This window comes from Schistocerca gregaria, chromosome 3 (assembly GCF_023897955.1).
Source record: "Schistocerca gregaria isolate iqSchGreg1 chromosome 3, iqSchGreg1.2, whole genome shotgun sequence".
NCBI lineage: Eukaryota > Metazoa > Arthropoda > Insecta > Orthoptera > Acrididae > Schistocerca > Schistocerca gregaria.
This window is the reverse complement of record NC_064922.1, coordinates 45,751,386-45,823,474: the sequence shown is the minus strand read 5'-3', so window position 1 is coordinate 45,823,474 and position 72,089 is coordinate 45,751,386.

The window sequence follows — 72,089 nt, the reverse complement described above, 5'->3', positions numbered from 1 at the left end:
GGAAGAGCAGTAGTACTTTCCGATGCACATCTGGAGGCATTCTGTAATCTGTGGACTATCAGTGTGTTGATGAAACACAGAAAATGCATCGGGATTGAATACAACAGTCACCATGCGCACTTTCCTCCACGGGAATAATGTCTCAAACAATCTACGCTTTTATCGTTCCCTGGAAGACCAGTAGTAGTTTCCGAAGCACCTCTGGTGGCATTCTGTAATGTGTAGACTATCAGAGTGTTGATGAAACACAGAAAATGCATCGGGATTGGATACAACAGTCACCATGCGCACTTTCCTCCATGGGAGTAATGTCTCAAACAGTCTACGCTTTGATCGTTCCCTGGAAGACCAGTAGTTGTTTCAATTGCACATCTGGAGGCATTCTGTAATCTGTGGAGTATCAGAGAGTTGATGAAACACAGAAATTGCATCGGTATTGAATACAACAGTCACCATGCGCACTTTCCTCCATGGGAGTAATGTCTCAAACTGTCTACGCTTTGATCGTTCCCTGGAAGAGCAGTAGTAGTTTCCGATGCACATCTGGAGGCATTCTGTAATCTGTGGACTATCAGTGTGTTGATGAAACACAGAAAATGCATCGGGATTGAATACAACAATCACCACTCGCACTTTCCTCCACGAGAGTAATGTCTCAAACAATCTACGCTTTGATCGTTTCCTGAAAGACCAGTAGTAGTTTCCGATGCACCTCTGGTGGTATTCTGTAATGTGTAGACTATCAGAGTGTTGATGAAACACAGTTATTGCATCCGGATTGAATAAAACAGTCACCATGCTCACTTTCCTCCATGGGAGTAATGTCCCAAACAGTCTACGCTTTGATCGTTCCCTGGAAGACCAGTAGTAGTTTCCGATGCACATCTCGTGGCATTCTGTAATCAGTGGTCTATCAGAGTGTTGATGAAACACTGTCAATGCATCGGGATTGAACACAACTGTCACCATGCGCCCTTTCCTCCATGGGAGTAATGTAACAAACAGCCTACGCTTTGATCGTTAACTGGAAGACCAGTAGTAGTTTCCGATTAACATCTGGAGGCATTCTGTAATCTGTGGACTATCAGAGTGTTGATGAAACACAGAAATTGCATCGGGATTGAATACAACAGTCACCATGCGCACTTTCCTCCATGGAAGTAATGTCTCAAAGAGTCTACGCTTTGATCGTTCCCGGGACGTCCAGTAGTAGTTTCTGATGCACTTCTCGTGGCTTTCTGTAATCTGTGGACTATCAGAGTGTTGATGAAACACAGAAAATGCATCGGGATTGAATACAACAGTCACCATGCGCACTTTCCTCCAAGGGACTAATGTCTCAAAGAGTTTACGCTTTGATCGTTCCCTGGAAGACCAGTAGTAGTTTCCGATGCACATTTGGAGGCATTCCGTAATCTGTGGAGTATCAGAGTGTTGATAAAACACAGAAATTGCATCGGGATTGAATACAACAGTCACTATGCGCACATTCCTCCATGGGAGTAATGTCTCAAACAGTCTACGCTTTGATCGTTCCCTGGAAGAGCAGTAGTAGTTTCCGATGCACATCTGGAGGCATTCTGTAATCTGTGGACTATCAGAGTGTTGATGAAACACAGAAATTGCATCGGGATTGAATACAACATTCTCCATGCGCAGTTTCCTCCATGGGAGTAATGTCTCAAAGAGTCTACGCTTTGATCGTTCCCTGGAAGACCAGTAGTAGTTTCCGATTAACATCTGGAGGCATTCTGTAATCTGTGGACTATCAGAGTGTTGATGAAACACAGAAATTGCATGGGGATTGAATACAACAGTCACCATGCGTACATTCCTCCATAAAAGTAATGTCTCAAACAGTCTACGCTTTGATGGTTACCTGGAAGACCAGTAGTAGTTTCCGATTCACATGTGGAGGCATTCTGTAATCTGTGGACTATCAGAGTGTTAATGAAACTCAGAAATTGCATCGGGATTCAATACAACAGTCACCATGCGCTGTTTCTTACATAAAAGTAATGTCTCAAACAGTCTGCGCTTTCATCGTTCCCTGGAGACCAGTAGTAGTTTCCGATGCACATCTCGTGGCATTCTATAATCTGTGGTCTATCAGAGTGTTGATGAAACACTGTAAATGCATCGGGATTGAATACAACAGTCACCATGTGCACATTCCTCCATGGGAGTAATGTCTCAAACAGTCTACAATTTGATCGTTCCCTGGAAGACCAGTAGAAGTTTCCGATGCACATCTGGAAGCATTCTGTAATCTGTGGAGTATTAGAGAGTTGATGAAACACAGAAATTGTATCGGGATTGAATAAAACAGTCATCATCCGCACTTTCCTCCATGGGAGTAATGTCTGAAACAGTCTACAATTTGATCGTTCCCTGGAAGACCAGTAGAAGTTTCCGATCCACAACTGGAGGCATTCTGTAATCTGTGGAGTATTAGAGAGTTGATGAAACACAGAAATTGTATCGGGATTGAATAAAACAGTCACCATCCGCACTTTCCTCCATGGGAGTAATGTCTGAAACAGTCTACGCTTTGATCGTTCCCGGGAAGACCAGTAGTAGTTTCCGATTAACATCTGGAGGCATTCTGTAATCTGTGGACTATCAGAGTGTTCATGAAACACAGAAATTGCATCGGTATTGAATACAACAGTCACCATGCGCACTTTCCTCCATGGGAGTAATGTCTCAAACAGTCTACGCTTTGATCGGTCCCTGGAAGAGCAGTAGTAGTTTCCGATTCACATCTGGAGGCATTCTGTAATCTGTGGACTATCAGAGTGTTGATGAAACACAGAAAATGCATCGGGATTGAATACAACAGTCACCATGCGCACTTTCCTCCACGGGAGTAATGTCCCAAACAGTCTACGCTTTGATCGTTCCCTGGAGGACCAGTAGTAGTTTCCGTTTAACATCTGGAGGCATTTTGTAATCTGTGGACTATCAGAGTGTTGATGAAACACATAAATTGCATCGGGATTGAATACAACATTCTCCATGCGCAGTTTCCTCCATGGGAGTAATGTCTCAAACAGTCTACGCTTTGATCGTCCCCTGGAAGACCAGTAGTAGTTTCCGATTAACATCTGGAGGCATTCTGTAATCTGTGGACTATCAGAGTGTTAATGAAACACAGAAATTGCATCGGGATTGAATACAACATTCTCCATGTGCAGTTCCCCCCATAGGAGTAATGTCTCAAAGAGTCTACGCTTTGATCGTTCAGTGGAAGGCCAGTAGTAGTTTCAACTACACATCTGGAGGCATTCTGTAATCTGTTGAGTATCAGAGTGTTGATGAAACACAGAAATTGCATCTGGATTGAATACAACAGTCACCATGCGCACTTTCCTCCATGGGAGTAATGTCTCAAAGGGTCTACGCTTTGATCGTTCCCGGGAAGACCAGTAGTAGTTTCCGATGCACTTCTCGTGGCATTCTGTAATCTGTGGACTATCAGAGTGTTGATGAAACACAGAAAATGCATCGGGATTGAATACAACAGTCACCATGCGCACTTTCCTCCATGGGAGTAATGTCTCAAAGAGTTTACGCTTTGATCGTTCCCTGGAAGACCAGTAGTAGTTTCCGATGCACATTTGGAGGCATTCTGTAATCTGTGGAGTATCAGACTGTTGATAAAACACAGAAATTGCATCGGGATTGAATACAACAGTAACTATGCGCACATTCCTCCATGGGAGTAATGTCTCAAACAGTCTACGCTTTGATCGTTCCCTGAAAGAGCAGTAGTAGTTTCCGATGCACATCTGGAGGCATTCTGTAATCTGTGGACTATCAGAGTGTTGATGAAACACAGAAAATGCTTCGGGATTGAATACAACAATCACCATGCGCACTTTCCTCCACGGGAGTAATGTCTCAAACAATCTACGCTTTGATCGTTCCCTGGAAGACCAGTAGTAGTTTCCGATGCACATTTGGAGGCATTCTGTAATCTGTGGAGTATCAGAGTGTTGATGAAACACAGAAATTGCATCGGGATTGAATACAACAGTCACCATGCGCACTTTCCTTCATGGGAGTAATGTCCCAAACAGTCTACGCTTTGATCGTTCCCTGGAGGACCAGTAGTAGTTTCCGATTAACATCTGGCGGCATTTTGTAAACTGTGGAATATCAGAGTGTTGATGAAACACAGAAATTGCATCGGGATTGAATACAACATTCTCCATGTGCAGTTCCCCCCATAGGAGTAATGTCTCAAAGAGTCTACGCTTTGATCGTTCAGTGGAAGGCCAGTAGTAGTTTCAACTACACATCTGGAGGCATTCTGTAATCTGTTGAGTATCAGAGTGTTGATGAAACACAGAAATTGCATCTGGATTGAATACAACAGTCACCATGCGCACTTTCCTCCATGGGAGTAATGTCTCAAAGGGTCTACGCTTTGATCGTTCCCGGGAAGACCAGTAGTAGTTTCCGATGCACTTCTCGTGGCATTCTGTAATCTGTGGACTATCAGAGTGTTGATGAAACACAGAAAATGCATCGGGATTGAATACAACAGTCACCATGCGCACTTTCCTCCACGGGAGTAATGTCCCAAACAGTCTACGCTTTGATCGTTCCCTGGAGGACCAGTAGTAGTTTCCGTTTAACATCTGGAGGCATTTTGTAATCTGTGGACTATCAGAGTGTTGATGAAACACATAAATTGCATCGGGATTGAATACAACATTCTCCATGCGCAGTTTCCTCCATGGGAGTAATGTCTCAAACAGTCTACGCTTTGATCGTCCCCTGGAAGACCAGTAGTAGTTTCCGATTAACATCTGGAGGCATTCTGTAATCTGTGGACTATCAGAGTGTTAATGAAACACAGAAATTGCATCGGGATTGAATACAACATTCTCCATGTGCAGTTCCCCCCATAGGAGTAATGTCTCAAAGAGTCTACGCTTTGATCGTTCAGTGGAAGGCCAGTAGTAGTTTCAACTACACATCTGGAGGCATTCTGTAATCTGTTGAGTATCAGAGTGTTGATGAAACACAGAAATTGCATCTGGATTGAATACAACAGTCACCATGCGCACTTTCCTCCATGGGAGTAATGTCTCAAAGGGTCTACGCTTTGATCGTTCCCGGGAAGACCAGTAGTAGTTTCCGATGCACTTCTCGTGGCATTCTGTAATCTGTGGACTATCAGAGTGTTGATGAAACACAGAAAATGCATCGGGATTGAATACAACAGTCACCATGCGCACTTTCCTCCATGGGAGTAATGTCTCAAAGAGTTTACGCTTTGATCGTTCCCTGGAAGACCAGTAGTAGTTTCCGATGCACATTTGGAGGCATTCTGTAATCTGTGGAGTATCAGACTGTTGATAAAACACAGAAATTGCATCGGGATTGAATACAACAGTAACTATGCGCACATTCCTCCATGGGAGTAATGTCTCAAACAGTCTACGCTTTGATCGTTCCCTGAAAGAGCAGTAGTAGTTTCCGATGCACATCTGGAGGCATTCTGTAATCTGTGGACTATCAGAGTGTTGATGAAACACAGAAAATGCTTCGGGATTGAATACAACAATCACCATGCGCACTTTCCTCCACGGGAGTAATGTCTCAAACAATCTACGCTTTGATCGTTCCCTGGAAGACCAGTAGTAGTTTCCGATGCACATTTGGAGGCATTCTGTAATCTGTGGAGTATCAGAGTGTTGATGAAACACAGAAATTGCATCGGGATTGAATACAACAGTCACCATGCGCACTTTCCTTCATGGGAGTAATGTCCCAAACAGTCTACGCTTTGATCGTTCCCTGGAGGACCAGTAGTAGTTTCCGATTAACATCTGGCGGCATTTTGTAAACTGTGGAATATCAGAGTGTTGATGAAACACAGAAATTGCATCGGGATTGAATACAACATTCTCCATGCGCAGTTCCCTCCATGGGAGTAATGTCTCAAACAATCTACGCTTTGATCGTTCCCTGGAAGACCAGTAGTAGATTCCGATGCACCTCTAATGGCATTCTGTAATCTGTAGACTATCAGAGTGTTGATGAAACACATTAATTGCATCCGGATTGAATAAAACACTCACCATGCTCACTTTCCTCCATGGGAGCAATGTCTCTAACAGTCTACGCTTTGATCGTTCCCTGGAAGACCAGTAGTAGTTTCCGATGAACTTCAGGAGGCTTTCTGTAATCTGTGGACTATCAGAGTGTTTATGAAACACAGAAATTGCATCGGGATTGAATACGACAGTCACCATGGGCACTTTCCTCCATGGGAGTAATGTCTCAAACAGTCTACGCTTTGATCGTTGCCGGGAAGACCAGTAGTAGTTTCCGTTTAACATCTGGAGGCATTTTGTAATCTGTGGACTATCAGAGTGTTGATGAAACACATAAATTGCATCGGGATTGAATACAACATTCTGAATGCGCAGTTTCCTCCATGGGAGTAATGTCTCAAACAGTCTACGCTTTGATCGCTCCCTGGAAGACCAGTAGTAGTTTCCGATGCACATCTCGTCGAATTCTGTAATGTGTAGACTATCAGAGTGTTGATGAAACACAGTAATTGCATCGGGATTGAATACAACAGTCACCATGCGCACATTCCTCCATAAAAGTAATGTCTCAAACAGTCTACGCTTTGATCGTTCCCTGGAAGACCAGTAGTAGTTTCCGATGCACAGCTGGAGGCATTCTGTAATCTGTGGACTATTAGAGTGTTGATGAAACACAGAAATTGCATCGGGATTGAATACAACAGTCACCATGCGCACATTCCTCCATAAAAGTAATGTCTCAAACAGTCTACGCTTTGATCGTTCCCTGGAAGAGCAGTAGTACTTTCCGATGCACATCTGGAGGCATTCTGTAATCTGTGGACTATCAGTGTGTTGATGAAACACAGAAAATGCATCGGGATTGAATACAATAGTCACCATGCGCACTTTCCTCCACGGGAATAATGTCTCAAACAATCTACGCTTTTATCGTTCCCTGGAAGACCAGTAGTAGTTTCCGATGCACCTCTGGTGGCATTCTGTAATGTGTAGACTATCAGAGTGTTGATGAAACACAGAAAATGCATCGGGATTGGATACAACAGTCACCATGCGCACTTTCCTCCATGGGAGTAATGTCTCAAACAGTCTACGCTTTGATCGTTCCCTGGAAGACCAGTAGTTGTTTCAATTGCACATCTGGAGGCATTCTGTAATCTGTGGAGTATCGGAGAGTTGATGAAACACAGAAATTGCATCGGTATTGAATACAACAGTCACCATGCGCACTTTCCTCCATGGGAGTAATGTCTCAAACTGTCTACGCTTTGATCGTTCCCTGGAAGAGCAGTAGTAGTTTCCGATGCACATCTGGAGGCATTCTGTAGTCTGTGGACTATCAGTGTGTTGATGAAACACAGAAAATGCATCGGGATTGAATACAACAGTCACCACTCGCACTTTCCTCCACGAGAGTAATGTCTCAAACAATCTACGCTTTTATCGTTCCCTGAAAGACCAGTAGTAGTTTCCGATGCACCTCTGGTGGTATTCTGTAATGTGTATACTATCAGAGTGTTGATGAAACACAGTTATTGCATCCGGATTGAATAAAACAGTCACCATGCTCACTTTCCTCGATGGGAGTAATGTCCCAAACAGTCTACGCTTTGATCGTTCCCTGGAAGACCAGTAGTAGTTTCCGATGCACATCTCGTGGCATTCTGTAATCAGTGGTCTATCAGAGTGTTGATGAAACACTGTCAATGCATCGGGATTGAATACAACTGTCACCATGCGCCCTTTCCTCCATGGGAGTAATGTAACAAACAGCCTACGCTTTGATCGTTAGCTGGAAGACCAGTAGTAGTTTCCGATGCACATCTCGTGGCATTCTGTAATCTGTGGACTATCAGAGTGTTGATGAAACACAGAGAATGCATCGGGATTGAAAACAATAGTCACCATGCGCACTTTCCTCCATGGGAGTAATGTCTCAAAGAGTTTACGCTTTGATCGTTCCCTGGAAGACCAGTAGTAGTTTCCGATGCACCTCTGGTGGCATTCTGTAATGTGTAAGCTATCAGAGTGTTGATGAAACACAGTAATTGCATCGGGATTGAATAAAACAGTCATAATGCTCACTTTCCTCCGTGGGAGTAATGTCTCTAACAGTCTACGCTTTGATCGTTCCCTGGAAGACCAGTCGTAGTTTCCGATTCACATGTGGAGGCACTCTGTAATCTGTGGACTATCAGAGTGTTGATGAAACACAGAAATTGCATCGGGATTGAATACAACAGTCACCATGCGCTGTTTCTTACATAAAAGTAATGTCTCAAACAGTCTACGCTTTCATCGTTCCCTGGAAGACCAGTAGTGGTTTCCGATGCACATCTCGTGGCATTCTGTAATCTGTGGTCTATCAGAGTGTTGATGAAACACAGTAAATTGCATCGGGATTGAATACAACAGTCACCATGCGCACTTTCCTCCATGGGAGTGATGTCTCAAAGAGTTTACGCTTTGATTCTTCAGTGAAAGACCAGTAGTAGTTTCCGATGCACATCTGGAGGCACTCTGTAATCTGTGGACTATTAGAGTGTTGATGAAACACAGAAATTGCATCGGGATTGAATACAACAGTCACCATGCGCACATTCCTCCATAAAAGTAATGTCTCAAACTGTCTACGCTTTGATCGTTCCCTGGAAGACCAGTAGTAGTTTCCGATGCACATCTGGAGGCATTCTGTAATCTGTGGAGAATCAGAGTGTTGATGAAACACAGAAATTGCATCGGTATTGAATACAACAGTCACCATGCGCACTTTCCTCCATGTGAGTAATGTCTCAAACAGTCTACAGTTTGATCGTTCCCTGGAAGACCAGTAGTAGTTTCCGATGCATATCTGCAGGCATTCTGTTATCTGTGGACTATCAGAGTGTTGATGAAACACAGAAAATGCCTCGGGATTGAATACAACAGTCACCATGCGCACTTTCCTCTACGGGAGTATTGTCACAAACAATCTACGCTTTGATCGTTCCCTGGAAGACCAGTAGTAGTTTCCGATGCACCTCTGGTGGCATTCTGTAATGTGTAGACTATCAGAGTGTTGATGAAACACAGAAATCGGATCGGGATTGAATACAACATTCTCCATGCGCAGTTTCCTCCATGGGAGTAATGTCTCAAACAGTCTACGCTTTGATCGTTCCCTGGAAGACCAGTAGTAGTTTCCGATGCAAATTTGGAGGCATTCTGTAATCTGTGGAGTATCAGAGTGTTGATGAAACACAGAAATTGCATCGGGATTGAAAACAACAGTCACCATGGGCACATTCCTTCATAAAAGTAATGTCTCAAACAGTCTACGCTTTGATCGTTCCCTGGAAGACCAGTAGTAGTTTCCGATGCACATCTCGTGGCATTCTGTAATCTGTGGACTATCGGAGTGTTGATGAAACACAGAGAATGCATCGGGATTGAATACAATAGTCACCATGCCCACTTTCCTCCATGGGAGTAATGTCTCAAAGAGTTTACGCTTTGATCGTTCCCTGGAAGACCAGTAGTAGCTTCCGATGCACATTTGGGGCATTCTGTAATCTGTGGACTATCAGAGTGTTGATGAAACACAGAAATTGTATCGGGATTGAATACAACAGTCAGCATGCGCTGTTTCTTATATAAAAGTAATGTGTCAAACAATCTATGCTTTGATCGTTCCCTCGAAGACCAGTAGTAGTTTCCGATGCACCTCTGGTGGCATTCTGTAATGTGTAGACTATCAGAGTGTTGATGAAACACAGTAATTGCATCGGGATTGAATAAAACAGTCATAATGCTCACTTTCCTCCGTGGGAGTAACGTCTCAAACAGTCTACGTTTTGATCGCTCCCTGGAAGACCAGTAGAGGTTTCCGATGCACTTCTGGTGGCATTCTGTAATGTGTAGACTATCAGAGTACTGATGAAACACAGTAATTGCATCGGGATTGAATAAAACAGTCACCATGCTCACTTTCCTCCATGGGAGTAATGTCTCAATGAGTTTACGCTTTGATTGTTCCCTGGAAGACCAGTAGTAGTTTCCGATGCACATCTGGAGGCATTCTGTAATCTGTGGACTATTAGAGTGTTGATGAAACACAGAAATTGTATCGGGATTGAATACAACAGTCACCATGCGCACATTCCTCCATAAAAGTAATGTCTCAAACAGTCTACGCTTTGATCGTTCCCTGGAAGACCAGTAGTAGTTTCCGATGCACAACTGGAGGCATTCTGTAATCTGTGGACTATTAGAGTGTTGATGAAATACAGAAATTGCATCGGGATTGAATACAACAGTCACCATGCGCACATTCCTCCATAAAAGTAATGTCTCAAACAGTCTACGCTTTGATCGTTCCCTGGAAGAGCAGTAGTACTTTCCGATGCACATCTGGAGGCATTCTGTAATCTGTGGACTATCAGTGTGTTGATGAAACACAGAAAATGCATCGGGATTGGATACAACAGTCACCATGCGCACTTTCCTCCATGGGAGTAATGTCTCAAAGAGTCTACGATTTGATCGTTCCCGGGAAGACCAGTAGTAGTTTCCGATGCACATCTCGTGGCATTCTGTAATCTGTGGACTATCAGAGTGTTGATGAAACACAGAAAATGCATCGGGATTGGATACAACAGTCACCATGCGCACTTTCCTCCATGGGAGTAATGTCTCAAACAGTCTACGCTTTGATCGTTCCCTGGAAGACCAGTAGTTGTTTCAATTGCACATCTGGAGGCATTCTGTAATCTGTGGAGTATCAGAGAGTTGATGAAACACAGAAATTGCATCGGTATTGAATACAACAGTCACCATGCGCACTTTCCTCCATGGGAGTAATGTCTCAAACTGTCTACGCTTTGATCGTTCCCTGGAAGAGCAGTAGTAGTTTCCGATGCACATCTGGAGGCATTCTGTAATCTGTGGACTATCAGTGTGTTGATGAAACACAGAAAATGCATCGGGATTGAATACAACAGTCACCACTCGCACTTTCCTCCACGAGACTAATGTCTCAAACAATCTACGCTTTGATCGTTCCCTGAAAGACCAGTAGTAGTTTCCGATGCACCTCTGGTGGTATTCGGTAATGTGTAGACTATCAGAGTGTTGATGAAACACAGTTATTGCATCCGGATTGAATAAAACAGTCACCATGCTCACTTTCCTCCATGGGAGTAATGTCCCAAACAGTCTACGCTTTGATCGTTCCCTGGAAGACCAGTAGTAGTTTCCGATGCACATCTCGTGGCATTCTGTAATCAGTGGTCTATCAGAGTGTTGATGAAACACTGTCAATGCATCGGGATTGAATACAACTGTCACCATGCGCCCTTTCCTCCATGGGAGTAATGTAACAAACAGCCTACGCTTTGATCGTTAACTGGAAGACCAGTAGTAGTTTCCGATTAACATCTGGAGGCATTCTGTAATCTGTGGGCTATCAGAGTGTTGATGAAACACAGAAATTGCATCGGGATTGAATACAACATTCTCCATGCGCAGTTCCCTCCATAGGAGTAATGTCTCAAACAGTCTACGCTTTGATCGTTCAGTGGAAGGCCAGTAGTAGTTTCAACTGCACATCTGGTGGCATTCTGTAATCTGTTGAGTATCAGAGTGTTGATGAAACACAGAAATTGCATCGGGATTGAATACAACAGTCACCATGCGCACTTTCCTCCATGGAAGTAATGTCTCAAAGAGTCTACGCTTTGATCGTTCCCGGGAAGTCCAGTAGTAGTTTCTGATGCACTTCTCGTGGCTTTCTGTAATCTGTGGACTATCAGAGTGTTGATGAAACACAGAAAATGCATCGGGATTGAATACAACAGTCACTATGCGCACATTCCTCCATGGGAGTAATGTCTCAAACAGTCTACGCTTTGATCGTTCCCTGGAAGAGCAGTAGTAGTTTCCGATGCACATCTGGAGGCATTCTGTAATCTGTGGACTATCAGAGTGTTGATGAAACACAGATATTGCATCGGGATTGAATACGACAGTCACCATGCGCACTTTCCTCCATGGGAGTAATGTCTCAAACAGTCTACGCTTTGACCGTTCCCGGGAAGACCAGTAGTAGTTTCCGATGCACGTCTCGTGGCATTCTGTAATCTGTGGACTATCAAAGTGTTGATGAAACACAGAAATTGCATCGGGATTGAATACAACATTCTCCAAGCGCAGTTTCCTCCATTCGAGTAATGTCTCAAAGAGTCTACGCTTTGATCGTTCCCTGGAAGACCAGTAGTAGTTTCCGATTAACATCTGGAGGCATTCTGTAATCTGTGGACTATCAGAGTGTTGATGAAACACATAAATTGCATGGGGATTGAATACAACAGTCACCATGCGTACATTCCTCCATAAATGTAATGTCTCAAACAGTCTACGCTTTGATGGTTACCTGGAAGACCAGTAGTAGTTTCCGATTCACATGTGGAGGCATTCTGTAATTTGTGGACTATCAGAGTGTTAATGAAACTCAGAAATTGCATCGGGATTGAATACAACAGTCACCATGCGCTGTTTCTTACATAAAAGTAATGTCTCAAACAGTCTACGCATTCATCGTTCCCTGGAGACCAGTAGTAGTTTCCGATGCACATCTCGTGGCATTCTGTAATCTGTGGTCTATCAGAGTGTTGATGAAACACTGTAAATGCATCGGGATTGAATACAACAGTCACCATGCGCCCTTACCTCCATGGGAGTAATGTAACAAACAGCCTACGATTTGATCGTTCCCTGGAAGACCAGTAGTAGTTTCCGATGCACATCTCTTGGCATTCTGTAATCTGTGGACTATCAGAGTGTTGATGAGACACAGAGTTTGCATCGGGAATGAATACAACAGTCACCATGCGCACATTCCTCCATGGGAGTAATGTCTCAAACAGTCTACAATTTGATCGTTCCCTGGAAGACCAGTAGAAGTTTCCGATGCACATCTGGAGGCATTCTGTAATCTGTTTAGTATTAGAGAGTTGATGAAACTCAGAAATTGTATCGGGATTGAATAAAACAGTCATCATCCGCACTTTCCTCCATGGGAGTAATGTCTGAAACAGTCTACAATTTGATCGTTCCCTGGAAGACCAGTAGAAGTTTCCGATCCACAACTGGAGGCATTCTGTAATCTGTGGAGTATTAGAGAGTTGATGAAACACAGAAATTGTATCGGGATTGAATAAAACAGTCACCATCCGCACTTTCCTCCATGGGAGTAATGTCTGAAACAGTCTACGCTTTGATCGTTCCCGGGAAGACCAGTAGTGGTTTCCGATTAACATCTGGAGGCATTCTGTAATCTGTGGACTATCAGAGTGTTCATGAAACACAGAAATTGCATCGGTATTGAATACAACAGTCACCATGCGCACATTCCTCCATAAAAGTAATGTCTCAAACAGTCTACGCTTTGATCGGTCCCTGGAAGAGCAGTAGTAGTCTCCGATGCACATCTGGAGGCATTCTGTAATCTGTGGACTATCAGAGTGTTGATGAAACACAGAAAATGCATCGGGATTGAATATAACAGTCACCATGCGCACTTTCCTCCACGGGAGTAATGTCTCAAACAATCTACACTTTGATCGTTCCCTGGAAGACCAGGAGTAGTTTCCGATGCACCTCTGGTGGCATTCTGTAATGTGTAGACTATCAGTGTGTTGATGAAACACAGTAATTGCATCCGGATTGAATAAAACAGTCACCATGCTCACTTTCCTCCATGGGAGTAATGTCTCTAACAGTCTACGCCTTGATCGTTCCCTGGAAGACCAGTTGTAGTTTCCGCTGAACTTCTGGAGGCTTTCTGTAATCTGTGGACTATCAGAGTGTTGATGAAACACAGAAATTGCATCGGGATTGAATACGACAATCACCATGCGCACTTTCCTCCATGGGAGTAATGTCTCAAACAGTCTACGCTTTGATCGTTGCCGGGAAGACCAGTAGTAGTTTCCGATGCACATCTCGTGGCATTCTGTAATCTGTGGAGTATCAGAGTGTTGATGAAACATAGAAATTGCATCGGGATTGAATACAACAGTCACCATGCGCACTTTCCTTCATGGGAGTAATGTCCCAAGGACCAGTAGTAGTTTCCGTTTAACATCTGGAGGCATTCTGTAGTCTGTGGACTATCAGAGTGTTGATGAAACTCAGAAATTGCATCGGGAGTGAATACAAGTCACCATGCGTACATTCCGCCATAAAAGTAATGTCTCAAACAGTCTACGCTTTGATGGTTTCCAAGAAGACCAGTAGTAGTTTCCGATTCACATGTGGAGGCATTCTGTAATCTGTGGACTATCAGAGTGTTGATGAAACACAGAAATTTCATCGGGATTCAATACAACAGTCACCATGCGCTGTTTCTTACATAAAAGTAATGTCTCAAACGGTCTACGCTTTCATCGTTCCCTGGAAGACCAGTAGCAGTTTCCGATGCACCTCTCGTGGCATTCTGTAATCTGTAGACTATCACAGTGTTGATGAAACACAGTAATTGCATCCGGATTGAATAAAACACTCACCATGCTCACTTTCCTCCATGGGAGTAATGTCTCTAACAGTCTACGCTTTGATCGTTCCCTGGAAGACCAGTAGTAGTTTCCGATGAACTTCTGGAGGCTTTCTGTAATCTGTGGACTATCAGAGTGTTTATGAAACACAGAATCTGCATCGGGATTGAATACGACAGTTACCATGCGCACTTTCCTCCATGGGAGTAATGTCTCAAACAGTCTACGATTTGATCGTTCCCTGTAAGACCAGTAGTAGTTTCCGATGCACATCTGGAGGCATTCTGTAATCTGTGGACTATTAGAGTGTTGATGAAACACAGAAATTGCGTCGGTATTGAATACAACAGTCACCATGCGCACTTTCCTCCATGGGAGTAATGTCTCAAACAGTCTACGCTTTGATCGGTCCCTGGAAGAGCAGTAGTAGTTTCTGATGCACATCTGGAGGCATTCTGTAATCTGTGGACTATCAGAGTGTTGATGAAACACAGAAAATGCATCGGGATTGAATACAACAGTCACCATGCGCACTTTCCTCCACGGGAGTAATGTCTCAAACAGTCTACGCTTTGATCGTTCCCTGGAAGACCAGTAGTAGTTTCCGATGCACCTCTGGTGGCATTCTGTAATGTGTAGACTATCAGAGTGTTGATGAAACACAGTAATTGCATCCGGATTGAATAAAACAGTCACCATGCTCACTTACCTCCATGGGAGTAATGACTCTAACAGTCTACGCTTTGATCGTTCCCTGGAAGACCAGTTGTAGTTTCCGCTGAACTTCTGGAGGCTTTCTGTAATCTGTGGACTATCAGAGTGTTGATGAAGCACAGAAATTGCATCGGGATTGAATACGACAGTCTCCATGGGCACTTTCCTCCATGGGAGTAATGTCTCAAACAGTCTACGCTTTGATCGTTGCCGGGAAGACCAGTAGTAGTTTCCGATACACATCTCGTGGCATTCTGTAATCTGTGGACTATCAGAGTGTTGATGAAACACAGAAAATGCATCGGGATCGGATACAAAAGTCACCATGCGCACTTTCCTCCATGGGAGTAATGTCTCAAATAGTCTACGCTTTGATCGTTCCCTGGATGACTAGTAGTAGTTTCCGATGCACATTTGGAGGCATTCTGTAATCTGTGGAGTATCAGAGTGTTGATGAAACACAGAAATTGTATCGGGATTGAATACAACAGTCACCATGCGCACTTTCATTCATGGGAGTAATGTCCCAAACAGTCTACGCTTTGATCGTTCCCTGGAGGACCAGTAGTAGTTTCCGTTTAACATCTGGAGGCATTTTGTAATCTGTGGACTATCAGAGTGTTGATGAAACACATAAATTGCATCGGGATTGAATACAACGTTCTCCATGCGCAGTTTCCTCCATGGGAGTAATGTCTCAAACAGTCTACGCTTTGATCGTTCCCTGGAAGACCAGTAGTAGTTTCCGATGCACATCTCGTCGCATTCTGTAATGTGTAGACTATCAGAGTGTTGATGAAACACAGTAATTGCATCGGGATTGAATACAACAGTCACCATGCGCACATTCCTCCATAAAAGTAATGTCTCAAACAGTCTACGCTTTGATCGTTCCCTGGAAGACCAGTAGTAGTTTCCGATGCACAGCTGGAGGCATTCTGTAATCTGTGGACTATTAGAGTGTTGATGAAACACAGAAATTGCATCGGGATTGAATACAACAGTCACCATGCGCACATTCCTCCATAAAAGTAATGTCTCAAACAGTCTACGCTTTGATCGTTCCCTGGAAGAGCAGTAGTACTTTCCGATGCACATCTGGAGGCATTCTGTAATCTGTGGACTATCAGTGTGTTGATGAAACACAGAAAATGCATCGGGATTGAATACAACAGTCACCATGCGCACTTTCCTCCACGGGAATAATGTCTCAAACAATCTACGCTTTTATCGTTCCCTGGAAGACCAGTAGTAGTTTCCGATGCACCTCTGGTGGCAATCTGTAATGTGTAGACTATCAGAGTGTTGATGAAACACAGAAAATGCATCGGGATTGGATACAACAGTCACCATGCGCACTTTCCTCCATGGGAGTAATGTCTCAAACAGTCTACGCTTTGATCGTTCCCTGGAAGACCAGTAGTTGTTTCAATTGCACATCTGGAGGCATTCTGTAATCTGTGGAGTATCAGAGAGTTGATGAAACACAGAAATTGCATCGGTATTGAATACAACAGTCACCATGCGCACTTTCCTCCATGGGAGTAATGTCTCAAACTGTCTACGCTTTGATCGTTCCCTGGAAGAGCAGTAGTAGTTTCCGATGCACATCTGGAGGCATTCTGTAATCAGTGGACTATCAGTGTGTTGATGAAACACAGAAAATGCATCGGGATTGAATACAACAGTCACCACTCGCACTTTCCTCCACGAGAGTAATGTCTCAAACAATCTACGCTTTGATCGTTTCCTGAAAGACCAGTAGTAGTTTCCGATGCACCTCTGGTGGTATTCTGTAATGTGTAGACTATCAGAGTGTTGATGAAACACAGTTATTGCATCCGGATTGAATAAAACAGTCACCATGCTCACTTTCCTCCATGGGAGTAATGTCCCAAACAGTCTACGCTTTGATCGTTCCCTGGAAGACCAGTAGTAGTTTCCGATGCACATCTCGTGGCATTCTGTAATCAGTGGTCTATCAGAGTGTTGATGAAACACTGTCAATGCATCGGGATTGAATACAACTGTCACCATGCGCCCTTTCCTCCATGGGAGTAATGTAACAAACAGCCTACGCTTTGATCGTTAACTGGAAGACCAGTAGTAGTTTCCGATTAACATCTGGAGGCATTCTGTAATCTGTGGACTATCAGAGTGTTGATGAAACACAGAAAATGCATCGGGATCGGATACAAAAGTCACCATGCGCACTTTCCTCCATGGGAGTAATGTCTCAAATAGTCTACGCTTTGATCGTTCCCTGGAAGACTAGTAGTAGTTTCCGATGCACATTTGGAGGCATTCTGTAATCTGTGGAGTATCAGAGTGTTGATGAAACACAGAAATTGTATCGGGATTGAATACAACAGTCACCATGCGCACTTTCATTCATGGGAGTAATGTCCCAAACAGTCTACGCTTTGATCGTTCCCTGGAGGACCAGTAGTAGTTTCCGTTTAACATCTGGAGGCATTTTGTAATCTGTGGACTATCAGAGTGTTGATGAAACACATAAATTGCATCGGGATTGAATACAACGTTCTCCATGCGCAGTTTCCTCCATGGGAGTAATGTCTCAAACAGTCTACGCTTTGATCGTTCCCTGGAAGACCAGTAGTAGTTTCCGATGCACATCTCGTCGCATTCTGTAATGTGTAGACTATCAGAGTGTTGATGAAACACAGTAATTGCATCGGGATTGAATACAACAGTCACCATGCGCACATTCCTCCATAAAAGTAATGTCTCAAACAGTCTACGCTTTGATCGTTCCCTGGAAGACCAGTAGTAGTTTCCGATGCACAGCTGGAGGCATTCTGTAATCTGTGGACTATTAGAGTGTTGATGAAACACAGAAATTGCATCGGGATTGAATACAACAGTCACCATGCGCACATTCCTCCATAAAAGTAATGTCTCAAACAGTCTACGCTTTGATCGTTCCCTGGAAGAGCAGTAGTACTTTCCGATGCACATCTGGAGGCATTCTGTAATCTGTGGACTATCAGTGTGTTGATGAAACACAGAAAATGCATCGGGATTGAATACAACAGTCACCATGCGCACTTTCCTCCACGGGAATAATGTCTCAAACAATCTACGCTTTTATCGTTCCCTGGAAGACCAGTAGTAGTTTCCGATGCACCTCTGGTGGCATTCTGTAATGTGTAGACTATCAGAGTGTTGATGAAACACAGAAAATGCATCGGGATTGGATACAACAGTCACCATGCGCACTTTCCTCCATGGGAGTAATGTCTCAAACAGTCTACGCTTTGATCGTTCCCTGGAAGACCAGTAGTTGTTTCAATTGCACATCTGGAGGCATTCTGTAATCTGTGGAGTATCAGAGAGTTGATGAAACACAGAAATTGCATCGGTATTGAATACAACAGTCACCATGCGCACTTTCCTGCATGGGAGTAATGTCTCAAACTGTCTACGCTTTGATCGTTCCCTGGAAGAGCAGTAGTAGTTTCCGATGCACATCTGGAGGCATTCTGTAATCTGTGGACTATCAGTGTGTTGATGAAACACAGAAAATGCATCGGGATTGAATACAACAGTCACCACTCGCACTTTCCTCCACGAGAGTAATGTCTCAAACAATCTACGCTTTGATCGTTTCCTGAAAGACCAGTAGTAGTTTCCGATGCACCTCTGGTGGTATTCTGTAATGTGTAGACTATCAGAGTGTTGATGAAACACAGTTATTGCATCCGGATTGAATAAAACAGTCACCATGCTCACTTTCCTCCATGGGAGTAATGTCCCAAACAGTCTACGCTTTGATCGTTCCCTGGAAGACCAGTAGTAGTTTCCGATGCACATCTCGTGGCATTCTGTAATCAGTGGTCTATCAGAGTGTTGATGAAACACTGTCAATGCATCGGGATTGAATACAACTGTCACCATGCGCCCTTTCCTCCATGGGAGTAATGTAACAAACAGCCTACGCTTTGATCGTTAACTGGAAGACCAGTAGTAGTTTCCGATTAACATCTGGAGGCATTCTGTAATCTGTGGACTATCAGAGTGTTGATGAAACACAGAAATTGCATCGGGATTGAATACAACATTCTCCATGCGCAGTTCCCTCCATAGGAGTAATGTCTCAAACTGTCTACGCTTTGATCGTTCAGTGGAAGGCCAGTAGTAGTTTCAACTGCACATCTGGAGGCATTCTGTAATCTGTTGAGTATCAGAGTGTTGATGAAACACAGAAATTGCATCGGGATTGAATACAACAGTCACCATGCGCACTTTCCTCCATGGAAGTAATGTCTCAAAGAGTCTACGCTTTGATCGTTCCCGGGACGTCCAGTAGTAGTTTCTGATGCACTTCTCGTGGCTTTCTGTAATCTGTGGACTATCAGAGTGTTGATGAAACACAGAAAATGCATCGGGATTGAATACAACAGTCACCATGCGCACTTTCCTCCAAGGGACTAATGTCTCAAAGAGTTTACGCTTTGATCGTTCCCTGGAAGACCAGTAGTAGTTTCCGATGCACATTTGGAGGCATTCCGTAATCTGTGGAGTATCAGAGTGTTGATAAAACACAGAAATTGCATCGGGATTGAATACAACAGTCACTATGCGCACATTCCTCCATGGGAGTAATGTCTCAAACAGTCTACGCTTTGATCGTTCCCTGGAAGAGCAGTAGTAGTTTCCGATGCACATCTGGAGGCATTCTGTAATCTGTGGACTATCAGAGTGTTGATGAAACACAGAAATTGCATCGGGATTGAATACAACATTCTCCATGCGCAGTTTCCTCCATGGGAGTAATGTCTCAAAGAGTCTACGCTTTGATCGTTCCCTGGAAGACCAGTAGTAGTTTCCGATTAACATCTGGAGGCATTCTGTAATCTGTAGACTATCAGAGTGTTGATGAAACACAGAAATTGCATGGGGATTGAATACAACAGTCACCATGCGTACATTCCTCCATAAAAGTAATGTCTCAAACAGTCTACGATTTGATGGTTACCTGGAAGACCAGTAGTAGTTTCCGATTCACATGTGGAGGCATTCTGTAATCTGTGGACTATCAGAGTGTTAATGAAACTCAGAAATTGCATCGGGATTCAATACAACAGTCACCATGCGCTGTTTCTTACATAAAAGTAATGTCTCAAACAGTCTGCGCTTTCATCGTTCCCTGGAGACCAGTAGTAGTTTCCGATGCACATCTCGTGGCATTCTATAATCTGTGGTCTATCAGAGTGTTGATGAAACACTGTAAATGCATCGGGATTGAATACGACAGTCACCATGTGCACATTCCTCCATGGGAGTAATGTCTCAAACAGTCTACAATTTGATCGTTCCCTGGAAGACCAGTAGAAGTTTCCGATGCACATCTGGAGGCATTCTGTAATCTGTGGAGTATTAGAGAGTTGATGAAACACAGAAATTGTATCGGGATTGAATAAAACAGTCATCATCCGCACTTTCCTCCATGGGAGTAATGTCTGAAACAGTCTACAATTTGATCGTTCCCTGGAAGACCAGTAGAAGTTTCCGATCCACAACTGGAGGCATTCTGTAATCTGTGGAGTATTAGAGAGTTGATGAAACACAGAAATTGTATCGGGATTGAATAAAACAGTCACCATCCGCACTTTCCTCCATGGGAGTAATGTCTGAAACAGTCTACGCTTTGATCGTTCCCGGGAAGACCAGTAGTAGTTTCCGATTAACATCTGGAGGCATTCTGTAATCTGTGGACTATCAGAGTGTTCATGAAACACAGAAATTGCATCGGTATTGAATACAACAGTCACCATGCGCACTTTCCTCCATGGGAGTAATGTCTCAAACAGTCTACGCTTTGATCGGTCCCTGGAAGAGCAGTAGTAGTTTCCGATGCACATCTGGAGGCATTCTGTAATCTGTGGACTATCAGAGTGTTGATGAAACACAGAAAATGCATCGGGATTGAATACAACAGTCACCATGCGCACTTTCCTCCACGGGAGTAATGTCTCAAACAGTCTACGCTTTGATCGTTCCCTGGAAGACCAGTAGTAGTTTCCGATGCACCTCTGGTGGCATTCTGTAATGTGTAGACTATCAGAGTGTTGATGAAACACAGTAATTGCATCCGGATTGAATAAAACAGTCACCATGCTCACTTTCCTCCATGGGAGTAATGTCTCTAACAGTCTACGCTTTGATCGTTCCCTGGAAGTCCAGTTGTAGTTTCCGCTGAACTTCTGGAGGCTTCCTGTAATCTGTGGACTATCAGAGTGTTGATGAAACACAGAAATTGCATCGGTATTGAACACGACAGTCACCATGGGCACTTTCCTCCATGGGAGTAATGTCTCAAACAGTCTACGCTTTGATCGTTGCCGGGAAGACCAGTAGTAGTTTCCGATACACATCTCGTGGCATTCTGTAATCTGTGGACTATCAGAGTGTTGATGAAACACAGAAAATGCATCGGGATCGGATACAACAGTCACCATGCGCACTTTCCACCATGGGAGTAATGTCTCAAATAGTCTACGCTTTGATCGTTCCCTGGAAGACTAGTAGTAGTTTCCGATGCACATTTGGAGGCATTCTGTAATCTGTGGAGTATCAGAGTGTTGATGAAACACAGAAATTGTATCGGGATTGAATACAACAGTCACCATGCGCACTTTCATTCATGGGAGTAATGTCCCAAACAGTCTACGCTTTGATCGTTCCCTGGAGGACCAGTAGTAGTTTCCGTTTAACATCTGGAGGCATTTTGTAATCTGTGGACTATCAGAGTGTTGATGAAACACATAAATTGCATCGGGATTGAATACAACATTCTCCATGCGCAGTTTCCTCCATGGGAGTAATGTCTCAAACAGTCTACGCTTTGATCGTCCCCTGGAAGACCAGTAGTAGTTTCCGATTAACATCTGGAGGCATTCTGTAATCTGTGGACTATCAGAGTGTTAATGAAACACAGAAATTGCATCGGGATTGAATACAACATTCTCCATGCGCAGTTCCCTCCATAGGAGTAATGTCTCAAAGAGTCTACGCTTTGATCGTTCAGTGGAAGGCCAGTAGTAGATTCAACTACACATCTGGAGGCATTCTGTAATCTGTTGAGTATCAGAGTGTTGATGAAACACAGAAATTGCATCGGGATTGAATACAACAGTCACCATGCGCACTTTCCTCCATGGGAGTAATGTCTCAAAGGGTCTACGCTTTGATCGTTCCCGGGAAGACCAGTAGTAGTTTCCGATGCACTTCTCGTGGCATTCTGTAATCTGTGGACTATCAGAGTGTTGATGAAACACAGAAAATGCATCGGGATTGAATACAACAGTCACCATGCGCACTTTCCTCCATGGGAGTAATGTCTCAAAGAGTTTACGCTTTGATCGTTCCCTGGAAGACCAGTAGTAGTTTCCGATGCACATTTGGAGGCATTCTGTAATCTGTGGAGTATCAGACTGTTGATAAAACACAGAAATTGCATCGGGATTGAATACAACAGTAACTATGCGCACATTCCTCCATGGGAGTAATGTCTCAAACAGTCTACGCTTTGATCGTTCCCTGGAAGAGCAGTAGTAGTTTCCGATGCACATCTGGAGGCATTCTGTAATCTGTGGACTATCAGAGTGTTGATGAAACACAGAAAATGCTTCGGGATTGAATACAACAATCACCATGCGCACTTTCCTCCACGGGAGTAATGTCTCAAACAATCTACGCTTTGATCGTTCCCTGGAAGACCAGTAGTAGTTTCCGATGCACATTTGGAGGCATTCTGTAATCTGTGGAGTATCAGAGTGTTGATGAAACACAGAAATTGCATCGGGACTGAATACAACAGTCACCATGCGCACTTACCTTCATGGGAGTAATGTCCCAAACAGTCTACGCTTTGATCGTTCCCTGGAGGACCAGTAGTAGTTTCCGATTAACATCTGGCGGCATTTTGTAAACTGTGGAATATCAGAGTGTTGATGAAACACAGAAATTGCATCGGGATTGAATACAACATTCTCCATGCGCAGTTCCCTCCATGGGAGTAATGTCTCAAACAATCTACGCTTTGATCGTTCCCTGGAAGACCAGTAGTAGATTCCGATGCACCTCTAATGGCATTCTGTAATCTGTAGACTATCAGAGTGTTGATGAAACACATTAATTGCATCCGGATTGAATAAAACACTCACCATGCTCACTTTCCTCCATGGGAGCAATGTCTCTAACAGTCTACGCTTTGATCGTTCCCTGGAAGACCAGTAGTAGTTTCCGATGCACCTCTGGTGGCATTCTGTAATGTGTAGACTATCAGAGTGTTGATGAAACACAGAAAATGCATCGGGATTGAATACAACAGTCACCATGCGCACTTTCCTCCATGGGAGTAATGTCTCAAACAGTCTACGCTTTGATCGTTCCCTGGAAGACCAGTAGTTGTTTCAATTGCACATCTGGAGGCATTCTGTAATCTGTGGAGTATCAGAGAGTTGATGAAACACAGAAATTGCATCGGTATTGAATACAACAGTCACCATGCGCACTTTCCTCCATGGGAGTAATGTCTCAAACTGTCTACGCTTTGATCGTTCCCTGGAAGAGCAGTAATAGTTTCCGATGCACATCTGGAGGCATTCTGTAATCTGTGGACTATCAGTGTGTTGATGAAACACAGAAAATCCATCGGGATTGAATACAACAGTCACCACTCGCACTTTCCTCCATGAGAGTAATGTCTCAAACAATCTACGCTTTTATCGTTCCCTGAAAGACCAGTAGTAGTTTCCGATGCACCTCTGGTGGTATTCTGTAATGTGTAGACTATCAGAGTGTTGATGAAACACAGTTATTGCATCCGGATTGAATAAAACAGTCACCATGCTCACTTTCCTCGATGGGAGTAATGTCCCAAACAGTCTACGCTTTGATCGTTCCCTGGAAGACCAGTAGTAGTTTCCGATGCACATCTCGTGGCATTCTGTAATCAGTGGTCTATCAGAGTGTTGATGAAACACTGTCAATGCATCGGGATTGAATACAACTGTCACCATGCGCCCTTTCCTCCATGGGAGTAATGTAACAAACAGCCTACGCTTTGATCGTTAACTGGAAGACCAGTAGTAGTTTCCGATTAACATCTGGAGGCATTCTGTAATCTGTGGACTATCAGAGTGTTGATGAAACACAGAAATTGCATCGGGATTGAATACAACATTCTCCATGCGCAGTTCCCTCCATAGGAGTAATGTCTCAAACTGTCTACGCTTTGATCGTCCAGTGGAAGGCCAGTAATAGTTTCAACTGCACATCTGGAGGCATTCTGTAATCTGTTGAGTATCAGAGTGTTGATGAAACACAGAAATTGCATCGGGATTGAATACAACAGTCACCATGCGCACTTTCCTCCATGGAAGTAATGTCTCAAAGAGTCTACGCTTTGATCGTTCCCGGGAAGTCCAGTAGTAGTTTCTGATGCACTTCTCGTGGCTTTCTGTAATCTGTGGACTATCAGAGTGTTGATGAAACACAGAAAATGCATCGGGATTGAATACAACAGTCACCATGCGCACTTTCCTCCAAGGGACTAATGTCTCAAAGAGTTTACGCTTTGATCGTTCCCTGGAAGACCAGTAGTAGCTTCCGATGCACATTTGGAGGCATTCCGTAATCTGTGGAGTATCAGAGTGTTGATAAAACACAGAAATTGCATCGGGATTGAATACAACAGTCACTATGCGCACATTCCTCCATGGGAGTAATGTCTCAAACAGTCTACGCTTTGATCGTTCCCTGGAAGAGCAGTAGTAGTTTCCGATGCACATCTGGAGGCATTCTGTAATCTGTGGACTATCAGAGTGTTAATGAAACTCAGAAATTGCATCGGGATTCAATACAACAGTCACCATGCGCTGTTTCTTACATAAAAGTAATTTCTCAAACAGTCTGCGCTTTCATCGTTCCCTGGAGACCAGTAGTAGTTTCCGATGCACATCTCGTGGCATTCTGTAATCTGTGGTCTATCAGAGTGTTGATGAAACACTGTAAATGCATCGGGATTGAATACAACAGTCACCATGCGCACATTCCTCCATGGGAGTAATGTCTCAAACAGTCTACAATTTGTTCGTTCCCTGGAAGACCAGTAGAAGTTTCCGATGCACATCTGGAGGCATTCTGTAATCTGTGGAGTATTAGAGAGTTGATGAAACACAGAAATTGTATCGGGATTGAATAAAACAGTCATCATCCGCACTTTCCTCCATGGGAGTAATGTCTGAAACAGTCTACAATTTGATCGTTCCCTGGAAGACTAGTAGAAGTTTCCGATCCACAACTGGAGGCATTCTGTAATCTGTGGAGTATTAGAGAGTTGATGAAACACAGAAATTGTATCGGTATTGAATACAACAGTCACCATGCGCACTTTCCTCCATGGGAGTAATGTCTCAAACAGTCTACGCTTTGATCGGTCCCTGGAAGAGCAGTAGTAGTTTCCGATGCACATCTGGAGGCATTCTGTAATCTGTGGACTATCAGAGTGTTGATGAAACACAGAAAATGCATCGGGATTGAATACAACAGTCACCATGCGCACTTTCCTCCACGGGAGTAATGTCTCAAACAGTCTACGCTTTGATCGTTCCCTGGAAGACTAGTAGTAGTTTCCGATGCACATTTGGAGGCATTCTGTAATCTGTGGAGTATCAGAGTGTTGATGAAACACAGAAATTGTATCGGGATTGAATACAACAGTCACCATGCGCACTTTCATTCATGGGAGTAATGTCCCAAACAGTCTACGCTTTGATCGTTCCCTGGAGGACCAGTGGTAGTTTCCGTTTAACATCTGGAGGCATTTTGTAATCTGTGGACTATCAGAGTGTTGATGAAACACATAAATTGCATCGGGATTGAATACAACATTCTCCATGCGCAGTTTCCTCCATGGGAGTAATGTCTCTAACAGTCTACGTTTTGATCGTTCCCTGGAAGTCCAGTTGTAGTTTCCGCTGAACTTCTGGAGGCTTTCTGTAATCTGTGGACTATCAGAGTGTTGATGAAACACAGAAATTGCATCGGGATTGAACACGACAGTCACCATGGGCACTTTCCTCCATGGGAGTAATGTCTCAAACAGTCTACGCTTTGATCGTTGCCGGGAAGACCAGTAGTAGTTTCCGATACACATCTCGTGGCATTCTGTAATCTGTGGACTATCAGAGTGTTGATGAAACACAGAAAATGCATCGGGATCGGATACAACAGTCACCATGCGCACTTTCCACCATGGGAGTAATGTCTCAAATAGTCTACGCTTTGATCGTTCCCTGGAAGACTAGTAGTAGTTTCCGATGCACATTTGGAGGCATTCTGTAATCTGTGGAGTATCAGAGTGTTGATGAAACACAGAAATTGTATCGGGATTGAATACAACAGTCACCATGCGCACTTTCATTCATGGGAGTAATGTCCCAAACAGTCTACGCTTTGATCGTTCCCTGGAGGACCAGTGGTAGTTTCCGTTTAACATCTGGAGGCATTTTGTAATCTGTGGACTATCAGAGTGTTGATGAAACACATAAATTGCATCGGGATTGAATACAACATTCTCCATGCGCAGTTTCCTCCATGGGAGTAATGTCTCAAACAGTCTACGCTTTGATCGTTCCCTGGAAGACCAGTAGTAGTTTCCGATTAACATCTGGAGGCATTCTGTAATCTGTGGACTATCAGAGTGTTAATGAAACACAGAAATTGCATCGGGATTGAATACAACATTCTCCATGCGCAGTTCCCTCCATAGGAGTAATGTCTCAAAGAGTCTACGCTTTGATCGTTCAGTGGAAGGCCAGTAGTAGTTTCAACTACACATCTGGAGGCATTCTGTAATCTGTTGAGTATCAGAGTGTTGATGAAACACAGAAATTGCATCGGGATTGAATACAACAGTCACCATGCGCACTTTCCTCCATGGGAGTAATGTCTCAAAGGGTCTACGCTTTGATCGTTCCCGGGAAGACCAGTAGTAGTTTCCGATGCACTTCTCGTGGCATTCTGTAATCTGTGGACTATGAGAGTGTTGATGAAACACAGAAAATGCATCGGGATTGAATACAACAGTCACCATGCGCACTTTCCTCCATGGGAGTAATGTCTCAAAGAGTTTACGCTTTGATCGTTCCCTGGAAGACAAGTAGTAGTTTCCGATGCACATTTGGAGGCATTCTGTAATCTGTGGAGTATCAGACTGTTGATAAAACACAGAAATTGCATCGGGATTGAATACAACAGTCACTATGCGCACATTCCTCCATAAGAGTAATGTCTCAAACAGTCTACGCTTTGATCGTTCCCTGGAAGAGCAGTAGTAGTTTCCGATGCACATCTGGAGGCATTCTGTAATCTGTGGACTATCAGAGTGTTGATGAAACACAGAAAATGCTTCGGGATTGAATACAACAAACACCATGCGCACTTTCCTCCACGGGAGTAATGTCTCAAACAATCTACGCTTTGATCGTTCCCTGGAAGACCAGTAGTAGTTTCCGATGCACATTTGGAGGCATTCTGTAATCTGTGGAGTATCAGAGTGTTGATGAAACACAGAAATTGCATCGGGATTGAATACAACAGTCACCATGCGCACTTTCCTTCATGGGAGTAATGTCCCAAACAGTCTACGCTTTGATCGTTCCCTGGAGGACCAGTAGTAGTTTCCGATTAACATCTGGCGGCATTTTGTAAACTGTGGACTATCAGAGTGTTGATGAAACACAGAAATTGCATCGGGATTGAATACAACATTCTCCATGCGCAGTTTCCTCCATGGGAGTAATGTCTCAAACAATCTACGCTTTGATCGTTCCCTGGAAGACCAGTAGTAGTTTCCGATGCACCTCTAATGGCATTCTGTAATCTGTAGACTATCAGAGTGTTGATGAAACACATTAATTGCATCCGGATTGAATAAAACACTCACCATGCTCACTTTCCTCCATGGGAGCAATGTCTCTAACAGTCTACGCTTTGATCGTTCCCTGGAAGACCAGTAGTAGTTTCCGATGAACTTCTGGAGGCTTTCTGTAATCTGTGGAGTATCAGAGTGTTGATAAAACACAGAAATTGCATCGGGATTGAATACAACAGTCACTATGCGCACATTCCTCCATGGGAGTAATGTCTCAAAAAGTCTACGCTTTGATCGTTCCCTGGAAGAGCAGTAGTAATTTCCGATGCACATCTGGAGGCATTCTGTAATCTGTGGACTATCAAAGTGTTGATGAGACACAGATAATGCATCGGGATTGAATACAACATTCTCCATGCGCAGTTTCCTCCATGGGAGTAATGTCTCAAACAGTCTACGCTTTGATCGTTCCCTGGAAGACCAGTAGTAGTTTCCGATTAACATCTGGAGGCATTCTGTAATCTGTGGATTATCAGAGTGTTGATGAAACACAGAAATTGCATCGGAATTGAATACAACAGTCCCCATGCCTACATTCCTCCATAAAAGTAATGTCTTAAACAGTCTACGCTTTGATGGTTTCCTGGAAGACCAGTAGTAGTTTCCGATTCACATGTGGAGGCATTCTGTAATCTGTGGACTATCAGAGTGTTGATGAAACACAGAAATTGCATCGGGATTCAATACAACAGTCACCATGCGCTGTTTCTTACATAAGAGTAATGTCTCAAACAGTCTACGCTTTCATCGTTCCCTGGAGACCAGTAGTAGTTTCCGATGCACATCTCGTGGCATTCTGTAATCTGTGGTCTATCAGAGTGTTGATTAAACACTGTAAATGCATCGGGATTGAATACAACTGTCACCATGCGCACTTTCCTCCATGGGAGTAATGTCTCAAAGAGTCTACGCTTTGATCGTTCCCGGGAAGACCAGTAGTAGTTTCCGATGCACTTCTCGTGGCATTCTGTAATCTGTGGACTATCAGAGTGTTGATGAAACACAGAAAATGCATCGGGATTGAATACAACAGTCACCATGCGCACTTTCCTCAACGGGAGTAATGTCTCAAACAATCTACGCTTTGATCGTTCCCTGGAAGACCAGTAGTAGTTTCCAATGCACCTCTGGTGGCATTCTGTAATCTGTAGACTATCAGAGTGTTGATGAAACACAGTAATTGCATCCGGATTGAATAAAACACTCATCATGCTCACTTTCCTCCATGGGAGTAATGTCTCTAACAGTCTACGCTTTGATCGTTCCCTGGAAGACCAGTAGTAGTTTCCGATGAACTTCTGGAGGCTTTCTGTAATCTGTGGACTATCAGAGTGTTGATGAAACACAGAAATTGCATCGGGATTGAATACGGCAGTCACCATGCGCACTTTCCTCCATGGGAGTAATGTCTCAAACAGTCTACGCTTTGATCGTTCCCGGGAAGACCAGTAGTAGTTTCCGATGCACATCTCGTGGCATTCTGTAATCTGTGGACTACCAGAGTGTTGATGAAACACAGAAAATGCATCGGGATTGGATACAACAGTCGCCATGCGCACTTTCCTCAATGGGAGTAATGTCTCAAACAGTCTACGCTTTGATCGTTCCCTGGAGGACCAGTAGTAGTTTCCGTTTAACATCTGGAGGCATTTTGTAAACTGTGGACTATCAGAGTGTTGATGAAACACAGAAATTGCATCGAGATTGAATCCAACATTCTCCATGCGCAGTTTCCTCCATGGGAGTAATTTCTCAAACAGTCTACGCTTTGATCGTTCCCTGGAAGACCAGTAGTAGTTTCCGATTAACATCTGGAATCATTCTGTAGTCCGTGGACTATCAGAGTGTTGATGAAACACAGAAATAGCATCGGGATTGAATACAACAGTCACCATGAGTACATTCCTCCATAAAAGTAATGTCTTAAGCAGTCTACGCTTTGAAGGTTTCCTGGAAGACCATTAGTAGTTTCCGATTCACATGTGGAGGCATTCTGTAATCTGTTGAGTATCAGAGTGTTGATGAAACACAGAAATTGCATCGGGATTGAATACAACAGTCACCATGCGCACTTTCCTCCATGGGAGTAATGTCTCAAAGAGTCTACGCTTTGATCGTTCCCGGGAAGACCAGTAATAGTTTCCGATGCACTTCTCGTGGCATTCTGTAATCTGTGGACTATCAGAGTGTTGATGAAACACAGAAAATGCATCGGGATTGAATACAACAGTCAACATACGCACTTTCCTCCATGGGAGTAATGTCTCAAAGAGTTTACGCTTTGATCGTTCCCTGGAAGACCAGTAGTAGTTTCCGATGCTCATTTGGAGGCATTCTGTAATCTGTGGAGTATTAGAGTGTTGATAAAACACAGAAATTGCATCGGGATTGAATACAACAGTCACTATGCGCACATTCCTCCATGGGAGTAATGTCTCAAACAGTCTACGCTTTGATCGATCCCTGGAAGAGCAGTAGTAGTTTCCGATGCACAGTAGTAGTAGTAGTAGTAGTAGTTTCCGCTGTTTCTTACATAAAAGTAATGTCTCAAACAGTCTACGCTTTCATCGTTCCCTGGAGACCAGTAGCAGTTTCCGATGCACATCTCGTGGCATTCTGTAATCTGTGGTCTATCAGAGTGTTGATGAAACACTGTAAATGGATCGGGATTGAATACAACTGTCACCATGCGCCCTTTCCTCAGTGGGAGTAATGTAACAAACAGCCTACGCTTTGATCGTTAACTGGAAGACCAGTAGTAGTTTCTGATTAACATCTGGAGGCATTCTGTAATCTGTGGACTATCAGAGTGTTGATGAAACACAGAAATTGCATCGGGATTGAATACAACATTCTCCATGCGCAGTTCCCTCCATGGGAGTAATGTCTCAAACAGTCTACGATTTGATCGTTCAGTGGAAGGCCAGTAGTAGTTTCAACTGCACATCAGGAGGCATTCTGTAATCTGTTGAGTATCAGAGTGTTGAAGAAACACAGAAATGGCATCGGGATTGAATACAACATTCTCCATGCGCAGTTTCCTCCATGGGAGTAATGTCTTATACAGTCTACGCTTTGATCGTTCCCTGGAAGACCAGTAGTAGTTTCCGATTAACATCTGGAGGCATTCTGTAATCTGTGGACTATCAGAGTGTTGATGAAACACAGAAATTGCATCGGGATTGAATACAACAGTCACCATGCGTACATTCCTCCATAAAAGTAATGTCTCAAACAGTCTACGCTTTGATGGTTTCCTGGAAGACCAGTAGTAAATTCCGATTAACATCTGGAGGCTTTCTGTAATCTGTGGACTATCAGAGTGTTGAGGAAACACAGAATATGCATCGAGATTGAATACAACAGTCACCATGCGTACATTCCTCCATAAAAGTAATGTCTCAAACAGTCTACGCTTTGATGGTTTCCTGAAAGACCCGTAGTAGTTTCCGATTCACATGTGGAGGCATTCTGTAATCTGTGGACTATCAGAGTGTTGATGAAACACAGAAAATGCATCGGGATTGAATACAACAGTCACCATGCGCACTTTCCTCCACGGGAGTAATGTCTCAAACAATCTACGCTTTGATCGTTCCCTGGAAGACCAGTAGTAATTTCCGATGCACCTCTGGTGGCATTCTGTAATCTGTAGACTATCAGAGTGTTGATGAAACTCAGTAATTGCATCCGGATTGAATAAAACACTCACCATGCTCACTTTCCTCCATGGGAGTAAAGTCTCTAAGAGTCTACGCTTTGATCGTTCCCTGGAAGACCAGTAGTAGTTTCCGATGAACTTCTGGAGGCTTTCTGTCATCTGTGGACTATCAGAGTGTTGATGAAACACAGAAATTGCATCGGGATTGAATACAGCCGTCACCATGCGCACTTTCCTCCATGGAAGTAATGTCTCAAACAGTCTACGCTTTGATCGTTCCCTGGAAGACCAGTAGTAGTTTCCGATTAACATCTGGAGGCATTCTGTAATCTGTGGACTATCAGATTGTTGATGAAACACAGAAATTGCATCGGGATTGAATACAACAGTCACCATGCGTACATTCCTCCATAAAAGTAATGTCTCAAACAGTCTACGCTTTGATGGTTTCCTGGAAGACTAGTAGTAGTTTCCGATTCACATGTGGAGGCATTCTGTAATCTGTGGACTATCAGAGTGTTGATGAAACACAGAAATTGCATCGGGATTCAATACAACAGTCACCATGCGCTGTTTCTTACATAAAAGTAATGTCTCAAACAGTCTACGCTTTCATCGTTCCCTGGAGAATAGTAGTAGCTTCCGATGCACATCTCCTGGCATTCTGTAATCTGTGGTCTATCAGAGTGTTGATGAAACACTGTAAATGCATCGGGATTGAATGCAACAGTCACCATGCGCACTTTCCTCCATGGGAGTAATGTCCCAAACAGTCTACGCTTTGATCGTTCCCTGGAAGACCTGTAGTAGTTTCCGATTAACATCTGGAGGCTTTCTGTAATCTGTGGACTATCAGAGTGTTTATGAAACACAGAAATTGCATCGGGATTGAATACGACAGTCACCATGCGCACTTTCCTCCATGGGAGTAATGTCTCAAACAGTCTACGATTTGATCGTTCCCGGGACGACCAGTAGTAGTTTCCGATGCACATCTCGTGGCATTCTGTAATCTGTGGAGTATCAGAGTGTTGATAAAACACAGAAATTGCATCGGGATTGAATACAACAGTCACTATGCGCACATTCCTCCATGGGAGTATTGTCTCAAACAGTCTACGCTTTGATCGTTCCCTGGAAGATCAGTAGTAGTTTCCGATGCACATCTGGAGGCATTCTGTAATCTGTGGACTATCAGAGTGTTGATAAAACACAGAAAATGCATCGGGATTGAATACAACATTCTCCATGCGCAGTTTCCTCCATGGGAGTAATGTCTCAAACAGTCTACGCTTTGATCGTTCCCTGGAGGACCAGTAGTAGTTTCCGATTAACATCTGGAGGCATTTTGTAAACTGTGGACTATCAGAGTGTTGATGAAACACAGAAATTGCATCGGGATTGAATACAACAGTCACCATGCGTACATTCCTCCATAAAAGTAAAGTCTTAAACAGTCTACACTTTGATGGTTTCCTGGAAGACCAGTAGTAGTTTCCGATTCACATGTGGAGGCATTCTGTAATCTGTGGACTATCAGAGTGTTGATGAAACACAGAAATTGCATCGGGATTCAATACAACAGTCACCATGCGCTGTTTCTTACATAAAAGTAATGTCTCAAACAGTCTACGCTTTCATCGTTCCCTGGAGACCAGTAGTAGTTTCCGATGCACATTTCGTGGCATTCTGTAATCTGTGGTCTATCAGAGTGTTGATTAAACACTGTAAATGCATCGGGATTGAATACAACAGTCACCATGCGCACTTTCCTCAACTGGAGTAATGTCTCAAACAATCTACGCTTTGATCGTTCCCTGGTAGACCAGTAGTAGTTTCCGATGCACATCTCGTGGCATTTTGTAATCTGTAATCTATCAGAGTGTTGATTAAACACTGTAAATGCATCGGGATTGAATACAACTGTCACCATGCGCCCTTTCCTCCATGGGAGTAATGTAATAAACAGCCTACGCTTTGATCGTTAACTGGAAGACCAGTAGTAGTTTCCGATTAACATCTGGAGGCGTTCTGTAATCTGTGGACTATCAGAGTGTTGATGAAACACAGAAATTGCATTGGGATTGAATACAACATTCTCCATGCGCAGTTCCCTCCATAGGAGTAATGTCTCAAACAGTCTACGCTTTGATCGTTCAGTGGAAGGCCAGTAGTAGTTTCAACTGCACATCTGGAGGCATTCTGTAATCTCTTGAGTATCAGAGTGTTGATGAAACACAGAAATTGCATCGGGATTGAATACAACAGTCACCATGCGCACTTTCCTCCATGGGAGTAATGTCTCAAAGAGTTTACGCTTTGATCGTTCCCTGGAAGACCAGTAGTAGTTTCCGATGCACATTTGGAGGCATTCTGTAATCTGTGGAGTATTAGAGTGTTGATAAAACACAGAAATTGCATCGGGATTGAATACAACAGTCACTATGCGCACATACCTCCATGGGAGTAATGTCTCAAACAGTCTACGCTTTGATCGGTCCCTGGAAGAGCAGTAGTAGTTTCCGATGCACATCTGGAGGCATTGTGTAATCTGTGGACTATCAGAGTGTTGATGAAACACAGAAAATGCATCGGGATTGAATACAACAGTCACCATGCGCACTTTCCAACACGGGAGTAATGTCTCAAACAATCTACTCTTTGATCGTTCCCTGGAAGACCAGTAGTAGTTTCCGATGCACATTTGGAGGCATTCTGTAATCTGTGGAGTATCAGAGTGTTGATGAAACACAGAAATTGCATCGGGATTGAATACAACAGTCACCATGCGCACTTTCCTTCATGGGAGTAGTGTCCCAAACAGTCTACGCTTTGATCGTTCCCTGGAGGACCAGTAGCAGTTTCCGATTAACATCTGGAGGCATTTTGTAATCTGTGGACTATCAGAGTGTTGATGAAACACAGAAATTGCATCGGGATTGAATACAACATTCTCCATGCGCAGTTTCCTCCATGGGAGTAATGTCTCAAACAGTCTACGCTTTGATCGTTCCCTGGAAGACCAGTAGTAGTTTCCGATTAACATCTGGAGGCATTCTGTAATCTGTGGACTATCAGAGTGTTGATGAAACACAGAAATTGCATCGGGATTGAATACAACAGTCACCATGCGTACATTCCTCCATAAAAGTAATGTCTCAAACAGTCTACGCTTTGATGGTTTCCTGGAAGACTAGTAGTAGTTTCCGATTCACATGTGGAGGCATTCTGTAATCTGTGGACTATCAGAGTGTTGATGAAACACAGAAATTGCATCGGGATTCAATACAACAGTCACCATGCGCTGTTTCTTACATAAAAGTAATGTCTCAAACAGTCTACGCTTTCATCGTTCCCTGGAGAATAGTAGTAGTTTCCGATGCACATCTCGTGGCATTCTGTAATCTGTGGTCTATCAGAGTGTTGATGAAACACTGTAAATGCATCGGGATTGAATACAACAGTCACCATGCGCACTTTCCTCCATGGGAGTAATGTCTCAAAGAGTCTACGTTTGGTCGTTCCCGGGAAGACCAGTAGTAGTTTCCGATGCACCTCTGGTGGCATTCTGTAATCTGTAGACTATCAGAGTGTTGATGAAACACAGTAATTGCATCGGGATTGAATGCAACAGTCACCATGCGCACTTTCCTCCATGGGAGTAATGTCCCAAACAGTCTACGCTTTGATCGTTCCCTGGAAGACCTGTAGTAGTTTCCGATTAACATCTGGAGGCATTTTGTAATCTGTGGAATATCAGAGTGTTGATGAAACACAGAAATTGCATCGGGATTGAATACGACAGTCACCATGCGCACTTTCCTCCATGGGAGTAATGTCCCAAACAGTCTACGCTTTGATCGTTTCCTGGAAGACCAGTAGTAGTTTCCGATTAACATCTGGAGGCATTCTGTAATCTGTGGACTATCAGAGTGTTGATGAAACACAGAAAATGCATCGGGATTGAATACAACAGTCACCATGCGCACTTTCCTCCACGGGAGTAATGTCTCAAACAATCTACGCTTTGATCGTTCCCTGGAAGACCAGTAGTAGTTTCCGATGCACCTCTGGTGGCATTCTGTAATCTGTAGACTATCAGAGTGTTGATCAAACACAGTAATTGCATCCGGATTGAATAAAACTCTCACCATGCTCACTTTCCTCCATGGGAGTAATGTCTCTAAGAGTCTACGCCTTGATCGTTCCTGGAAGACCAGTAGTAGTTTCCGATGAACTTCTGGAGGCTTTCTGTAATCTGTGGACTATCAGAGTGTTTATGAAACACAGAAATTGCATCGGGATTGAATACGACAGTCACCATGCGCACTTTCCTCCATGGGAGTAATGTCTCAAACAGTCTACGATTTGATCGTTCCCGGGAAGACCAGTAGTAGTTTCCGATGCACATCTCGTGGCATTCTGTAATCTGTGGAGTATCAGAGTGTTGATAAAACACAGAAATTGCATCGGGATTGAATACAACAGTCACTATGCGCACATTCCTCCATGGGAGTATTGTCTCAAACAGTCTACGCTTTGATCGTTCCCTGGAAGATCAGTAGTAGTTTCCGATGCACATCTGGAGGCATTCTGTAATCTGTGGACTATCAGAGTGTTGATAAAACACAGAAAATGCATCGGGATTGAATACAACATTCTCCATGCGCAGTTTCCTCCATGGGATTAATGTCTCAAACAGTCTACGCTTTGATCGTTCCCTGGAGGACCAGTAGTAGTTTCCGATTAACATCTGGAGGCATTTTGTAAACTGTGGACTATCAGAGTGTTGATGAAACACAGAAATTGCATCGGGATTGAATACAACAGTCACCATGCGTACATTCCTCCATAAAAGTAAAGTCTTAAACAGTCTACACTTTGATGGTTTCCTGGAAGACCAGTAGTAGTTTCCGATTCACATGTGGAGGCATTCTGTAATCTGTGGACTATCAGAGTGTTGATGAAACACAGAAATTGCATCGGGATTCAATACAACAGTCACCATGCGCTGTTTCTTACATAAAAGTAATGTCTCAAACAGTCTACGCTTTCATCGTTCCCTGGAGACCAGTAGTAGTTTCCGATGCACATTTCGTGGCATTCTGTAATCTGTGGTCTATCAGAGTGTTGATTAAACACTGTAAATGCATCGGGATTGAATACAACAGTCACCATGCGCACTTTCCTCAACTGGAGTAATGTCTCAAACAATCTACGCTTTGATCGTTCCCTGGTAGACCAGTAGTAGTTTCCGATGCACATCTCGTGGCATTTTGTAATCTGTAATCTATCAGAGTGTTGATTAAACACTGTAAATGCATCGGGATTGAATACAACTGTCACCATGCGCCCTTTCCTCCATGGGAGTAATGTAATAAACAGCCTACGCTTTGATCGTTAACTGGAAGACCAGTAGAAGTTTCCGATTAACATCTGGAGGCATTCTGTAATCTGTGGACTATCAGAGTGTTGATGAAACACAGAAATTGCATTGGGATTGAATACAACATTCTCCATGCGCAGTTCCCTCCATAGGAGTAATGTCTCAAACAGTCTACGCTTTGATCGTTCAGTGGAAGGCCAGTAGTAGTTTCAACTGCACATCTGGAGGCATTCTGTAATCTCTTGAGTATCAGAGTGTTGATGAAACACAGAAATTGCATCGGGATTGAATACAACAGTCACCATGCGCACTTTCCTCCATGGGAGTAATGTCTCAAAGAGTTTACGCTTTGATCGTTCCCTGGAAGACCAGTAGTAGTTTCCGATGCACATTTGGAGGCATTCTGTAATCTGTGGAGTATTAGAGTGTTGATAAAACACAGAAATTGCATCGGGTTTGAATACAACAGTCACTATGCGCACATACCTCCATGGGAGTAATGTCTCAAACAGTCTACGCTTTGATCGGTCCCTGGAAGAGCAGTAGTAGTTTCCGATGCACATCTGGAGGCATTGTGTAATCTGTGGACTATCAGAGTGTTGATGAAACACAGAAATTGCATCGGGATTGAATACAACAGTCACCATGCGCACTTTCCTTCATGGGAGTAGTGTCCCAAACAGTCTACGCTTTGATCGTTCACTGGAGGACCAGTAGCAGTTTCCGATTAACATCTGCAGGCATTTTGTAATCTGTGGACTATCAGAGTGTTGATGAAACACAGAAATTGCATCGGGATTGAATACAACATTCTCCATGCGCAGTTTCCTCCATGGGAGTAATGTCTCAAACAGTCTACGCTTTGATCGTTCCCTGGAAGACCAGTAGTAGTTTCCGATTAACATCTGGAGGCATTCTGTAATCTGTGGACTATCAGAGTGTTGATGAAACACAGAAATTGCATCGGGATTGAATACAACAGTCACCATGCGTACATTCCTCCATAAAAGTAATGTCTCAAACAGTCTACGCTTTGATGGTTTCCTGGAAGACCAGTAGTAGTTTCCGATTCACATGTGGAGGCATTCTGTAATCTGTGGACTATCAGAGTGTTGATGAAACACAGAAATTGCATCGGGATTCAATACAACAGTCACCATGCGCTGTTTCTTACATAAAAGTAATTTCTCAAACAGTCTACGCTTTCATCGTTCCCTGGAGACCAGTAGTAGTTTCCGATGCACATCTCGTGGCATGCTGTAATCTGTGGTCTATCAGAGTGTTGATGAAACACAGAAATTGCATCGGGATTGAATACAACTGTCACCATGCGCCCTTTCCTCAGTGGGAGTAATGTCCCAAACAGTCTACGCTTTGATCGTTAACTGGAAGACCAGTAGTAGTTTCCGATTAACATCTGGAGGCATTCTGTAATCTGTGGACTATCAGAGTGTTGATGAAACACAGAAATTGCATCGGGATTGAATACAACATTCTCCATGCGCAATTCCCTCCATAGGAGTAATGTCTCAAACAGTCTACGCTTTGATCGTTCAGTGGAAGGCCAGTAGTAGTTTCAACTGCACATCTGGAGGCATTCTGTAATCTGTTGAGTATCAGAGTGTTGATGAAACACAGAAAATGCATCGGGATTGAATACAACAGTCACCATGCGCACTTTCCTCCATGGGAGTAATGTCTCAAAGAGTTTACGCTTTGATCGTTCCCTGGAAGACCAGTAGTAGTTTCCGATGCACATTTGGAGGCATTCTGTAATCTGTGGAGTATCAGAGTGTTGATAAAACACAGAAATTGCATCGGGATTGAATACAACAGTCACCATGCGCACTTTCCTTCATGGGAGTAATGTCCCAAACAGTCTAGGCTTTGATCGTTCCCTGGAGGACCAGTAGTAGTTTCCGATTAACATCTGGAGGCATTCTGTAGATTGTGGACTATCAGAGTGTTGATGAAACACAGACATTGCATCGGGATTGAATACAACAGTCACCATGCGTACATTCCTCCATAAAAGTAATGTCTCAAACAGTCTAGGCTTTGATGGTTTCCTGGAAGACCAGTAGTAGTTTCCGATTCATATGTGGAGGCATTCTGTAATCTGTGGACTATCAGAGTGTTGATGAAACACAGAAAATGCAACGGGATTGAATACAACAGTCACCATGCGCACTTTCCTCCACGGGAGTAATGTCTCAAACAATCTACGCTTTGATCGTTCCCTGGAAGACCAGTAGTAGTTTCCGATGCACCTCTGGTGGCATTCTGTAATCTGTAGACTATCAGAGTGTTGATGAAACACAGTAATTGCATCCGGATTGAATAAAACACTCACCATGCTCACTTTCCTCCATGGGAGTAAAGTCTCTAACTGTCTACGCTTTGATCGTTCACTGGAAGACCAGTAGTAGTTTCCGATGAACTTCTGGAGGATTTCAGTAATCTGTGGACTATCAGAGTGTTGATGAAACACAGAAATTGCATCGGGATTGAATACAACAATCTCCATGCGCAGTTTCCTCCATGGGAGTAATCTATCAAACAGTCTACGCTTTGATCGTTCCCTGGAACACCAGTAGTAGTTTCCGATTAACATCTGGAAGCATTCTGTAATCTGTGGACTATCAGATTGTTGATGAAACACAGAAATTGCATCGGGATTGAATACAACAGTCACCATGCGTACATTCCACCATAAAAGTAATGTCTCAAAGAGTCTACGCTTTGATGGTTTCCTTGAAGACCAGTAGTAGTTTCCGATTCACATGTGGAGGCATTCTGTAATCTGTGGACTATCAGAGTGTTGATGAAACACAGAAATTGCATCGGGATTCAATACAACAGTCACCATGCGCTGTTTCTTACATAAAAGTAATGTCTCAAACAGTCTACGCTTTCATCGTTCCCTGGAGACCAGTAGTAGTTTCCGATGCACATTTGGAGGCTTTCTGTAATCTGTGGAGTATCAGAGTGTTGATGAAACAAAGAAATTGCATCGGGATTGAATACAACAGTCACCATGCGTACATTCCTCCATAAAAGTAATGTCTCAAAGAGTCTACGCTTTGATGGTTTCCTTGAAGACCAGTAGTAGTTTCCGATACACATGTGGAGGCATTCTGTAATCTGTGGACTATCAGAGTGTTGATGAAACACAGAAATTGCATCGGGATTGAATACAACAGTCACCATGCGCACTTTCCTTCATGGGAGTAATGTCCCAAACAGTCTACGCTTTGATCGTTCCCTGGAGGACCAGTAGTAGTTTCCGATTAACATCTGGAGGCATTTTGTAATCTGTGGACTATCAGAGTGTTGATGAAACACAGAAATTGCATCGGGATTGAATACAACATTCTCCATGCGCAGTTTCCTCCATTGGAGTAACGTCTCAAACAGTCTATGCTTTGATCGGTCCCTGGAAGACCAGCAGTAGTTTCCGATTCACATGTGAAGGCATTCTGTAATCTGTGGACTATCAGAGTGTTGATGAAACACAGAAATTGCATCGGGATTGAATACAACAGTCACCATGAATACATTCGTCCATAAAAGTAATGTCTCAAACAGTCTACGCTTTGATGGTTTCCTGGAAGACCAGTAGTAGTTTCCGATTCACATGTGGAGGCATTCTGTAATCTGTGGACTATCAGAGTGTTGATGAAACACAGAAATTGCATCGGGATTCAATACAACAGTCACCATGCGCTGTTTCTTACATAAAAGTAATGTCTCAAACAGTCTACGCTTTCATCGTTCCCTGGAGACCAGTAGTAGTTTCCGATGCACATCACGTGGCATTCTGTAATCTGTGGTCTATCAGAGTGTTGATGAAACACTGTAAATGCATCGGGATTGAATACAACTGTCACCATGCGCCCTTTCCTCAGTGGGAGTAATGTAACAAACAGCCTACGCTTTGATCGTTAACTGGAAGACCAGTAGTAGTTTCCGATTAACATCTGGAGGCATTCTGTAATCTGTGGACTATCAGAGTGTGGATGAAACACGGAAGTTGCATCGGGATTGAATACAACAGTCAATATGAATACATTCGTCCATAAAAGTAATGTCTCAAACAGTCTACGCTTTGATGGTTTCCTGGAAGACCAGTAGTAGTTTCCGATTCACATGTGGAGGCATTCTGTAATCTGTGGACTATCAGAGTGTTGATGAAACACAGAAATTGCATCGGGATTCAATACAACAGTCACCATGCGCTGTTTCTTACATAAAAGTAATGTCTCAAACAGTCTACGCTTTCATCGTTCCCTGGAGGACCAGTAGTAGTTTCCGATTAACATCTGGAGGCATTTTGTAAACTGTGGACTATCAGAGTGTTGATGAAACACAGAAATTGCATCGGGATTGAATACAACAATCTCCATGCGCAGTTTCCTCCATGGGAGTAATGTCTCAAAGAGTCTACGTTTGGTCGTTCCTGGGAAGAACAGTAGTAGTTTCCGATGCACATCTCGTGGCATTCTGTAATCTGTGGACTATCAGAGTGTTGATGAAACACAGAAAATGCATCGGGATTGAATACAACATTCACCATGTGCACTTTCCTACATGGGAGTAATGTCTCAAAGAGTTTACGTTTTGATCGTTCCCTGGAAGGCCAGTAGTAGTTTCCGATGCACATTTGGAGGCATTCTGTAATCTGTGGAGTATTAGAGTGTTGATGAAACTCAGAAATTGCATCGGGATTGAATACAACAATCACCATGCGCACTTTCCTCCATGGGAGTAATGTCCCAAACAGTCTACGCTTTGATCGTTCCCTGGAAGACCAGTAGTAGTTTCCGATTAACATCTGGAGGCATTTTGTAATCTGTGGACTATCAGAGTGTTGATGAAACACAGAAATTGCATCAGGATTGAATACAACACTCACCATGCGTACATTCCTCAAAAAAATTAATGTCTCAAACAGTCTACGCTTTGATCGTTTCTGGAAGAACAGTAGTAGTTTCCGATTCACATGTGGAGGCATTCTGTAATCTGTGGACTATCAGAGTGTTGATGAAACACAGAAATTGCATCGGGATTGAATACAACAGTCACCATGCCCAGTTTCTTACATAAAAGTAATGTCTTAAACAGTCTACGCTTTTATCGTTCCCTGCAAGACCAGTAGTATTTTCCGATGCATATCTCGTGGCAATCTGTAATCTGTGGTCTATCAGAGTGTTGATGAAACACAGTAAATGCATCGGGATTGAATAAAACAGTCACCATGCGCACTTTCCTCCATGGGAGTAATGTCTCAAAGAGTTTACGCTTTGATTGTTCCCTGGAAGACCAGTAGTAGTTTCCGATGCACATCTGGAGGCATTCTGTAATCTGTGGACTATTAGAGTGTTGATGAAACACAGAAATTGCTTCGGGATTGAATACAACAGTCACCATGCGCACATACCTCCATAAAAGTAATGTCTCAAACAGTCTACGCTTTGATCGTTCCCTGGAAGACCAGTAGTAGTTTACGATGCACATCTGGAGGCATCCTGTAATCTGTGGAGTATCAGAGTGTTGATGAAACACAGATATTGCATCGGTATTGAATACAACAGTCACCATGCGCACTTACCTCCATGTGAGTAATGTCTCAAACAGTCTACGTTTTGATCGTTCCCTGGGAGACCAGTAGTAGTTTCCGATGCACATCTGCAGGCATTCAGTAATCTGTGGACTATCAGAGTGTTGATGAAACACAGAAAATGCATCGGGATTGAATACAACAGTCACCATGCGCACTTCCCTCCACGGGAGTATTGTCACAACCAATCTACGATTTGATCGTTCCCTGGAAGACCAGTAGTAGTTTCCGATGCACATCTGGAGGCATTCTGTAATCTGTAGTCTATCAGAGTGTTGATGAAACACAGAAATTGCATCGGGATTGAATACAACAGTCACCATGCGCACTTTACTCCGTGGGAGTAATGTCTCTAACAGTCTACGCTTTGATCGTTCCCTGGAAGACCAGTAGTGGTTTCCGATGTACATCTGCAGGCATTCAGTAATCTGTGGACTATCAGAGTGTTGATGAAACACAGAAAATGCATCAGGATTGAATACAACAGTCACCATGCGCACTTTCCTCCACGGGAGTATTGTCACAAACAATCTACGCTTTGAACGTTCCCTGGAAGACCAGTAGTCGTTTCCGATGCACATCTGGAGGCATTCTGTAATCTGTGGACTATTAGAGTGTTGTTGAAACACAGTAATTGCATCGGGATTGAATAAAACAGTCACCATGCTCACTTTCCTCCGTGGAAGTAATGTCTCTAACAGTCTACGCTTTGATCGTTCCCTGGAAGACCAGTAGTACTTTCCGATGAACATCTGGAGGCTTTCTGTAATCTGTGGACTATCAGAGTGTTGATGAAACACAGAAATTGCATCGGGATTGAATACAACATTCTCCATGCGCAGTTTCCTCCGTGGGAGTAATGTCTCAAACAGACTACGCTTTGATCGTTAAGTGGAAGACCAGTAGTAGTTTCAACTGCACATCTGGAGACATTCTGTAATCTGTGGAGTATCAGAGTGTTGATGAAACACAGAAATTGCATCGGGATAGAATACAACAGTCACCATGCGCACTTTCCTCCATGGGACTAATGTCTCAAACAGTCTACGCTTCGATCGTTCCCGGGAAGACCAGTAGTACTTTCCGATGCACATCTCGTGGCATTCTGTAATCTGTGGACTATCAGAGTGTTGATGAAACACAGAAAATGCATCGGGATTGAATGCAACAGTCACCATGCACACTTTCCTCCATGGGAGTATTGTCTCAAAGAGTTTACGCTTTGATCGTTACATGGAAGACCAGTAGTAGTTTCCGATGCACATTTGGAGGCATTCTGTAATCTGTGGAGTATCAGAGTGTTGATAAAACACAGAAATTGCATCGGGATTGAATACAACAGTCACCATGCGCACATTCCTCCATGGGAGTAATGTCTCAAACAGTCTACAATTTGATCGTTCCCTGGAAGACCAGTAGAAGTTTCCGATGCACATCTGGAGGCATTCTGTAATCTGTGGAGTATTAGAGAGTTGATGAAACACAGAAATTGTATCGGGATTGAATAAAACAGTCCTCATCCGCACTTTCCTCCATGGGAGTAATGTCTGAAACAGTCTACGCGTTGATCGTTCCCGGGTAGACCAGTAGTAGTTTCCGATTAACATCTGGAGGCATTCTGTTATCTGTCGAGTATCAGAGTGTTGATGAAACACAGAAATTGCATCGGGATTGAATACAACAGTCACCATGCGCACTTTCCTCCAAGGGAGTAATGTCAAAAACAGTCTACGTTTTGATCGTTCCCTGGAAGACCAGTAGTAGTTCCCGATGCACATCTGGAGGCATTCTGTAATTTGTGGAGTATCAGAGTGTTGATGAAACACAGAAATTGCATCGGGATTGAATACAACAGTCACCATGCGCACTTTCCTCCATGGGAGTAATGTCTCAAAGAGTCTACGCTTTGATCGTTCCCGGGAAGACCAGTAGTAGTTTCCGATGCACATCTCGTGGCATTCTGTAATCTGTGGACTATCAGAGTGTTGATGAAACACAGAAAATGCATCGGGATTGAATACAACAGTCACCATGCGCACTTTCCTCCATAGGAGTAATGTCTCAAAGAGTTTACGCTTTGATCGTTCCCTGAAAGGCCAGTAGTAGTTTCCGATGCACATTTGGAGGCATTCTGTAATCTGTGGAGTATCAGAGTGTTGATGAAACTCAGAAATTGCATCGGGATTGAATACAACAGTCACCATGCGCACTTTCCTCCATGGGAGTAATGTCCCAAACAGTCTACGCTTTGATCGTTCCCTGGAAGACCAGTAGTAGTTTCCGATTAACAACTGGGGGCATTCTGTAATCTGTGAACTATCAGAGTGTTGATGAAACACAGAAATTGCATCGGGATTGAATACAACAGTCACCATGCGCTGTTTCTTACATAAACGTAATGTCTCAAACAGTCTACGCTTTGATCGTTCCCTGGAAGACAAGCAGTAGTTTCCGAAGAACATCTGGAGGCATTCTGTAATCTGTGGACTATCAGAGTGTTGATGAAACACAGAAATTGCATCGGGATTGAATACAACAGTCACCATGCGCACATTCCTCCACGGGAGTAATGTCTCAAACTGTCTACGCTTTGATCGTTCCCTGGAAGACCAGTAGTAGTTTCCGATGCACATCTGGAGGCATTCTGTAATCTGTGGAGTATCAGAGTGTTGATGAAACACAGAAATTGCATCGGGATTGAATACAACAGACACCATGCGCACTTTCCTCCATGGGAGTAATTCTCAAACAGTCTACGCTTTGATCGTTCCCTGGAAGACCAGTAGTAGTTTCCGATGCACATCTCGTGGCATTCTGTAAACTGTGGACTATCAGAATGTTGATGAAACACAGAAAATGCATCGGGATTGAATACAACAGTCACCATGCGCACTTTCCTCCATGAGAGTAATGTCTAAAACAGTCTACGCTTTGATCGTTCCCTGGAGGACCAGTAGTAGTCCCCGATGCACATCTGGAGGCTTTCTGTAATCTGTGGACTACCAGAGTGTTGATGAAACACAGAAATTGCATCGGGATTGAATACAACAGTCACCATGCGCACTTTCTTCCATGGAAGTAATTCTCAAACAGTCTACGCTTTGATCGTTCCCTGGAAGACCAGTAGTAGTTTCCGATACAAATTTGGAGGCATTCTGTAATCTGTGGAGTATCAGAGTGTTGATGAAACACAGAAATTGCATCGGGATTGAATACAACAATCACCATGCGCACTTTCCTCCATGGGAGTAATGTCACAAACAGTCTACGCTTTGATCGTTCCCGGGAAGACCAGTAGTAGTTTACGATGCACATCTCGTGGCATTCTGTAATCTGTGGACTATCAGAGTGTTGATGAAACACAGAAAATGCATCGGGATTGAACACAACAGTCACCATGCACACTTTCCTCCATGGGAGTAATGTCTCAAAGAGTTTACGCTTTCATTGTTCCCTGGAAGACCAGTAGTAGTTTCCTATGCACATCTGCAGGCATTCTGTAATCTGTGGACTATCAGAGTGTTGATGCAACACAGAAAATGCATCGGGATTGAATTCAACAGTCACCATGCGCACATTCCTCCATAAAAGTAATGTCTCAAACAGTCTACGCTTTGATCGTTCCCTGGAAGACCAGTAGTAGTTTCCGATGCACATCTCGTGGCATTCTGTAATCTGTGGACTACCAGAGTGTTGATGAAACACAGAAAATTCATCGGTATTGAATACAATAGTCACCATGCGCACTTTCCTCCATGGCAGTAATGTCTCAAAGAAATTACGCTTTGACCGTTCCCTGGAAGACCAGTAGTATTTTCCGATGCACATTTGGAGGCATTCTGTAATCTGTGGACTATCAGAGTGTTGATGAAACACAGAAATTGCATCGGGATTGAATACAACAGTCACCATGCGCTGTTTCTTACATAAAAGTAATGTGTCAAACAATCTATGCTTTGATCGTTCCCTCGAAGACCAGTAGTAGTTCTGATGCACCTCTGGTGGCATTCTGTAATGTGTAGACTATCAGAGTGTTGATGAAACACAGTAATTGCATCGGGATTGAGTACAACAGTCACCATGCTCACTTTCCTCCGTGGGAGTAATGTATCTAACAGTCTACGCTTTGATCGTTCCCTGGAAGACCAGTAATAGTTTCCGATGAACATCTGGAGGCTTTCTGTAATCTGTGGACTATCAGAGTGTTGATGAAACACAGAAATTGCATCGGGATTGAATACAACAGTCACCATGCGCACTTTCCTCCATGGGAGTAATGTCTCTAACAGTCTACGCTTTGATCGTTCCCTGGAAGACCAGCAGTAGTTTCCGAAGCACATCTGGAGGCTTTCCGTAATCTGTGGACTATCAGAGTGTTGATGGAACACAGAAATTGCATCGGGATTGAATACAACAGTCACCATGCGCACTTTCCTACATGGGAGTAATGTCTCAAACGCTCTACGCTTCGATCGTTCCCGGGAAGACCAGTAGTAGTTTCAAATGCACATCTCGTGGCATTCTGTAATCTGTGGACTATCAGAGTGTTGATGAAACACAGAAAATGCATCGGGATTGAATGCAACAGTCACCATGCGCACTTTCCTCCATGGGAGTAATGTCTCAAAGAGTTTACGCTTTCATCGTTACATGGAAGACCAGTAGTAGTTTCCGATGCACATTTGGTGGCATTCTGTAATCTGTGGAGTATCAGAGTGTTGATAAAACACAGAAATTGCATCGGGATTGATTACAACAGTCACCATGCGCACATTCCTCCATGGGAGTAATGTTCCAAACAGTCTACAATTTGATCGTTCCCTGGAAGACCAGTAGAAGTTTCCGATGCACATCTGGAGGCATTCTGTAATCTGTGGAGTGTTAGAGAGTTGATGAAACACAGAAAGTGTATCGGGATTGAATAAAACAGTCACCATCCGCACTTTCCTCCAGGGGAGTAATGTCTGAAACAGTCTACGCTTTGATCGTTCCCAGGAAGAACAGTAGTAGTTTCCGATTAACATCTGGAGGCATTCTGTAATCTGTGGACTATCAGAGTGTTGATGAAAGACACAAATTGCATCGGGACTGAATACAACAGTCACGATGCGCACTTTCCTCCATGGGAGTAAAGTCTCAAACACTCTACGCTTTGATCGTTCCCTGGAAGACCAGTAGTAGTTTCCTATGAACTTCTGGAGGCTTTCTGTAATCTGTGGACTATCAGAGTGTTGATGAAACACAGAAATTGCATCGGGATTGAATACGACAGTCACCATGCGCACTTTCCCCCATGGGAGTAATGTCTCAAACAGTCTACGCTTTGATCTTTCCCGGGAAGACCAGTAGTAGTTTCCGATGTACATCTCGTGGCATTCTGTAATCTGTGGACTATCAGAGTGTTGATGAAACACAGAAAATGCATCGGGATTGGATACAACAGTTACCATGCGCACTTTCCTCCATGGGAGTAATGTCTCAAACAGTCTACGCTTTGATCGTTCCCTTTAAGACCAGCAGTAGTTTCCGATGCACATTTGGAGGCATTCTGTAATCTGTGGAGTATCAGAGTGTTGATGAAACACAGAAATTGCATCGGGATTGAATACAACAGTCTCCATGCGCACTTTCCTTCATGGGAGTAATGTCCCAAACAGTCCACGCTTTGATCGTCCCCTGGAGGACCAGTAGTAGTTTCCGATTAACATCTGGAGGCATTTTGTAATCTGTGGACTATCAGAGTGTTGATGAAACATAGAAATTGCATCGGGATTGAATACAACAATCACCATGAGCACATTCCTCCATAAAAGTAATGTCTCAAACAGTCTACGCTTTGATCGTTCCCTGGAAGACCAGTAGTAGTTTCCGATGCACTTCTGGTGGCATTCTGTAATGTGTAGACTATCAGAGTACTGATGAAACACAGTAATTGCATCGGGATTGAATAAAACAGTCACCATGCCCACTTTCCTCCATGGGAGTAATGTCTCAAAGAGTTTTTCGCTTTGATTGTTCCCTGGAAGACCAGTAGTAGTTTCCGATGCACATCTGGAGGCATTCTGTAATCTGTGGACTATTAGAGTGTTGATGAAACACAGAAATTGCATCGGGATTGAATACAACAGTCACCATGCGCACTTTCCTCAATGGGAGTAATGTCTCAAACAGTCTACGCTTTGATCGGTCCCTGGAAGAGCAGTAGTAGTGTCCGATGCACATCTGGAGGCATTCTGTAATCTTTGGACTATCAGAGTGTTGATGAAACACAGAAAATGCATCGGGATTGAATACAACAGTCACCATGCACACTTTCCTCCGCGGGAGTAATGTCTCAAACAATGTACGCTTTGATCGTTCCCTGGAAGACCAGTAGTAGTTTCCGATGCACCTCTGGTGGCATTCTGTAATGTGTATACTATCAGAGTGTTGATGAAACACAGTAATTGCATCCGGATTGAATTAAACAGTCACCATGCTCACTTACCTCCATGGGGGTAATGTTTCTAACAGTCTACACTTTGATCGTTCCCTGGAAGACCAGTAGTAGTTTCCGATGCACATTTGGAGGCATTCTGTAATCTGTGGAGTATCAGAGTGTTGATGAAACACAGAAATTTCATCGGGATTGAATACGACAGTCACCATGCGCACTTTCCTCCATGGGAGTAATGCCTCAAACAGTCTACGCTTTGATCGTTCCCGGGAAGACCAGTAGTAGTTTCCGATACACATCTCGTGGCATTCTGTAATCTGTGGACTATCAGAGTGTTGATGAAACACAGAAATTGCATCGGGATTGAATACAACATTGTCCATGCGCAGTTTCCTCCATGGGAGTAATGTCTCAAACAGTCTACGCTTTGATCGTTAACTGGAAGACCAGTAGTAGTTTCCGATTAACATCTGGAGACATTCTGTAATCCGTGGACTATCAGAGTGTTGATGAAACACAGAAGTTGCATGGGGATTGAATACAACAGTCACCATGCGTACATTCCTCCATAAAAGTAATGTCTCAAACAGTCTACGCTTTGATGGTTTCCTGGAAGACCAGTAGTAGTTTCCGATTCACATGTGGAGGCATTCTGTAATCTGTGGACTATCAGAGTGTTGATGAAACACAGAAATTGCATCGGGATTCAATACAACAGTCACCATGCGCTGTTTCTTACATAAATGTAATGTCTCAAACAGTCTACGCTTTCATCGTTCCCTGGAGACCAGTAGTAGTTTCCGAAGCACATCTCGTGGCATTCTGTAATCTGTGGTCTATCAGAGTGTTGATGAAACACTGTAAATGCATCGGGATTGAATACAACAGTCACCATGCGCCCTTTCCTCCATGGGAGTAATGTAACAAACAGCCTACGCTTTGTTGGTTAACTGGAAGACCAGTAGTAGTTTCCGATTAACATCTGGAGGCATTCTGTAATCTGTGGACTATCAGAGTGTTGATGAAACACAGAAATTTCATCGGGATTGAATACAACATTCTCCATGCGCAGTTCGATCCATAGGAGTAATGTCTCAAACAGTCTACGCTTTGATCGTTCAGTGGAAGGCCAGTAGTAGTTTCAACTGCACATCTGGAGGCATTCTGTAATCTGTTGAGTATCAGAGTGTTGATGAAACACAGAAATTGCATCGGGATTGAATACAACAGTCACCATGCGCACTTTCCTCCATGGGAGTAATGTCTCAAAGAGTCTACGCTTTGATCGTTCCCGGGAAGACCAGTAGTAGTTTCCGATGCACATTTGGAGGCATTCTGTAATCTGTGGAGTATCAGAGTGTTGATGAAACACAGAAAATGCATCGGGATTGAATACAACAGTCACCATGATCACTTTACTCCATGGGAGTAATGTCTCAAAGAGTTTACGCTTTGATCGTTCCCTGGAAGACCAGTAGTAGTTTCCGATGCACATTTGGAGGCATTCTGTAATCTGTGGACTATCAGAGTGTTGACGAAACACAGAAATTGCATTGGGATTGAATACAACAGTCACCATGCACACTTTCCTCCATGGCAGTAATGTCTCAAACAGTCTACGCTTTGATCGTTCCAAGGGAAGACAAGTAGTAGCTTCCGATGCACATCTCGTGGCATTCTGTAATCTGTGGACTATCAGAGTGTTGATGAAACACAGAAAATGCATCGGGATTGGATACAACAGTCACCATGCGCACTTTCCTCCATGGGAGTAATGTCTCAAACAGTCTACACTTTGATCGTTCCCGGGAAGACCAGTAGTAGTTTCCGATGCACATCTCGTGGCATTCTGTAATCTGTGGACTATCAGAGTGTTGATGAAACACAGAAAATGCATCGGGATTGAATACAACAGTCACCATGCACACTTTCCTCCATGGGAGTAATGTCTCAAAGAGTTTACGCTTTCATTGTTCCCTGGAAGACCAGTAGTAGTTTCCTATGCACATCTGCAGGCATTCTGTAATCTGTGGACTATCAGAGTGTTGATGCAACACAGAAAATGCATCGGTATTGAATTCAACAGTCACCATGCGCACATTCCTCCATAAAAGTAATGTCTCAAACAGTCTACGCTTTGATCGTTCCCTGGAAGACCAGTAGTAGTTTACGATGCACATCTCGTGGCATTCTGTAATCTGTGGACTACCAGAGTGTTGATGAAACACAGAAATTGCATCGGGATTGAATACAACAGTCACCACGCGCTGTTTCTTACATAAAAGTAATGTGTCAAACAATCTATGCTTTGATCGTTCCCTCGAAGACCAGTAGTAGTTTCCGATGCACCTCTGGTGGCATTCTGTAATGTGTAGACTATCAGAGTGTTGATGAAACACAGTAATTGCATCGGGATTGAGTACAACAGTCACCATGCTCACTTTCCTCCGTGGGAGTAATGTATCTAACAGTCTACGCTTTGATCGTTCCCTGGAAGACCAGTAATAGTTTCCGATGAACATCTGGAGGCTTTCTGTAATCTGTGGACTATCAGAGTGTTGATGAAACACAGATATTGCATCGGGATTGAATACAACAGTCACCATGCGCACTTTCCTCCATGGGAGTAATGTCTCTAACAGTCTACGCTTTGATCGTTCCCTGAAAGACCAGTAGTAGTTTCCGAAGCACATCTGGAGGCTTTCCGTAATCTGTGGACTATCAGAGTGCTGATGAAACACAGAAATTGCATCGGGATTGAATACAACAGTCACCATGCGCACTTTCCTACATGGGAGTAATGTCTCAAACGCTCTACGCTTCCATCGTTCCCGGGAAGACCAGTAATAGTTTCAAATGCACATCTCGTGGCATTCTGTAATCTGTGGACTATCAGAGTGTTGATGAAACACAGAAAATGCATCGGGATTGAATGCAACAGTCACCATGCGCACTTTCCTCCATGGGAGTAATGTCTCAAAGAGTTTACGCTTTGATCGTTACATGGAAGACCAGTAGTAGTTTCCGATGCACATTTGGTGGCATTCTGTAATCTGTGGAGTATCAGAGTGTTGATAAAACACAGAAATTGCATCGGGATTGATTACAACAGTCACCATGCGCACATTCCTCCATGGGAGTAATGTTCCAAACAGTCTACAATTTGATCGTTCCCTGGAAGACCAGTAGAAGTTTCCGATGCACATCTGGAGGCATTCTGTAATCTGTGGAGTGTTAGAGAGTTGATGAAACACAGAAAGTGTATCGGGATTGAATAAAACAGTCACCATCCGCACTTTCCTCCAGGGGAGTAATGACTGAAACAGTCTACGCTTTGATCGTTCCCAGGAAGACCAGTAGTAGTTTTCGATTAACATCTGGAGGCATTCTGTAATCTGTGGACTATCAGAGTGTTGATGAAAGACACAAATTGCATCGGGATTGAATACAACAGTCACGATGCGCACTTTCCTCCATGGGAGTAAAGTCTCAAACACTCTACGCTTTGATCGTTCCCTGGAAGACCAGTAGTAGTTTCCTATGAACTTCTGGAGGCTTTCTGTAATCTGTGGACTATCAGAGTGTTGATGAAACACAGAAATTGCATCGGGATTGAATACGACAGTCACCATGCGCACTTTCCCCCATGGGAGTAATGTCTCAAACAGTCTACGCTTTGATCTTTCCCGGGAAGACCAGTAGTAGTTTCCGATGCACATCTCGTGGCATTCTGTAATCTGTGGACTATCAGAGTGTTGATGAAACACAGAAATTGCATCGGGATTGAATACAACAGTCTCCATGCGCACTTTCCTTCATGGGAGTAATGTCCCAAACAGTCCACGCTTTGATCGTCCCCTGGAGGACCAGTAGTAGTTTCCGATTAACATCTGGAGGCATTTTGTAATCTGTGGACTATCAGAGTTTTGATGAAACATAGAAATTGCATCGGGATTGAATACAACAATCACCATGAGCACATTCCTCCATAAAAGTAATGTCTCAAACAGTCTACGCTTTGATCGTTCCCTGGAAGACCAGTAGTAGTTTCCGATGCACTTCTGGTGGCATTCTGTAATGTGTAGACTATCAGAGTACTGATGAAACACAGTAATTGCATCGGGATTGAATAAAACAGTCACCATGCCCACTTTCCTCCATGGGAGTAATGTCTCAAAGAGTTTTTCGCTTTGATTGTTCCCTGGAAGACCAGTAGTAGTTTCCGATGCACATCTGGAGGCATTCTGTAATCTGTGGACTATTAGAGTGTTGATGAAACACAGAAATTGCATCGGGATTGAATACAACAGTCACCATGCGCACTTTCCTCCATGGGAGTAATGTCTCAAACAGTCTACGCTTTGATCGGTCCCTGGAAGAGCAGTAGTAGTGTCCGATGCACATCTGGAGGCATTCTGTAATCTTTGGACTATCAGAGTGTTGATGAAACACAGAAAATGCATCGGGATTGAATACAACAGTCACCATGCACACTTTCCTCCGCGGGAGTAATGTCTCAAACAATGTACGCTTTGATCGTTCCCTGGAAGACCAGTAGTAGTTTCCGATGCACAACTGGTGGCATTCTGTAATGTGTATACTATCAGAGTGTTGATGAAACACAGTAATTGCATCCGGATTGAATTAAACAGTCACCATGCTCACTTACCTCCATGGGGGTAATGTTTCTAACAGTCTACACTTTGATCGTTCCCTGGAAGACCAGTAGTAGTTTCCGATGCACATTTGGAGGCATTCTGTAATCTGTGGACTATCAGAGTGTTGATGAAACACAGAAATTTCATCGGGATTGAATACGACAGTCACCATGCGCACTTTCCTCCATGGGAGTAATGCCTCAAACAGTCTACGCTTTGATCGTTCCCGGGAAGACCAGTAGTAGTTTCCGATACACATCTCGTGGCATTCTGTAATCTGTGGACTATCAGAGTGTTGATGAAACACAGAAAATGCATCGGGATTGGATACAACAGTCACCATGCGCACTTTCCTCCATGGTAGTAATGTCTCAAACAGTCTACGCTTTGATCGTTCCCTGGAAGACCAGTAGTAGTTTCCGATGCCCATTTTTAGGCATTCTGTAATCTGTGGAGTATCAGAGTGTTGATGAAACACAGAAATTGCATCGGGATTGAATACTACAGTCACATTGCGCACTTTCCTTCATGGGAGTAATGTCCCAAACAGTCTACGCTTTAAAAGTTCACTGGAGAACCAGTAGTAGTTTCCGATTAACGTCTGGAGGCGTTTTGTAATCTGTGGACTATCAGAGTGTTGATGAAACACAGAAATTGCATCGGGATTGAATACAACATTCTCCATGCGCAGTTTCCTCCATGGGAGTAATGTCTCAAACAGTCTACGCTTTGATCGTTAACTGGAAGACCAGTAGTAGTTTCCGATTAACATCTGGAGACATTCTGTAATCCGTGGACTATCAGAGTGTTGATGAAACACAGAAGTTGCATGGGGATTGAATACAACAGTCACCATGCGTACATTCCTCCATAAAAGTAATGTCTCAAACAGTCTACGCTTTGATGGTTTCCTGGAAGACCAGTAGTAGTTTCCGATTCACATGTGGAGGCATTCTGTAATCTGTGGACTATCAGAGTGTTGATGAAACACAGAAATTGCATCGGGATTCAATACAACAGTCACCATGCGCTGTTTCTTACATAAATGTAATGTCTCAAACAGTCTACGCTTTCATCGTTCCCTGGAGACCAGTAGTAGTTTCCGAAGCACATCTCGTGGCATTCTGTAATCTGTGTCTATCAGAGTGTTGATGAAACACTGTAAATGCATCGGGATTGAATACAACAGTCACCATGCGCCCTTTCCTCCATGGGAGTAATGTAACAAACAGCCTACGCTTTGTTGGTTAACTGGAAGACCAGTAGTAGTTTCCGATTAACATCTGGAGGCATTCTGTAATCTGTGGACTATCAGAGTGTTGATGAAACACAGAAATTTCATCGGGATTGAATACAACATTCTCCATGCGCAGTTCGATCCATAGGAGTAATGTCTCAAACAGTCTACGCTTTGATCGTTCAGTGGAAGGCCAGTAGTAGTTTCAACTGCACATCTGGAGGCATTCTGTAATCTGTTGAGTATCAGAGTGTTTATGAAACACAGAAATTGCATCGGGATTGAATACAACAGTCACCATGCGCACTTTCCTCCATGGGAGTAATGTCTCAAAGAGTCTACGCTTTGATCGTTCCCGGGAAGACCAGTAGTAGTTTCCGATGCACATTTGGAGGCATTCTGTAATCTGTGGAGTATCAGAGTGTTGATGAAACACAAATAATGCATCGGGATTGAATACAACAGTCACCATGATCACTTTCCTCCATGGGAGTAATGTCTCAAAGAGTTTACACTTTGATCGTTCCCTGGAAGACCAGTAGTAGTTTCCGATGCACATTTGGAGGCATTCTGTAATCTGTGGAGTATCAGAGTGTTGATAAAACACAGAAATTGCATCGGGATTGAATACAACAGTCACTATGCGCACATTCCTCCATGGGAGTAATGTCTCAAACAGTCTACGCTTTGATCGTTCCCGGGAAGACCAGTAGTAGTTTCCGATGCACATCTCGTGGCATTCTGTAAACTGTGGACTATCAGAGTGTTGATGAAACACAGAAAATGCATCGGGATTGAATACAACAGTCACCATGCGCACTTTACTCCATGGGAGTAATGTCTCAAAGAGTTTACGCTTTGATCGTTCCCTGGAAGACCAGTAGTAGTTTCCGATGCACATTTGGAGGCATTCTGTAATCTGTGGACTATCAGAGTGTTGACGAAACACAGAAATTGCATTGGGATTGAATACAACAGTCACCATGCACACTTTCCTCCATGGCAGTAATGTCTCAAACAGTCTACGCTTTGATCGTTCCAAGGGAAGACAAGTAGTAGCTTCCGATGCACATCTCGTGGCATTCTGTAATCTGTGGACTATCAGAGTGTTGATGAAACACAGAAAATGCATCTGGATTGGATACAACAGTCACCATGCGCACTTTCCTCCATGGGAGTAATGTCTAAAACAGTCTACGCTTTGATCGTTCCTGGGAAGACCAGTAGTAGTTTCCGATGCACATCTCGTGGCATTCTGTAATCTGTGGACAATCAGAGTGTTGATGAAACACAGAAAATGCATCGGGATTGGATACAACAGTCAACATGCGCACTTTCCTCCATGGTAGTAATGTCTTAAACAGTCTACGCTTTGATCGTTCCCTGGAAGACCAGTAGTAGTTTCCGAAGCACATTTGTAGGCATTCTGTAATCTTTGGAGTATAAGAGTGTTGATGAAAAACAGAAATTGCATCGGGATTGAATACAACAGTCACCATGCGCAGTTTCGTCCATGGGAGTAATGTCTCAAACAGTCTACGCTTTGATCGTTCCCTGGAAGACCAGTAGTAGTTTCCGATTAACATCTGGAGGCATTCTGTAATCTGTGGTCTATCAGAGTGTTGATGAAACACAGAAATTGCATCGGGATTCAATACAACAGTCACCATGCGCTGTTTCTTACATAAAAGTAATGTCTCAAACAGTCTACGCTTTCATCGTTCCCTGGAGACCAGTAGTAGTTTCCGATGCACATCTCGTGGCATTCTGTAATCTGTGGTCTATCAGATTGTTGATGAATCACTGTAAATGCATCGTGATTGAATACAACAGTCACCATGCGCCCTTTCCTCCATGGGAGTAATGTAACAAACAGCCTACGCTTTAATCGTTAACTAGAAGACCAGTAGTAGTTTCCGATTAACATCTGGAGGCATTCTGTAATCTGTGGACTATCAGAGTGTTGATGAAACACAGAAATTGCATCGGGATTGAATACAACAGTCACCATGCGCAGTTCGATCCATAGGAGTAATGTCTCAAACAGTCTACGCTTTGATCGTTCAGTGGAAGGCCAATAGTAGTTTCAACTGCACATCTAGAGGCATTCTGTAATCTGTTGAGAATCAGAGTGTTGATGAAACACAGAAATTGCATCGGGATTGAATACAACAGTCACCATGCGCACTTTCCTCCATGGGAGTAATGTCTCAAAGAGTTTACACTTTGATCGTTCCCTGGAAGACCAGTAGTAGCTTCCGATGCACATTTGGAGGCATTCTGTAATCTGTGGAGTATCAGAGTGTTGATAAAACACAGAAATTGCATCGGGATTGAATACAACAGTCACTATGCGCACATTCCTCCATGGGAGTAATGTCTCAAACAGTCTACACTTTGATCGTTCCCGGGAAGACCAGTAGTAGTTTCCGATGCACATCTCGTGGCATTCTGTAATCTGTGGACTATCAGAGTGTTGATGAAACACAGAAAATGCATCGGGATTGAATACAACAGTCACCATGATCACTTTCCTCCATGGAAGTAATGTCTCAAAGAGTTTACACTTTGATCGTTCCCTGGAAGACCAGTAGTAGTTTCCGATGCACATTTGGAGGCATTCTGTAATCTGTGGAGTATCAGAGTGTTGATAAAACACAGAAATTGCATCGGGATTGAATACAACAGTCACTATGCGCACATTCCTCCATGGGAGTAATGTCTCAAACAGTCTACACTTTGATCGTTCCCGGGAAGACCAGTAGTAGTTTCCGATGCACATCTCGTGGCATTCTGTAATCTGTGGACTATCAGAGTGTTGATGAAACACTGAAAATGCATCGGGATTGAATACAACAGTCACCATGCGCACTTTCCTCCATGGGAGTAATGTCTCAAAGAGTTTACGCTTTGATAGTTCCCTGGAAGACCAGTAGTAGTTTCCGATGCACATTTGGAGGCATTTTGTAATCTGTGGACTATCAGAGTGTTGATGAAACACAGAAATTGCATTGTGATTGAATACAACAGTCACCATGCACACTTTCCTCCATGGCAGTAATGTCTCAAACAGTCTACGCTTTGATCGTTCCCTGGAAGAGCAGTAGTAGTTTCCGAAGCACATTTGGAGACATTCTGTAATCTGTGGAGTATAAGAGTGTTGATGAAACACAGAAATTGCATCGGGATTGAATACAACAGTCACCATGCGCAGTTTCGTCCATGGGAGTAATGTCTCAAACAGTCTACGATTTGATCGTTCCCTGGAAGACCAGTAGTAGTTTCCGATGAACTTCTGGTGGCATTCTGTAATCTGTGGACTGTCAGAGTGTTGATGAAACACAGTAATTGCATCCGGATTGAATAAAACACTCACCATGCTCACTTTCCTCCATGGGAGTAATGTCTCTAACAGTCTACGCTTTGATCGTTCCCTGGAAGACCAGTAGTAGTTTCCGATGAACTTCTGGAGGCTTTCTGTAATCTGTGAACTATCAGAGTGTTGATGAAACACAGAAATTGCATCGGGATTGAATACGACAGTCACCATGCGCACTTTCCTCCATGGGAGTAATGTCTCAAACAGTCCTCGCTTTGATCGTTCCCGGGAAGACAAGTAGTAGTTTCCGATGCACATCTCGTGGCATTCTGTAATCTGTGGACTATCAGAGTGTTGATGAAACACAGAAAATGCATCGGGATTGGATACAACAGTCACCATGCGCACTTTCCTCCATGGGAGTAATGTCTCAAACAGTCTACGCTTTGATCGTTCCCTGGAAGACCAGTAGTAGTTTCCGATGCACATTTGGAGGCATTCTGTAATCTGTGGAGTATCAGAGTGTTGATGAAACACAGAAATTGCATCGGGATTGATTACAACAGTCACCATGCGCACTTTCCTCCATGGGAGTAGTGTCTCAAACAGTCTACGCTTTGATCGTTCCAAGGGAAGACAAGTAGTAGCTTCCGATGCACATCTCGTGGCATTCTGTAATCTGTGGACTATCAGAGTGTTGATGAAACACAGAAAATGCATCGGGATTGGATACAACAGTCACCATGCGCACTTTTCTCCATGGGAGTAATGTCTCAAACAGTCTAAGATTTGATCGTTCCTGGGACGACCAGTAGTAGTTTCCGATGCACATCTCGTGGCATTCTGTAATCTGTGGACTATCAGAGTGTTGATGAAACACAGAAAATGCATCGGGATTGGATACAACAGTCAACATGCGCACTTTCCTCCATGGGAGTAATGTCTTAAACAGTCTACGATTTGATCGTTCATTGGAAGACCAGTAGTAGTTTCCGAAGCACATTTGGAGACATTCTGTAATCTGTGGAGTATAAGAGTGTTGATGAAACACAGAAATTGAATCGGGATTGAATACAACAGTCACCATGCGCACTTTCCTCCATGGGAGTAATGTCTCTAACAGTCTACGCTTTGATCGTTCCCTGGAAGACCAGTAGTAGTTTCCGATGCACATTTGGAGGCATTCTGTAATCTGTGGTGTATCAGAGTGTTGATGAAACACAGAAATTGCATCGGGATTGAATACAACAGTCACCATGCGCACTTTCCTTCATGGGAGTAATGTCCCAAACAGTCTACGCTTTGATCGTTCCCTGGAGAACCAGTAGTAGTTTCCGATTAACATCTGGAGGCATTTTGTAATCTGTGGACTATCAGAGTGTTGATGAAACACAGAAATTGCATCGGGATTGAATACAACATTCTCCATGCGCAGTTTCCTCCATGGGAGTAATGTCTCAAACAGTCTACGCTTTGATCGTTCCCTGGAAGACCAGTAGTAGTTTCCGATTAACATCTGGAGGCATTCTGTAATCTGTGGACTATCAGAGTGTTGATGAAACACAGAAATTGCATGGGGATTGAATACAACAGTCACCATGCGTACATTCCTCCATAAAAGTAATGTCTCAAACAGTCGACGCTTTGATGGTTTCCTGGAAGACCAGTAGTAGTTTCCGATTCACTTGTGGATGCATTCTGTAATCTGTGGACTATCAGAGTGTTGATGAAACACAGAAATTGCATCGGGATTCAATACAACAGTCACCATGCGCTGTTTCTTACATAAAAGTAATGTCTCAAACAGTCTACGCTTTTATCGTTCCCTGGAGACCAGTAGTAATTTCCGATGCACATCTCGTGGCATTCTGTAATCTGTGGTCTATCAGAGTGTTGATGAAACACTGTAAATGCATCGGGACTGAATACAACAGTCACCATGCGCCCTTTCCTCCATGGGAGTAATGTAACAAACAGCCTACGCTTTGATCGTTAACTGGAAGACCATTAGTAGTTTCCGATTAACATCTGGAGGCATTCTGTAATCTGTGGACTATCAGAGTGTTGATGAAACACAGAAATTTCATCGGGATTGAATACAACATTCTCCATGCGCAGTTCGATCCATAGGAGTAATGTCTCAAACAGTCTACGCTTTGATCGTTCAGTGGAAGGCCAGTAGTAGTTTCAACTGCACATCTCGTGGCATTCTGTAATCTGTGGACTATCAGAGTGTTGATGAAACACAGAAATTGCATCGGGATTCAATACAGTAGTCACCATGCGCTGTATCTTACATAAAAGTAATGTCTCAAACAGTCTACGCTTTCATCGTTCCCTGGAGACCAGTAGTGGTTCCCGATGCACATCTCGTGGCATTCTGTAATCTGTGGTCTATCAGATTGTTGATGAATCACTGTAAATGCATCGTGATTGAATACAACAGTCACTATGCGCCCTTTCCTCCATGGGAGTAATGTAACAAACAGCCTACGCTTTGATCGTTAACTGGAAGACCAGTAGTAATTTCCGATTAACATCTGGAGGCATTCTGTAATCTGTGGACTATCAGAGTGTTGATGAAACACAGAAATTGCATCGGGATTGAATACAACATTCTCCATGCGCAGTTCGATCCATAGGAATAATGTCTCAAACAGTCTACGCTTTGATCGTTCAGTGGAAGGCCAGTAGCAGTTTCAACTGCACATCTGGAGGCATTCTGTAATCTGTTGAGTATCAGAGTGTTGATGAAACACAGAAATTGCATCGGGATTGAATACAACAGTCACCATGCGCACTTTCCTCCATGGGAGTAATGTCCCAAATAGTCTACGGTTTGATCAATCCCTGGAGAATCAGTAGTAGTTTCCGATTAACATCTGGAGGCATTTTGTAATCTGTGGACTATCAGAGTGTTGATGAAACACAGAAATTGCATCGGGATTGAATACAACATTCTCCATGCGCAGTTTCCTCCATGGGAGTAATGTCTCAAACAGTCTACGCTTTGATCGTTCCCTGGAAGACCAGTAGTAGTTTCCGATTAATATCTGGAGGCATTCTGTAATCTGTGGACTATCAGAGTGTTGATGAAACACAGAAATTGCATGGGGATTGAATACAACAGTCACCATGCGTACATTCCTCCATAAAAGTAATGTCTCAAACAGTCTACGCTTTGATGGTTTCCTGGAAGACCAATAGTAGTTTCCGATTCACATGTGGATGCATTCTGTAATCTGTGGACTATCAGAGTGTTGATGAAACACAGAAATTGCATCGGGATTCAATACAACAGTCACCATGCGCTGTTTCTTACATAAAAGTAATGTCTCAAACAGTCTACGCTTTTATCGTTCCCTGGAGGCCAGTAGTAGTTTCCGATGCACATCTCGTGGCATTCTGTAATCTGTGGTCTATCAGAGTGTTGATGAAACACTGTAAATGCATCGGGATTGAATACAACATTCACCATGCGCCCTTTCCTCCATGGGATTAATGTAACAAACAGCCTACGCTTTGATCGTTAACTGGAAGACCAGTAGTAGTTTCCGATTAACATCTGGAGGCATTCTGTAATCTGTGGACTATCAGAGTGTTGATGAAACACAGAAATTGCATCGGGATTGAATACAACATTCTTCATGCGCAGTTCGATCCATAGGAGTAATGTCTCAAACAGTCTACGCTTTGATCGTTCAGTGGAAGGCCAGTAGTAGTTTCAACTGCACATCTGGAGGCATTCTGTAATCTGTTGAGTATCAGAGTGTTGATGAAACACAGAAATTGCATCGGGATTGATTACAACAGTCACCATGCGCACTTTCCTCCATGGGAGTAATGTCTCAAAGAGTTTACACTTTGATCGTTCCCTGGAGGACCAGTAGTAGTTTCCGATGCACATTTGGAGGCAATCTGTAATCTGTGGAGTATCAGAGTGTTGATAAAACACAGAAATTGCATCGGGATTGAATACAACAGTCACTATGCGCACATTCCTCCATGGGAGTAATGTCTCAAACAGTCTACACTTTGATCGTTCCCGGGAAGACCAGTAGTAGTTTCCGATGCACATCTCGTGGCATTCTGTAATCTGTGGAGTATCAGAGTGTTGATGAAACACAGAAAATGCATCGGGATTGAATATAACAGTCACCATGATCACTTTCCTCCATGGGAGTAATGTCTCAAAGAGTTTACACTTTGATCGTTCCCTGGAAGACCAGTAGTAGTTTCCGATGCACATTTGGAGGCATTCTGTAATCTGTGGAGTATCAGAGTGTTGATAAAACACAGAAATTGCATCGGGATTGAATACAACAGTCACTATGCGCACATTCCTCCATGGGAGTAATGTCTCAAACAGTCTACACTTTGATCGTTCCCAGGAAGACCAGTAGTAGTTTCCGACGCACATCTCGTGGCATTCTGTAATCTGTGGACTATCAGAGTGTTGATGAAACACTGAAAATGCATCGGGATTGAATACAACAGTCACCATGCGCACTTTCCTCCATGGGAGTAATGTCTCAAAGAGTTTACGCTTTGATCATTCCCTGGAAGACCAGTAGTAGTTTCCGATGCACATTTGGAGGCATTCTGTAATCTGTGGACTATCAGAGTGTTGATGAAACACAGAAATTGCATTGTGATTGAATACAACAGTCACCATGCACACTTTCCTCCATGGCAGTAATGTCTCAAACAGTCTACGCTTTGATCGTTCCCTGGAAGAGCAGTAGTAGTTTCCGATGCACATCTCGTGGCATTCTGTAATCTGTGGAATATCAGAGTGTTGATGAAACACAGAGAATGCATCGGAATTGGATACAACAGTCACCATGCGCACTTTCCTCCATGGGAGTAATGTCTCAAACAGTCTACGCTTTGATCGTTCCCTGGAAGACCAGTAGTAGTTTCCGATGCACATTTGGAGGCATTCTGTAATCTGTGGAGTATCAGAGTGTTGATGAAACACAGAAATTGCATCGGGATTGAATACAACAGTCACCATGCGCACTTTCCTCCATGGGAGTAATGTCTCAAACAGTCTACGCTTTGATCGTTCCAAGGGAAGACAAGTAACAGCTTCCGATGCACATCTCGTGGCATTCTGTAATCTGTGGACTATCAGAGTGTTGATGAAACACAGAAAATGCATCGGGATTCGATACAACAGTCACCATGCGCACTGTCCTCCATGGGAGTAATGTCTCAAACAGTCTACGCTTTGATCGTTCCTGGGAAGACCAGTAGTAGTTTCCGATGCACATCTCGTGGCATTCTGTAATCTGTGGACTATCAGAGTGTTGATGAAACACAGAAAATGCATCGGGATTGGATACAACAGTCAACATGCGCACTTTCCTCCATGGGAGTAATGTCTTAAACAGTCTACGCTTTGATCGTTCCCTGGAAGACCAGTAGTAGTTTCCGATTAACATCTGGAGGCATTCTGTAATCTGTGGACTATCAGAGTGTTGATGAAACACAGAAATTGCATCGGGATTGAATACAACAGTCACCATGCGTACATTCTTCCATAAAAGTAATGTCTCAAACAGTCTACGCTTTGATGGTTTCCTGGAAGTCCAGTAGTAGTTTCCGATTCACATGTGGAGGCATTCTGTAATCTGTGGACTATCAGAGTGTCGATGAAACACAGAAATTGCATCGGGATTCAATACAACAGTCACCATGCGCTGTTTCTTACATAAAAGTAATGTCTCAAACAGTCTACGCTTTTATCGTTCCCTGGAGACCAGTAGTAGTTTCCGATGCACATCTCGTGGCATTCTGTAATCTGTGGTCCATCAGATTGTCGATGAATCACTGTAAATGCATCGAGATTGAATACAACAGTCACCATGCGCCCTTTCCTCCATGGGAGTAATGTAACAAACAGCCTACGCTTTGATCGTTAACTGGAAGACCAGTAGTAGATCCGATTAACATCTGGAGGCTTCTGTAATCTGTGGACTATCAGAGTGTTGATGAAACACAGAAATTGCATCGGGATTGAATACAACATTCTCCATGCGCAGTTCGATCCATAGGAGTAATGTCTCAAACAGCCTACGCTTTGATCGTTCAGTGGAAGGCCAGTAGCAGCTTCAACTGCACATCTGGAGGCATTCTGTAATCTGTTGAGTATCAGAGTGTTGATGAAACACAGAAATTGAATCGGGATTGAATACAACAGTCACCATGCGCACTTTCCTCCATGGGAGTAATGTCTCTAACAGTCTACGCTTTGATCGTTCCCTGGAAGACCAGTAGTAGTTTCCGATGCACATTTGGAGGCATTCTGTAATCTGTGGAGTATCAGAGTGTTGATGAAACACAGAAATTGCATCGGGATTGAATACAACAGTCACCATGCGCACTTTCCTTCATGGGAGTAATGTTCCAAACAGTCTACGCTTTGATCGTTCCCTGGAGAACCAGTAGTAGTTTCCGATTAACATCTGGAGGCATTTTGTAATCTGTGGACTATCAGAGTGTTGATGAAACACAGAAATTTCATCGGGATTGAATACAACATTCTCCATGCGCAGTTCGATCCATAGGAGTAATGTCTCAAACAGTCTACGCTTTGATCGTTCAGTGGAAGGCCAGTAGTAGTTTCAACTGCACATCTGTAGGCATTCTGTAATCTGTTGAGTATCAGAGTGTTGATGAAACACAGAAATTGCATCGGGATTGAATACAACATTCACCATGCGCACATTCCTCCATGGGAGTAATGTCTCAAACAGTCTACGCTTTGATCGTTCCCGGGAAGACCAGTAGTAGTTTCCGATGCACATCTCGTGGCATTCTGTAATCTGTGGACTATCAGAGTGTTGATGAAACACAGAAATTGCATCGGGATTCAATACAACAGTCACCATGCGCTGTTTCTTACATAAAAGTAATGTCTCAAACAGTCTACGCTTTCATCGTTCCCTGGAGACCAGTAGTAGTTCCCGATGCACATCTCGTGGCATTCTGTAATCTGTGGTCTATCAGATTGTTGATGAAACACTGTAAATGCATCGTGAATGAATACAACAGTCACCATGCGCCCTTTCCTCCATGGGAGTAATGTAACAAACAGCCTACGCTTTGATCGTTAACTGGAAGACCAGTAGTAGTTTCCGATTAACATCTGGAGGCATTCTGTAATCTGTGGACTATCAGAGTGTTGATGAAACACAGAAATTGCATCGGGATTCAATACAATAGTCACCATGCGCTGTTTCTTACATACAAGTAATGTCTCAAACAGTCTACGCTTTCATCGTTCCCTGGAGACCAGTAGTGGTTCCCGATGCACATCTCGTGGCATTCTGTAATCTGTGGTCTATCAGAATGTTGATGAATCACTGTAAATGCATCGTGATTGAATACAACAGTCACCATGCGCCCTTTCCTCCATGGGAGTAATGTAACAAACAGCCTACGCTTTGATCGTTAACTGGAAGACCAGTAGTACTTTCCGATTAACATCTGGAGGCATTCTGTAATCTGTGGACTATCAGAGTGTTGATGAAACACAGAAATTGCATCGGGATTGAATACAACATTCTCCATGCGCAGTTCGATCCATAGGAGTAATGTCTCAAACAGTCTACGCTTTGATCGTTCAGTGGAAGGCCAGTAGCAGTTTCAACTGCACATCTGGAGGCATTCTGTAATCTGTTGAGTATCAGAGTGTTGATGAAACACAGAAATTGCATCGGGATTGAATACAACAGTCACCATGCGCACTTTCCTCCATGGGAGTAATGTCCCAAATAGTCTACGGTTTGATCAATCCCTGGAGAATCAGTAGTAGTTTCCGATTAACATCTGGAGGCATTTTGTAATCTGTGGACTATCAGAGTGTTGATGAAACACAGAAATTGCATCGGGATTGAATACAACATTCTCCATGCGCAGTTTCCTCCATGGGAGTAATGTCTCAAACAGTCTACGCTTTGATCGTTCCCTGGAAGACCAGTAGTAGTTTCCGATTAACATCTGGAGGCATTCTGTAATCTGTGGACTATCAGAGTGTTGATGAAACACAGAAATTGCATGGGGATTGAATACAACAGTCACCATGCGTACATTCCTCCATAAAAGTAATGTCTCAAACAGTCTACGCTTTGATGGTTTCCTGGAAGACCAATAGTAGTTTCCGATTCACATGTGGATGCATTCTGTAATCTGTGGACTATCAGAGTGTTGATGAAACACAGAAATTGCATCGGGATTCAATACAACAGTCACCATGCGCTGTTTCTTACATAAAAGTAATGTCTCAAACAGTCTACGCTTTTATCGTTCCCTGGAGACCAGTAGTAGTTTCCGATGCACATCTCGTGGCATTCTGTAATCTGTGGTCTATCAGAGTGTTGATGAAACACTGTAAATGCATCGGGATTGAATACAACATTCACCATGCGCCCTTTCCTCCATGGGATTAATGTAACAAACAGCCTACGCTTTGATCGTTAACTGGAAGACCAGTAGTAGTTTCCGATTAACATCTGGAGGCATTCTGTAATCTGTGGACTATCAGAGTGTTGATGAAACACAGAAATTGCATCGGGATTGAATACAACATTCTTCATGCGCAGTTCGATCCATAGGAGTAATGTCTCAAACAGTCTACGCTTTGATCGTTCAGTGGAAGGCCAGTAGTAGTTTCAACTGCACATCTGGAGGCATTCTGTAATCTGTTGAGTATCAGAGTGTTGATGAAACACAGAAATTGCATCGGGATTGAATACAACAGTCACCATGCGCACTTTCCTCCATGGGAGTAATGTCTCAAAGAGTTTACACTTTGATCGTTCCCTGGAGGACCAGTAGTAGTTTCCGATGCACATTTGGAGGCAATCTGTAATCTGTGGAGTATCATAGTGTTGATAAAACACAGAAATTGCATCGGGATTGAATACAACAGTCACTTTGCGCACATTCCTCCATGGGAGTAATGTCTCAAACAGTCTACACTTTGATCGTTCCCGGGAAGACCAGTAGTAGTTTCCGATGCACATCTCTTGGCATTCTGTAATCTGTGGAGTATCAGAGTGTTGATGAAACACAGAAAATGTATCGGGATTGAATATAACAGTCACCATGATCACTTTCCTCCATGGGGGTAATGTCTCAAAGAGTTTACACTTTGATCGTTCCCTGGAAGACCAGTAGTAGTTTCCGATGCACATTTGGAGGCATTCTGTAATCTGTGGAGTATCAGAGTGTTGATAAAACACAGAAATTGCATCGGGATTGAATACAACAGTCACTATGCGCACATTCCTCCATGGGAGTAATGTCTCAAACAGTCTACACTTTGATCGTTCCCAGGAAGACCAGTAGTAGTTTCCGACACACATCTCGTGGCATTCTGTAATCTGTGGACTATCAGAGTGTTGATGAAACACTGAAAATGCATCGGGATTGAATACAACAGTCACCATGCGCACTTTCCTCCATGGGAGTAATGTCTCAAAGAGTTTACGCTTTGATCATTCCCTGGATGACCAGTAGTAGTTTCCGATGCACATTTGGAGGCATTCTGTAATCTGTGGACTATCAGAGTGTTGATGAAACACAGAAATTGCATTGTGATTGAATACAACAGTCACCATGCACACTTTCCTAGATGGCAGTAATGTCTCAAACAGTCTACGCTTTGATCGTTCCCTGGAAGAGCAGTAGTAGTTTCCGATGCACATCTGGAGGCATTCTGTAATCTGTGGACTATCAGAGTGTTGGTGAAACACAGAAAATGCGTCGGGATTGAATACAACAGTCACCATGCGCACTTTCCTCCACGGGAGTAATGTCTCAAACAATCTACGCTTTGATCGTTCCCTGGAAGACCAGTAGTAGTTTCCGATGCACCTCTGGTGGCATTCTGTAATCTGTGGACTGTCAGAGTGTTGATGAAACACAGTAATTGCATCCGGATTGAATAAAACACTCACCATGCTCACTTTCCTCCATGGGAGTAATGTCTCTAACAGTCTACGCTTCGATCGTTCCCTGGAAGACCAGTAGTAGTTTCCGATGCACATTTGGAGGCATTCTGTAATCTGTGGACTATCAGAGTGTTGATGAAACACAGAAATTGCATTGTGATTGAATACAACAGTCACTATGCGCACATTCCTCCATGGGAGTAATGTCTCAAACAGTCTACACTTTGATCGTTCCCGGGAAGACCAGTAGTAGTTTCCGATGCACATCTCGTGGCATTCTGTAATCTGTGGAATATCAGAGTGTTGATGAAACACAGAAAATGCATCGGAATTGGATACAACAGTCACCATGCGCACTTACCTCCATGGGAGTAATGTCTCAAACAGTCTACGCTTTGATCGTTCCCTGGAAGACCAGTAGTAGTTTCCGATGCACATTTGGAGGCATTCTGTAATCTGTGGAGTATCAGAGTGTTGATGAAACACAGAAATTGCATCGGGATTGAATACAACAGTCACCATGCGCACTTTCCTCCATGGGAGTAATGTCTCAAACAGTCTACGCTTTGATCGTTCCAAGGGAAGACAAGTAACAGCTTCCGATGCACATCTCGTGGCATTCTGTAATCTGTGGACTATCAGAGTGTTGATGAAACACAGAAAATGCATCGGGATTCGATACAACAGTCACCATGCGCACTGTCCTCCATGGGAGTAATGTCTCAAACAGTCTACGCTTTGATCGTTCCTGGGAAGACCAGTAGTAGTTTCCGATGCACATCTCGTGGCATTCTGTAATCTGTGGACTATCAGAGTGTTGATGAAACACAGAAAATGCATCGGGATTGGATACAACAGTCAACATGCGCACTTTCCTCCATGGGAGTAATGTCTTAAACAGTCTACGCTTTGATCGTTCCCTGGAAGACCAGTAGTAGTTTCCGAAGCACATTTGGAGGCATTCTGTAATCTGTGGAGTATAAGATTGTTGATGAAACACAGAAATTGCATCGGGATTGAATACGACAGTCACCATGCGCAGTTTCGTCCATGGGAGTAATGTCTCAAACAGTCTACGGTTTGATCGTTCCCTGCAAGACCAGTAGTAGTTTCCGATTAACATCTGGAGGCATTCTGTAATCTGTGGACTATCAGAGTGTTGATGAAACACAGAAATTGCATCGGGATTGAATACAACAGTCACCATGCGTACATTCCTCCATAAAAGTAATGTCTCAAACAGTCTACGCTTTGATGGTTTCCTGGAAGACCAGTAGTAGTTTCCGATTCACATGTGGAGGCATTCTGTAATCTGTGGACTATCAGAGTGTCGATGAAACACAGAAATTGCATCGGGATTCAATACAACAGTCACCATGCGCTGTTTCTTACATAAAAGTAATGTCTCAAACAGTCTACGCTTTTATCGTTCCCTGGAGACCAGTAGTAGTTTCCGATGCACATCTCGTGGCATTCTGTAATCTGTGGTCCATCAGATTGTCGATGAATCACTGTAAATGCATCGAGATTGAATACAACAGTCACCATGCGCCCTTTCCTCCATGGGAGTAATGTAACAAACAGCCTACGCTTTGATCGTTAACTGGAAGACCAGTAGTAGTTCCGATTAACATCTGGAGGCTTCTGTAATCTGTGGCCTATCAGAGTGTTGATGAAACACAGAAATTGCATCGGGATTGAATACAACATTCTCCATGCGCAGTTCGATCCATAGGAGTAATGTCTCAAACAGCCTACGCTTTGATCGTTCAGTGGAAGGCCAGTAGCAGCTTCAACTGCACATCTGGAGGCATTCTGTAATCTGTTGAGTATCAGAGTGTTGATGAAACACAGAAATTGAATCGGGATTGAATACAACAGTCACCATGCGCACTTTCCTCCATGGGAGTAATGTCTCTAACAGTCTACGCTTTGATCGTTCCCTGGAAGACCAGTAGTAGTTTCCGATTCACATGTGGATGCATTCTGTAATCTGTGGAGTATCAGAGTGTTGATGAAACACAGAAATTGCATCGGGATTGAATACAACAGTCACCATGCGCACTTTCCTTAATGGGAGTAATGTCCCAAACAGTCTACGCTTTGATCGTTCCCTGGAGAACCAGTAGTAGTTTCCGATTAACATCTGGAGGCATTTTGTAATCTGTGGACTATCAGAGTGTTGATGAAACACAGAAATTGCATGGGGATTGAATACAACAGTCACCATGCGTACATTCCTCCATAAGAGTAATGTCTCAAACAGTCGACGCTTTGATGGTTTCCTGGAAGACCAGTAGTAGTTTCCGATTCACATGTGGATGCATTCTGTAATCTGTGGACTATCAGAGTGTTGATGAAACACAGAAATTGCATCGGGATTCAATACAACAGTCACCATGCGCTGTTTCTTACATAAAAGTAATGTCTCAAACAGTCTACGCTTATATCGTTCCCTGGAGACCAGTAGTAGTTTCCGATGCACATCTCGTGGCATTCTGTAATCTGTGGTCTATCAGAGTGTTGATGAAACACTGTAAATGCATCGGGATTGAATACAACAGTCACCATGCGCCCTTTCCTCCATGGGAGTAATGTAACAAACAGCCTTCGCTTTGATCGTTAACTGGAAGACCAGTAGTAGTTTCCGATTAACATCTGGAGGCATTCTGTAATCTGTGGACTATCAGAGTGTTGATGAAACACAGAAATTTCATCGGGATTGAATACAACATTCTCCATGCGCAGTTCGATCCATAGGAGTAATGTCTCAAACAGCCTACGCTTTGATCGTTCAGTGGAAGGCCAGTAGCAGCTTCAACTGCACATCTGGAGGCATTCTGTAATCTGTTGAGTATCAGAGTGTTGATGAAACACAGAAATTGAATCGGGATTGAATACAACAGTCACCATGCGCACTTTCCTCCATGGGAGTAATGTCTCTAACAGTCTACGCTTTGATCGTTCCCTGGAAGACCAGTAGTAGTTTCCGATTCACATGTGGATGCATTCTGTAATCTGTGGAGTATCAGAGTGTTGATGAAACACAGAAATTGCATCGGGATTGAATACAACAGTCACCATGCGCACTTTCCTTAATGGGAGTAATGTCCCAAACAGTCTACGCTTTGATCGTTCCCTGGAGAACCAGTAGTAGTTTCCGATTAACATCTGGAGGCATTTTGTAATCTGTGGACTATCAGAGTGTTGATGAAACACAGAAATTGCATGGGGATTGAATACAACAGTCACCATGCGTACATTCCTCCATAAGAGTAATGTCTCAAACAGTCGACGCTTTGATGGTTTCCTGGAAGACCAGTAGTAGTTTCCGATTCACATGTGGATGCATTCTGTAATCTGTGGACTATCAGAGTGTTGATGAAACACAGAAATTGCATCGGGATTCAATACAACAGTCACCATGCGCTGTTTCTTACATAAAAGTAATGTCTCAAACAGTCTACGCTTATATCGTTCCCTGGAGACCAGTAGTAGTTTCCGATGCACATCTCGTGGCATTCTGTAAT